Below are 70,992 nucleotides of genomic sequence, written 5' to 3'. Positions count from 1 at the left end.
GTGGACTGAGGGAGAGGGGGTGGAGGAGGTGAGTGGAGAAAGAAAAGGGGGGAGGATGGGGGGGGTGAAGAGGTTTGGCTGGCACCTATGGTATTTTCACCGTGGAGCGAATGACAAGTGTTTTGACTTCTCTGCCGCTCAACTAGCAGGTAACATGAGAGCTGAAACCCCTGGCTGAGCCTGTGTGTATGTGTTACTGAGTGAGTGTTGTTTCAATGAGTGAATGTTATTGTGTGTGTGTGTGTTTAGGCAGTAACATACATGGAGAATGATGTGATTATTAATGCTTGCCCCCTCCAACACAAACTCACACACACGCACAAACAGCTCAGTTAAAGTATAACTACTGCAAGTAGCCTTTGAAGCTCTTCTCTGTTCTGAACTGGAGAACATGCTTCCATAACTGGGCAAAGTCTGAATTCTCTGAAAGATACTATACAGTACATAACAGGCATCCACTCTGCCCCAACTTGTAATTGTGTAACATGTATTGTTACACAATACTTGTGCAGAGGTCTGTTATTCCATGTTAATGGAATGTGTGTGAATATAAAGCCATCTCTTTTTCTCTACCTTCCTCCTGTTCCGACTCAGTTACCTGCTTCTCTCTTCTGTGCTTCAGTGTGTGTGTGTATGACAGAGAGTTAGAGAGGTCAGACAGAAAAAGGGAGAGAGAGAAAGAAGCTACAGTACAGATGCTGAACCCTGCCAGCCAGCTCCCTCAGCAATCACTATAAATCTTCAGGGCTCAGCTCTCTTCAAACTTCCTACAGACACAAGAAGAGAGATACAAAGAGAGAGTGTGATGGTAGGAGAATGTATGCACCATGTAAAAAGCATATTGGGTGTTACAACCTGGCCCAAAGGGCATCGTTTTTAGTTCAACACATACACACACACACACACACTTAATTGATCTTATATTTGAAGTAGGTGAAGAGTGAAGAGGAAGCTGTGTTGACCTGATCGGAGAATGTGTGTAAGTGTTGACTGGTCCAAGCTGTATCAAGTCAGTAAGTCTGCAGATTAGAGGAGCTTCGCAGCTCAGGAGGAGGTAACTATGGTGCCAGTCCAGTCTGTGATGGGATCAGGGTTGGCCAGGCAGAGTACTGGATGACTGGTGCGAGAGCCCGTAATGTGCTGGCTGAGGTCCAAGTGTGTACATGTTGACATGACCTGACAGGCCAAGCTGGTCTGCACTGGTTCTAATGCTTACATAACTGCTTGGGACCAGAGCTTTAACACACACGTCCACCAAACCCTGGACAGACAGAGCACCATGTCATCATCTTCATGGTCATCATCAGTATGGTATTACTACCTAGAATTGCCTGTCTGCCAAGCTTGGCCAGCTGAGTATGCTGTCAGCATGAAGGTGAAGCAGCAACCGGAAAGTTGGCTGCGATCGGTAGCCGACATCTGTCCTTCTAGACTTTCAAGAAACGCGCACACAGTCAAGGTTGTTGCCTTGCTATCTAGATGAAACTGTGTGATGGTACTAGGGATGTCAACGGTTCAATGTGAATCTGTTAACCACCAGGAATATTTGTGAACGCTTACGCCTGTACCTCTATTGGCTAATTTGCAAACAGTCCACTAACGATATCGCTAGTCAGACGTAAAAAAATAAAATAAAAACGGCGATACTTGAAGCTAGAACATTTCGTCCAGAAATGCAACAGTCCAAATGTAGTGTGATGGTTTAGTAGCAGTACGAGCACTATGCGGTACCACATTAAGAACAAGCTAGCTCTGACAACCAACTGCTGGACAGCTCTCACAAACGAAAGCGCTTTTTCAAAATTAACCGCTTACTTACCGGTTAATGAGCGTCAGTCTATCGAAGGCTAAAGGAACTGGAACTGACATCCCTAGATGGTACTTTTCTGTCAAACTGGTAAGAGGTTGGGTATGGTGTCAAGGTCTTGGATGACATAAGCAGGTCAACTCGGAGGAATGAGAGGGCTCTGTTTGTGAGATCACCCTTGAGGAGGGTGGAGTGTGTGTGCGTGCGTGTATGAGGGGGGTCACTGCAGGTGTTTTCACAGCTGTGTGGAAGGCCTTTGTCATGAAGGCAGGGGGTGATTGGCTGGAACAAGGAGGAGGTCCACCAATCCCAGCCTCCATCGCAGCTCTGTCCACAGCAGCTGTGCACACTGCTCAGTACTGGAGTGGTTACATATGTGAAACAGACCCGATTTAGGGTGTGTGTGTGTGTGTGTACATTCAGCAAGTGAATGAGTGTGTGAGACATATTGCATGCATGTATGGATGGATGTGTAGTGTGTACTGTCTGTATACATGTGTGTGTGTGCATGTATGTGCGTATATGTTCGTGTGTGTATGCATGTGTGTCTAATGTATGTTTGTGTACTTTATGTATAGTGTGTGTGTACTGTCTATGTGTGTGCATACGCATGTGTGTGCGCACGTGTTTATAAGTGTGTGTATGCATGTGTCTAATGTATGTATGTATCATACATACATATAGATGGCTGAGCGGAGTCGGGCTATTGATCAGAAGGTTGTTGGTTCGATTCCCGGCCGTGCAAAATGACGTTGTGTCCTTGGGCAAGGCACTTCACCCTACTTACCTCGGGGAGAATGTCCCTGTACTAACTAAGTCGCTCTGGATAAGAGCGTCTGCTAAATGACTAAATGTACGTATGTGTGTGTACTCTATGTAGTGTGTGTGTGTGTCTCACCCCCATGATCTTGCTCCTCTGTTCTACATCTTCCCACATAGAGTGCACGATGTAGCGACACATGTACTTCCCTTCGCGACCCTCCTGACGCATCCGCACCAAGCACATCCTGCAGGAAAGACCACACCGCTCAGCACACACTTGGGATGGTCATGATTAATCAGTCATCGATTAATTGCCGTTAAGAATTTAACCGGTTAAAAATGTATTGGCAGTAAAAAATGTATCTAGAAATGGCAGTAATTGCACCCCAGTGTTTCTGCTATATTCATAATTACTGCCGCTGCTTCAGAATTGTATGAAATGTCATGAAGTTGCAACTTTACGACTGCGGTTAGAGCTCAGGAATATGCACAAAATATTTCGTGTGTGTGTGTGAACTGAGACAGTACTCACCACACATGCAGCTGTGCCACAAGGAACCAGGAGTTGAGCGTGTCAGGGAGGGAGCATTCTGGAACACAGAAAGTAGGAGAGGTTTCAGCCAATACATGAACACACACACACACACACAAAAACCTGCTCTAAATCCCAACTACATTACCACCACCTACTCTAGCCAGGTTCTAGAGCCCAGCCTAGCTAGTCAGAAGCAGCCAGTAAAATGTCATATAAATCAGCTGGTAACGTGTGGTATAAATCAGTCAGGTGGTGAGAATGTCCCAGTGGGCCTATCAGAAGAACCAGTCAGAGCGGCCCAGCGCTGGAGGCAGGAGGGGGGGCCTGGCTCGGCGTGGGTCTGGACCAGAACACTAATACTGCAAAGCAACACAAGCTCACAAACACAGACAAAACCCACCCCTAAAACTCTGCACTGGACTGTTCTGGTTGTTATCCAGCTATGAGCCGAGTTCTGTGTAGTCCAGATCAAGCCTGTTGTCAACATCCCTAGCCCGCTGTGGAGGCTTGCACAGTGCGACTGGGACGGACAAGTAAAGTAAAAAAGTAAAAAAAAAATAAAAAAAAAAAAAAAAAAAAAAAAAGGTTTCTTAGTATCAGTGCAAAAATCTTTTTTTGTCTTCCTTTAATGCAGCTACAGTCTGACATCCAACGAATCCGCGCATTGGTGAATGGATCCGCGTGTTATACGGCTCGTGCCGTGAATGTTGCCCGCCGGCGCCAATCTTGTCCTCGCGATTGTCAACTTTAACTCTCCTTAATTTTCGTATCAGTGATCAGTTAGCCGACATTGGGGTTTAAAGTGGAGTTCAGTGAGAAAATGTTACTTAATACACCGAAACCTGTGCTACACCAGGTTAAGCACCCCATCTCTCCACCACGATTAAACACGTATCAACCTAATGCTAAAAATGGGTATACGAGGCGAAAAGAGTGGGGAGATTCGTCCCGACCTGGCCAGAAGTTTCCCTGGCTTTGACATGATACTGATGGAGAGAGATGATGTACTGCTCAACTGGGATTTCTCTGGTATTGCAGACAGGTAAGTCAACTGTCATAATTTAGCTTAAACAAATGTAGCTCTAGTTATATAGCCTATCAAACTTGATCTCAGAGAATCAGTCGCTTTAAACCCAAATTTCATTTTAAGATGTATAGGGCCTACACCACTGAAAACGTTACCTTTACTTCTTAGCTTTCGTAGCTTATGTTAGCTTTCCAATGAACTAATATAATTTTCCTAAATATCTAGCCAAGTTATGTCCTAACATATTGTCAGAACGGAAATAAATTAGGCTAATTAGAACGTTCGTTTCGCCTCAGATAACACTGACAGGTCGTTAGCTGGCTAACGAAACCACCTCTGACCTCAATATTCTGTGAGAGAACACGTCACATGTAGTAAATATTTACCCGCTAATTTACCTGGTTACATTGTAGTGGATTGTAATATGTAACCAGTAGGCTACTCAACATGTTGAACGAAACATTTTACGTAGCTACAACATCGATAGACGGTAGGCCTACATGGAAACATACGGCAACACTGTTGCAGAAGCATGATGTTACATTTCTCAACAATTTGAATTTGGTTGTCTTTCTAAAAGTTTCCTCCGCCCTCTTTTTTTTCTCACTATTGTGGAGTAGAGCAGAGCATAGCCGAGCCTAATACTCTAGGTAATTGCGCTAGTTACCTTTCGTTACCTTTTGCCAAAATTATGCCTAAGCCGTGCAACTGAACCAAAGGCAATCAATTATAACTTGTTTTTAAACACGGAATTTACTGTGGCAGAAAGGTGCATACAAGAAACATATGCGGATCTTAATTTGAAAAGTAGGCTTCAATGTATTAGGCCTAATTAAATAAAAATCCTAATACTACAGAGCTAAACAATAACAACTAGAGAAACACTATAGGTTCCCTCCTACCGGAAGAACCCTAAAGCACACCCAATTAAAGTAGAGCAGAGCCGAGCAAGCTGTTGTGCCGTTTGTGACTGTGGCTTGCTAGTGAGCTACAGTTATCTTCACTCATAGCCGCCCAGCCGACCCGTCGAGCCGAGCGGAGCTGAGCTTGAGCCGAGCCGCGCCGCTCGTGACTTTGACCGTGACTGTTCCTAGTTAGTCAGCTACTGGTTACCTTCAATTTTAACAGCTTGGCTCAGCATTGCACTATGGAGGAGTTTTTGCCGTTGCAATTAAAGTTTTGTTTAATAAAGTATCAAACCAACATAGAGCGCTACCCAGTGTATTGGAATGTGTTAACTAGCTCTGCACTTGATCATACAATCACTAGATCAGGCGTTAGGATCCGCCTACCAACTTTGATGGGCGAGTTTGACAGATCAAATAAACTGATGACGCACTGCCACACGCGGTGACATGAAAATGCAATTGACTGAGGGCACTGTTTAGCGTATTGCGTTTGAATATTGTCCACTGCACAGTAACACAGGACGATGAAATTATTAATTAAATAGTGAAATAGTATCTTATGTATTTTACATATAATGAATTGGTACTTTAATGAATTCATGACACATTTAATACAAAGTTTATGTATTTAATTTCAATTAATTAATTGATGACCCATTTAAGTAATTATTTAATGGTGTATTTATTTAATTAATTTTGGCACTTTTAGTCCTCCATAGTGCAATGCCGAGCCAAGCTGCTTTGTAACCATGACTAGCAGGTCAGCTCACCCTCACCCTTCACCTTTCGGCAAAGCCGTGCCAAGCAGCCGAGCCGAGCCGAGCTGAGCCGCTTTGTGACAGTGACTGGGGCTAGCTAGTGAGCTACTGTTGCACTGTTATCTCCACTTTTAGCCGTTGTACCGAGACGAGCCAAACCACCAAAGGCAAGCATACCCAATTAAAGTAGAATTGAGAATAGAGTCGAGCCTATTACTGTAGGTAATCACACAAGCCTAAACCATAGTGATTGTGGCTAGCTATTTATCTACCATTATCTTTTGTATACATTTGACCTAAACCGTGCAACAGAACCAAATGCAATCAGAAACAGAATTTGTTTTTATTGCCATGAAATTTTACACAAACACGGAATTTACTGCGGCAGGAAGGTGCATACAATAAACATATACAGATCTTATTTTATTTATACATTCTACTGTTTAAATTAAGCCTAATACTAAAGAGCTAAATAATATGCAAGATATAAAATAGATATAAATCTAAAATCAAGTACACCTAATTAAAGTAGAATGGCGTAGAGCCAAGCCTGTGTGTGCCTAAGCCATAGTGATGTTTGTGACTGTGGCTAGCTAGCTAGCTACCATTATCTTCGCTTTTAATAATGCTCTGCTCTTCTCTACTGACTTATTTCTTCCCCGTGGATTATTACTGCAGTTCCCTGCCTCCCACTTTACCCTGACCTAACCCACGGTTTGAGGGAGAAGCCCCCGGATTTCAGGATCTCTCCAGCCCCCTTGGTTATCTTAAGTTGACATTATATTACATTTTAGTATCAATCAAGGGGCTGATTATTTGATTTCTATTTTAGTGACACTTGGTCTATACTTGTGCATTCCATCTAATTGGGTGTGCTCAAGCTTTCGGCGAGCACAAACCATTGTATGCTCTCATATATAGTTATAATTATATATTATTATTTTCCCACCCCTAAGGAACTCTCAATATTTGGACTACATAGACAATGTTGGTGTCAAAAGGATTGTTTTGGTCCCGATTGAGTTGCTTGTATTCGCGTTTACGTTCCGTTTGTTTTGGACAAGTACATTCAGGTGTTGGACAAGTAAAAAATGTCTAACTTGCCCGAAGGACAAGTGTCCCAAAAAAGTTAATGTCAACCCCTGTATACCATTGGTAGTTCTGGCACCTATACAACTGGAATCCACATGAATTGTGGAGGTGGAAGGTGAAGTTCACGGCTTGAACACTGAGACCAAATGGTTTGAATCCTTACATATCCCCATACTCACTTTCAAAGAACTCATCGTAGTTGATCCTTTCTACACAGCACGTGTACATACGCAGGGCTGCAATCTTTATTTTCTGTATAAAACGAAGAGACATCGATGACTCTTCACATTAGGACAAAAACGCATCCTGTGCATAGCTGGCCAATACAACAGTCATCAGTGCTAACATGTTGGGAAGGGTAAAACTGTGTAGCGATAAGCAGAGGATGGCTATAGATAAGGAAAGGACTGTGGAGAGCACTATCAGACACCAAGGAGACACCGTAGGGGACACTGTAGGGGACAGGCACCACTCACCCATTTGTTGTATTTGAGGGGTCCTGTGAAACCCATGGCCTCGATGAGTTTGGTGAAGGCCCCCACCTCCTCTTCCGTGGCCTGGGGAGTCTCTTTCACATTCAAGAGCTGGAAGGAGGGGTGAGGGGGTTGGGGCATGTGGGGGAAGAGATAAAACAACACTGATATCCATCTCACTGACTCCATCAACAACAATCCAAGGGCACATTGCTCTAGGAATACATTACATTTACATTTAGTAATTTAGCAGACGCTCTTATCCAGAGCGACTTAGTTAGTACAGGGACATTCCCCCCGAGGCAAGTAGGGTGAAGTGCATTGCCCAGGGACACAAGGTCATTTTGCACGGCCGGGAATCGAACCGGCAACCTTCTGATTAATAGCCCGATTCCCTAAACGCCCAGCCATCTGACTCCCTACAACTTCCGACTCAATACATAGGGTGTACACACACACCTTTTTACAGCAAACATCTGCAGCAATGTGGAACGCTGCTGCAAACAAGTGCAGCTGTCCTATATCATAATAGGCTCATCTATATTTAGATACATGTTTTTAACCCAGTGCAGACCAGGTGTTCATGCCACCCTGACATGTCCTGAGGTACCCTACTTTTTCACCAGTGTAAATATCCCAGCAGCTGCCAAACTGGTCTGCCTCAGGATTAGTGTTGTGTGGGTCGGCTCAGTCAATGGCTACTGGCTAGTGATGGATCACTTTAACCCACCAGGTCTACATGTGTCTAGAGGTGGGATTTAGCCTAACCCTATGGTGGCCTCTAAAAAAGGCTTTCTAATCTCTCTTGCTGATTGGAAATTAGACTTGGAACGCAGCCACTCAGGACAAACCACGCTGAAGTCCTTTATCCATCAAACCTGTCCATGAAATAGACTTGCAGAACCATGAACAATATATATATACAGTACCAGTCAGAAGTTTGGACACGTGTCTATACTGTGTATATATATATATATATTTATTTATTTTTACAAACATACAACATGCAACTGTGTACTTCTGTGTGTGTGTGTACATGTCTTACCGGTGAAGTGCTGTGCAGTGTCCGACATTGTGTCTGGGAGGGAAAGGGGGCGCTGGCCAACTGGCAAGCTACTAAAGTTCTGGCAAGACAAGCCTCCTGCTCTAATGCCTGAAGAAACGAGGAAAGGAAGACAGAAAAGGGGGGGGGGGGGGGGGGAGAGAAGAGTGAGAAATAGACTTGAAGCTAGGAGTTCAAATTCTACATTTCCGATGATCCTTCTCACATCCTGTGATCTTTACTTCCAAATGAACAGGAGGAAAGTTTCTCTTCTGGGTCCTTTCCTCATGTGCATATTAAAGTAGGAAGCCAGGGAGTCAGAAGATATTCCCAGAGAAACCACCACCTACTTGACACATACTGTGCATGACTATTCTCCATGGAACTACAACATGATTACACATACACACTGGGTACTGGATACTCCACACCAACAGCTGTACTGTTGAGTTGCCCCAGGATTGTGGCATTTGCCATAAGTGTTTCCTATAAACCTGTCTAACAATGCATAGGTTTTAAAAGTGTTTGATGAGAGTAACTGTGATGAGAGTATAACTGTAATAATGAGAGGACATGGCCATATTTTACACTGGGTAAAGGATGGATGGCGATATCAAGAGCTAACCTAGTCATTAACTTTGAGTTGCCTTTTTAACCACCGGTCATAATACCTAGGTATGAATTCGTCCAATGCGATTTAGCAAGGTCGACTGTCTATTAGACAATCAGTAGGGAATTAAATAAAATGAAAATTCTAACGTGTCAAGCAAGGAACAAAATGACCTCTTTGATAATAGGGGTGCGTTAGGTTTTAAGATTGAAACTACGTTGGTAACAACAGAAAACGAGAATATTGATTTATCTGTACAGTATCTGACAGATAATCCAGTGAAGAGTTCAAACTTCATTTATGTTGGGGACAGCATTAAATAAAGGATGGAAATCTACCACAGCAAACGCCAAATTTGCAACCTAACATTGGACATCAACTACAGTGGAGGAAAACATTTGAATATAGGGCCTTGCAGTCAAGTACAGATACTATCGAAGGGACAGTAAATTTGGCCGATTAGAGGATCGTAAACGATTGTTTAATTTAGCAAAAGGGGCAGAGACATGACATCTACTAGTAATGTTACGTGGCTAAAGCTATTAGCTACCTTGCCATATTAGCTAGTAGGCTGTGGGCAAGCCTGGAAAAATTACCTTTCCGAAGGAAGACCTGGACGCTGACACATTTATAATGTTCCTCAAGGCAGACTGCAACGGTCGCCGATACATGACTCCGCCAGAAGTTACAATAATCAAATATTGCAACCGCGAAGCGGGAATCAGTTAATTGTTTTCTTCACGTTTTGTAACACTTGATATTGTCCCTCCTACTCCCCAGCAATGTCATAGGAATCTGTCCCACAGTCAATGTCGCCCGTACTGAACATGCTACTCTCTAAACTTTCCGCCTTTCGCTAAACTGTTATAAAATACGTACTGTCTGTGTGAGAGTGTATGTGTGAGCGGGTCCGTATGTTATTTGAAATATGTAGGATACAATTTTTTGGTCAACAACTAGCTTTTCGTGATATATATTGCACATTCATGAAAACGTCATCATTTTCATTATTGGGCAATAGCCTGGCTGACTTGGGAGAATGTCATCTCCACTGTTGTCCACTAGAGAGTGGAAATCTCATTGAAAAGGCAATGGAGTAGCTACATATATTCCTAATGTATGGTAACAGAATCAATTTCTATGAACCATGTGCCAACTAGTCAAGTGAGGTGGTGAGTGATCTTAATTAAGATACCATGTCCTGGTGTAAGGTAAACTAAAGGCTAGTGCTCTACTCAGGCATAGTTACAACAGATGGATTAAAACATAAGCCTATATAAACATTTAGAACAACAAACTGATCAATACTTCTGACCAAGATCATTAGGGTATGTCCCAAGCTTTTTGTAACCAGATGATTTTCTATGTAAATTAACCAGATGTAGTCCCTTCGACCACCACCTAGGTTACCAGACCTCTGTTTGGGATGGAGGATGTGAGTGGAGCAGGACCAGGCCCCTCTGCTCCCAGACCCCAGAGTAAGCACAGCCATGCATCGCTGCATCTGCAGATTGTTCAAAGGCAGCCAAGCTTAGGAACCTTCCTGTCCTGCTGTAGTCCAAAACATACACAATATGGAATTGGGCACTTCTGCATGAAGGATAGAGAAAAATAATGCATGAGCCCATAACCCCCTCTTCCCCCTCCCCACCCCAAATCACCCCTAGCCACACACACATACACACACAAGAGCAATCACACACATACTGAGTACACAAATGTAAACATGCAGTCACAAACAGCCAAGCACACACACGCACGCACGCACACACAAGTGAACATATGTACAGTCACACATGCACTCTCTTTCTCACACGCACACACACACAAATACACTTACACTGTGTGCTATAACAAAATTCTAATAACGACAAAAAACACAGCTTGCCTGGCCGGGTACTTTTAAAGTGTGGATGATTTCACAGTGGGAAATGAGTTAGAGTGAGGTAATGTTTTAGTTGTCTCTGTGACGTGTGTTGATGCTAGGTGAGAACTTTCCCCCCTCAAGCGCACGGTTTCTCTCTCATGTTGGTGTGTTTTGGACTCAGGAAGGAGTTTGTCACGATCATTACTAGTGACATATTACTCTTACTCTTAACGCTGTCTTGTTTGCGCCACTGCGAAATTGTCCAGCATTACTGCATGATGTCAGAATGAGCCCTTACACTGCATTGTCCAAATATTGTTTGTGCGTAGCTGTAGCGCACTTTGTGATTCCTGGTAAGTGGGAAAGAGGGTGATTATCGTGTGAGGTTAACCACAAAGACTTCTGGGAGCTGTAGTGTTTATCCAACACCTGGATTCAGCCAAGCACCCTGACAGGGGAGGGCTATTCTGCCAAACAACTGCCTTTCTGTGCTTGGTGACTACTTGTCACAGAAGTATGTTAACTCTAGACAACATCATTTTCTATTTTTTTTAGGTAAACTAACCCATCTCACTTCTTGCGAACCAGACAAGTTATGCTAATGTATTTGTGCAGACATTACTGGAACTCAAGACGGCATAGCTGCAGTCTTGCTCACTGGTCACATCTGGGGGAACAACTCCTCTGATCTCATAGATGGCAATGCATTGTGGGAAAGCACTAGGGTCCCAATTCAGACATCGGAATGCTGATGATACGTTCAAGGCATTTCTCATCAGCCTCATTTTTACAGAGTGCTTCATCACAGTGCATGGTGTTTGACATTGTGAGCAACACAGTTGGGGCTCCGCAGTGCTGGGATCGTGCAGCATGTCTCTCAACATTCTAACCCGGATTCATTCATGAATGAGCTATGGCTGCTTCAAAACTTTACGTGATGACTCAATACTCCCCCACCCCCCACCACCACCGCGCCCCACTCCCGCAGAAAACTAAGAGTAGGATTGCAGCCTCTGCCCCGAGTTTCAGAGTGTTTGGATTAATAAAGGGTGATTAATGGGGACACAAGAGGAAACGTTGGATTCCTGCTCTGCTCCTGTTCCTGTGAGAAACCTCTGCAAAGAAAGCAACCATAAATAATGTTTGTCACGGCCTGGTGGACCCACCATTCTGCCTAGGAATGCTGCAGAGTGGGCGTCACTGTGTGTGTGTGTGTTTGTGTGTGTGTGAGAGAGAGATTGTGTCCTCGTCACCCTGTCTGGCAGCATCTTATTGGACTGTGTGCAAAGTAAACAGAGGTCATACACACACACACACACGCACACACACACAGAAAGAGAATGGCGGCTCTGTCACTCCTCAAATACACATTATTAAAGCCTCAGACTTTTATCATCTCCTACAGCCACAGGGTATAAAGACCATTAATGTCTTACTAAAGTTGCCTAGTGCTTTATTTCAATCTGCTCTGCATGGGGAACAGTCCTGCTGTGTTAGAGGCAGTAAGAAAGCCATTACCAATGCCATTAAAACAGCAGAAACAGATGAACACAGTCTGGGATTAAGTTCAGCATCGATTTAGATCACAGCTGAAACAGAGGGTAACTGTATTGATGGCTTGAGACTAAGTGTGTGGATGGGTTGATTCTGATTGTCTGGTGGTGTTTTAGTTTTACACAGGGGCTCAGATTATCACCACAGACCTTTTTTTCTGCATGTGAGAGGATGGCAAAGATAGGAGGGGGAGAGATCAGGGCCGAGAGACAAGTAGAGAATTCTGTATCAGAGAAGAAAGGAGTGGGAAAGGGTTGAGGTACTGTAGGGATGAGGAGGGTGAGGACCGAGAGAAGGGAAGTGGTGGAAGATGGACAGAAGTCGGTGGAATAAAGGGGGATGGAGAGCAAACAATGGTGGTGGATGGGGAGAAGAGGATGGAGAGAGGAGGGTGGAGAGGAGGGCTGAGGTGATCGAGGTGCCGTGTCCCTGAGAGAGAGAGAGAGAGAGGGTGAGAGAGAGAGAGAGAGAGAGAGAGGGTCATTTCCTGAGCGTAACGTGGGGCTGAAACAACACCAGTGCTGACAGAGCCTAAGAGGTTAGGGTCCTGCTGCACCTTAGCTCAGCTGGCTGATGTTACCACTAACACCTCCGGACGCAGGTCACCAGGCTCCTGTACAAACTGATGACCTAACCGCAGCCTCGCTGCCGAACAACACATGCAACGTGATCCGCCCTACTCTGCCAGCCTGACAGGGCACATGGTTCTCGGTCATTGCAGAGGCTAAACTGCTGTAAGTTTGTTATTAAAGTTGTGGAGGGACGCCCGCACACATGCCGAACAGTCCTGCACAGACAATAACTCAGACATGGGGGTAGTGACACTGGAGGCTGGAGGAGGGTTGGAGGCTGGAGTTGGGGTTGGAGGCTGGAGGGGGACTGGAGGTTGGAGGGGGGTTGGAGGCTGGAGGGGGACTGGAGGTTGGAGGGGGGTTGGAGGCTGGAGGGGGACTGGAGGTTGGAAGGGGACTGGAGGCTGGGGGAGCAGGAGGTTGTGAAGGACAGGGGGGGTTTAGTGCCATGATTTAGACTGGAGGTTGCAGCACTGCGGGTGGGTGGGGGGTAAGTGTTGCAGGACTGAAGACCAGGTTCTGTGGGGCCCAGGTTCTGTGGGGCCCGGGGTCTGTGGGGCCCAGGGTCTGTGGGGCCCGGGGTCTGTGGGGCCCGGGGTCTGTGGGGCCCGGGGTCTGTGGGGCCCGGGGTCTGTGGGGCCCGGGGTCTGTGGGCCAGCATAGCCCCTGGGTGCCTGGAGGGTTTGGGGGGTTTGAGTGGTAGAAGACGAAGGAATCAGATGAGATTTCACGTTCCTGTTTCTTTCTAAAAAGGTGGGTGGAGGGTGTAGTTGTAAAAAAGGCTGTAAAAAAAAGGCATGAGGCAAATGCCCCTAGCTGGCTGTTTAGATGACCTTGTGAAGGTGACCTGGTTCAACATTCGAAGAATACAAAAATGATGAGATTCTATTACACACATTATACTAGAAATATTGAAAAGTGGTTATTCACTGCTGTGTTTGCTCTGGCAGATGTGGATGTGAAGAGGCTGTGAGAGAGCGAGAGATGCTGTTTGGCTGCACAACTGCAGGGTGACAGATTGCTGTCCGGTTAGGCAGGCAGCGAGGGGCCAAGGGAACTACTGGGAGAAAATATGAGTCATTCACAAGAGGCCATGCCTACTGGTGCCATAAACACACACACACACATAAACTTGCACAAATACACACTTACACTCCCCCATGCACTTAGAGTTACACACACACACACTTATGAACACAGACATGCATAAACGCACACACACACAAACTTTCACACACACGTCCTGCTGCATTTGTTCAGTGTTTCCTGGCCGAGGGCAGGTCATGCCTAGGTGGGGAAACTGTGACATGTCAGAGACGCCCGTGATAATAAGCACCATGGGATCCCTGCCAACAGAAACACTGTCCGGGTAGACACACACATGCACACACACACATGCACAAAAACACACACACACACACACACACACACATGGGACCACGCTACTGTTGGGCACTACATAGGGCCTACAGACTCATGGGAACATGTTAAAGACTGGGGCCTGGTCAAACAAAGGATACACTGGAAACCAGAGTGTGTCGGCCCTGTGTTGGTAGAAAGGACTTTGACTTCTCAAAGGCGCATTGGTAGAAAGGACGATGGCGTCTCAAAGGCGCATTGGTAGAAAGGACGATGGCGTCTCAAAGGCGCATTGGTAGAAAGGACGATGGCGTCTCAAAGGTGCATTGGCGGAAAAGACGGCACTGTTTCAACGGTGCATTGGAAGAAAGGACAGGAACGTTTCAAAAGTTGTGTTTCCAGACAGGACCAGGTCATTTATAAAGGATGCAGTGGAAGATGGGACAGGAAGTGTTTGAAAGCCCATAGTTTCAGAGGTCATCCGGCCAGTCGAACAGACAACCATCCTTTCAGCTGGTCAACCATCAAGCCATGCACTCAGTCAACCAGTCAACTACAGTCAACCAGTCTTCCAGTCCCACACGTGATCACAAAGTAGCTGAAAACCATGTGATAAACAGCAGGAGAGAGGGCAGAAGAAAGGATGGGAGAGAGGAGAGGAGAAGACAGGGAAATTGGGAGAGAGGAGCGGAGAGAGGAGAAATGGGAGATGGGAGAGACCAGAGGAGAAGAGAGAGGGGAGATGGGAGAGGGGAGAAAGGAGAGAAGCGGCGGGCGTTGGGAGTGGACGGGCCAGGCCACTGTTTTAGTTGGCAAGGCGACGGCTCCACGGCCCGGCCTGGCTCGCGACGCTGAGCGGTGACCTCATATCTGTAAAGTTTGTGCTAACATATAATCACCCCTGAATGCTGGGGCCGGCTTTAACGGGCTCCGAGAGGCCTGTGGACCTGGCAACACACACCTCCAGGGCTGAAACACTGGCTCCCTGCTAATTACCCTCCATAACAACCCACTTAAACTGTTACTGAAACCCTCACCTGAGCACTGCCCATAGTCAAGGAAGCGTTGACCTAGTGTGTAGGCTGTGCTACAGACTGATCCTAGTCTGCTTGTGTGCAAACCATGAGATGTGAACACTGTGAATGGGATTCAAAACCACTGTGCTGCATGTTTGATGGTTATGTGTGTTTCCCATGTCCTGTGGTCCCCACGACATCAGTGCATTAGCTTGCTGTCTGCATTTTTGCTGTGTTTGATTAGGAACAGTAAGTGGTGCTGTTGCCCAGGTTCCTGCTTACTGGTGATTGGTTGAGTGGGGTCATATCCTTCCTATGGCCTCACCATCTCTCTAACTATCTCTCTTTCTCCTTCCCTTCATGACCCCCCCTTCCTATCCTGACGCTCTTTTTTCTTTTTCTTACCTCTCTCTCTCTCTCTCTCTTGTTATGTCCTGCTCGCAAGAGAGGACTGGCTACTGTAAAACAATGGTGTTTTCTTTTCTGTTTACAGTGAGGTTGATGTCCCTTGTGCTCCTCTGTGTGTGCTGCTCTGAGCGGCAGTGCTGGGGCCACGCGGGGTGCCTGGGCAGCGCTGGGGCCACGCGGGGTGCCTGGGCAGCGCTGGGGCCACGTGGGGCCTCCGAGGGGGGCTGTGGTGCTCACTGGCTCCTTGTTTAAGCTGCTGCTTTATTGCCACAGCCTGGTTTTCAATGAACATCCCATCTGACTCTTTACAGTCACAGCTAACAAAATAACATCAGCTTGATGCTAACTCATAATGTATGTTGTGGGTGCCTGGACGAGGATGGGATGTGACAGAATCAAAGATGTTTTTTTGATTTTTTTTACATGTTGATGTTTTTTACCGAGCAATGTGTACACAAAAGGAGAGTTCTCCAATGATATCTGATATGACTCGGCTCGTTAACCAATGCGTAACTTAAGTTGTAGTACATGTGAATGTGGGAGTTTAGTCCTAAACCACTCCCTCCTCACCCACATGCTGGTTCCTCTCATCCTCTCTACATCCCACCCCATCAGTGGAGCCCGCTATAGGCCACTGCTCAATACCAGTCACTTTTTAGTACTCCTCCTTTTCTCCCCTATCTGTTTCTCCGTCCCCTCCACCTCTTCCTCCTCCTAAACTTCCCTCTCTTCTAAAACCTCCTCTTCTTTCATCTCCTCCTACATCCCCTCCTCCTCCTCCCCCCCCCCCTCCTTGTCTCCTCTTCTAGGCCTTGTTGACATGGCCAGGTACTTCCTCCTGTCCAAAACCTCCTGGAGAAGACGAGGAAGTCCTGGTCGTGTAAACAAGGCTGAGGTGTCGTAAAACGGCCAGCGCTGAGTGATGTCAGCACACCCAGTAAAAGGGCCACTCTGCCCGTAAATTAACCTTTGCAACAACAACGTGGCAGGGCAGCGCTAGAGGGGGCGAAGGAGGTTTAGAAGGAGGAGTGGGCGGGAGTTTTGGTAGTATTGGGGTGGGGGGTGAGGGGGGGGGGGTGAGTGAGTGAGGAGGACACAGGGTAAAGAATATGTCTTCCTGTCTCTTCCTGCCCTCCCTGCTCCTCTATTTTGTGGGGAGTGAGCGAGGAGGACCGAGGTGCGTCTAGATGCAGGCAGGCCCGTGGAAGATGTTGAACGCTCCTGAAACTGTGAAGGTGTTCTCTTTGGTTAACCAGTATGTCCCAACATGAAGGTAGTCCGGAGGAGAGCTGGGGATTTGAAGGGGCGCAGAGAGAGTGTAAAGAGAGCAATAAGACACCGAGGAGAAAGAGTGAGAAGGAGAGAAGGAGAAAGAAAAGAAAGAGAGAGGAAAGGGTGGGACTGTTCATGGATGTGAGCTCACTGGTATCTTTCAGAGCTGTCAGGATCGAGGAGGAAAGATGTTAGAAAGACAGCTCTCCTCCTCCCCCATCCTCTCCTGCTTCCTCACAAGCACTCTGACACACAATATATCTTCACAGCTCCCTGGAATGCTGGCTCAACTTAACTTGACAACTTCTGTGTGTTTGAAAACATGTTCCCATTTTAGACCTCTGTGCAGTCCATGTCTCCAGTGAGACTAAACACTCTCAGTGGTCTAGTCTAACTTAAGGTGGCGTGGAAGCCTACGAATCTTAGTCCTCCAGTGGAGGTCAAACTTGGTCCATTATTGGAGTTCTAATCTTCCAGAGTCTAAACTGTTATAAACTCTTATCTGCTGCCTGTCATCTGACACTAGTTACTCTCATACTTTCCACAGTTTAATGGAGTCCCTACTCAGCGGGAAACATCCCATTACGCTCACACACTCACACGTCCACACACACATGCTAGCACACACACACATGCTATTACACACACACACATGCCAGCACACACACACATGCTATTACACACACACACACGCTTGTGCACACACACTCAAGACAGTCACACATACACAAAGACCTGCACACATACACACACCTGATTTACTATTGAGGGTGTTAAGTTGGAGTAATGGTCTAATTTGTTAAGGTGTCATGTTTTTCCCATGGTGCAGTGCAGTGGAAACCCTTGCCTGTCTGCTGCTCACAGTAGTGACCGTGCTCCTTACAGGTCTGCTCTGACCCCTGTGGACACCATAATGCTGTTGATCGGGTTACCACAACGGTGGTCAGGGGGTCAAAACGTTTCCAAGCATTTGTAGAATAATCCTTTTTAACCAGCAGCATTAATAATGTTGGTTTCAGGAGAGTTTTTTCTGTCTTTTACTTTTATTTCATAATTATTAATGATATTTATTAACAGAAGGTTAAATAGATTATAGTAGCTGTAGAGAAGCACTAGGGTTGTTTTGTACTGAGAAACATAGCAGACCTTTTTATGTCTGTCTTTTGGACAAAGGTTTAACGTCAATCAGCTGACCTGGTTAAGTAATGTGTGAGTGAATTCGAATGCACCGTTCAATATGTCGTCATCTCCCAAGATGGTTTGCGAAAGCCTCTCCTGTCTCCCTCACCCTAGCCCCCGTCCTCCTCACCCCATCACCCTCACTTCTTTTCCTCTCCTCTTCCTCTTCCTCTCCCTTATTCAGCCTCCGAACCCCTCCTCCGCCCTCGTCTCCCCCTTCTCTCCCCTACTTTTCCCCAGACTCTCCTCTCAAAAACTCTGCTTCTCCTGTTTCTAGCAGTTGAGGAACAGTAGGTGGCAGGAATAATATGTTGTGAAGTAAAGAGGGTAAGTAAACAGGAGAAAACAGCCCTCCATGGTTCTAGCACAAGGCCCTGTCAGGATTTATTAGGTTGGGAGGTCCCTGGCGGGCCCTGGCCTACCGTTAAACAGCCCCTGATAACTTAAGCTGAGTTTGGGGACAGTGACATCATAGCAGCAGTGTTCTTTTCCTTGTTTTTCCTCGGCGGAGTGAAAGTTTACCCTAATTCATTCGCGGACGGACTCATTTAGCTCAACTGTAAAAGCAAACGGGGGATGGATAGAGAACAGGGTGTATCTGCCATCGTATGGGCAGGGAGGGGAGGAAGGTGAAATGGAGATGGGGAAAAAAGGGAGGAGGGAACAAGGATACTAGGGGGAAAAGGGGTGAGGAAGGCATGATGGAGGAATGGGGGGGGGGGGGGTGAGGTGAGAAGAGAAGAGAGCCTAGTTTATTGGTTTGGGATGCGAACCCCTACAGATTGTCCTGCTAATAGTGAGTAATATTGGTCTGCTAGCTGTCAGCACTGGGTTCATATTAACACTCAACACAACTGGTACCAGTTACTGTAGCTGGCCCCTACTGGCCCACTCTGACCATAAATTCTGGGATATGCTTTTGGCTTCTCTTTTTAAACACACATTGACATTATAGACACATTGACAAGAGGGCAAAGGAGGACAGCACTTTATATTCCTTGAATGTTTACAAAGAAATGGTTCACATAGCATTACAGATCTGGGCTGGGCACTGAAGATAGCAGATATCTAGATAGTATTTTAGTAGAGAAATCTTACCTTTATTATGGTAATGTAGTCTGGTAACCTAGTATGCAGGACCATTAGATGAGTTTGGTACTGTAGTATTCTACTACTATAATTGAAAAAAGTTTGGTATATGTTGTAAACTGTAAATCTGCAGCTGATTGAAGAGATGCAGGCTCAGATTTCCCCTCAGATCTCAAACCTACTCTGCTACATCAAAAAACACAGTTTCTTGTGAAATCCTGTGTGGATTTGTGTGTCCCTGTGCTTGTGTCTGTGTGTGTGTGTATGGGTGTGTGTGTGTCCTCATGTGCGTGTGGCGCACCAATAGACAAAACCTTGTTCCAGGCCTGTCTCTGACAGTCTCTGTTTTTATTTCTCCGGCCCCTCTCAGCCAAGCAGCATGGCCCTGTCAGGACCACAGCGGGTTGGGACAGCCTGTTTGTTTCACTGGAGGAGAACTGTCTTGAACTAATTACCTGCTCCCACACCAGTACAACTCAGCCTCTTCTACCTCCTCCTGTCAGTACAACTCTAAACGGTGTTTGACAGGAGGGCTAGATTAGAGGGCTCGGCCCTCTCTCTCAGAGCCCACCCGTCTTTATCACATGTGACACCTACGGCAAAACATTGGACGGAGGGGCCTAGTATCGCTGACAGGAGCTCCCAGAACTTCGCTAAGGCTGAAGACAACTCACTCTAGGGTCTGGAGAGAGACTTGACACAGATATAAACACCAGGGTCAGAACCACACACACATACTGCAGAGTGGCCTGGTCCCAAACAGGCCTCTCCTGTCTCCTCACACAAGTGGTCACTTAGGGTAGATGTTTAGGTTTGGACAGAAGGTTTGTGGTTCCAGATCCCACCTGTTGTTGCACACATATGAGAAGTAGACCTCCCATGTTAACTGGTCATCAGTTAGCACACCAAACGCCACGCCTAGTGTCCACTAGGCTGTGTGTGCAGCATGTGGTCTGTATCTAAGCTGCGATGGCATACATACAGTACAGCACCTACGGAGACCTGCACCAGAAATCATTAGACAAAAGCAGAACCTGGGTCAAAATTTATGAAAACACAACCAAATACCCCGAACGTACTCGCATGATCTCACCCCGAAAAGCTTTGACACCACTCAAATGGACTTCAATTACTTGGTAAAGGAATTGGAAGTACAATGGATGTTTGCAATTGACCCATGGTCTCCATGACCACTCAGAGCCTGGTGGTCTGCCTGGCTGTCTCCAGCCACAGTGACTGCACACACAGTGATGAGGTGAGGGGGGAGGGCTGTCTGTGACCACAGCAGTAAAGCTGGCTGGCTGCTGGAGTTTGGCAAACCCAGTGACACTGCAGTGTTTATTTGAGTGTTTAACATCTCCGACTCACACAGGGCATCTTACAGAGAGGCCGTAGGAACATGGAGTTGAGAGAGAGAGAAAGAGAGAGAGAGGCACACAGGCACTCCCAGGAGGAATAAATAAACAAATACTGCAGAGAGATGTTCGCATATGAGGAATGTGTATGAGAGAGAGAGAGAGAGAGAGAGAGAGAGGGAGGGAGGGAGAGGGAGAGAGAGGGAGAGGGAGAGGGAGAGGGAGAGGGAGAGGGAGAGATGATGAGAGAATGTATGAGTGTAATATAATGTGTGAATGTGTGTGCACTGGTGTGTGTGTGTGTGTGCCTATGTGTGTACATTACCATCCGGATCTGATCTAGTCGATCCTGCTGTAGCCCCTCGCTCAACTTTGTAAACCTGTGCAGGAAAGACTTAGTGGACGTGAGTGATTGGAACACAGTGTTTGTTTATAAGATCTGATCTAAGCTCATAATGACCATAACCTGATCAGGAAACAGCCACACTGGCAATCCAGCTGGAACGGTTTACTGGCTGGAATATGAAGGAAAAGATCAGCAAGGAGAAGAGGAGAGGAGTGGAGGAGTGGAAGAGGGCAAAACAGAGGAGAAAAGAACAAAGAAGGAGAGGAGAAGTGAAGAAAAGAGAGGAGAGAGGGCAGACGAGGAAAGTGGAGGAGAGGAGAACCCCTCTGGTTTTGATTCTGATGCCTGAGCGAGTCTTTCAGTGTGCCTGTCGACACATACACACACAGGATCTACCATGGCTGGGTTTGAATTAGGGTCAATCTACTGCGAGAGTGTGTTAACACACTGAGCTACAGTGGCTTAGTCTACATACATTTAAGACACCTCCAGTCCCTTACTTTGTAAATCCATCTCCAGATGAGAGGAGGGGCGGGGAGTGATGGGGAAGAGAGGGGAGAGGACAGGAGGAGATAGGAGTTTGAATTAAGTTTGAACTCCAGCCCTTACTCTACACTTAGTTAAGTCACCTCCAGTACTCTATAAAACCATCTCCAGCCCCTGCTCCTCTTCTCCCTTGGCAGCTGCAGCAGCTCTGAGTAGCCAGTCACCAGCTCTGAAAGAGCTCCTTTCTTTCTGCCTCCTTCCTGCCACCTTCACTAAACACCTCCGATTGCAGGGGGCTCCTGCAGGTCCACAAACCAAACAAAGCCTGCCTCTGAAGTGTTGCTGCCACAGCTATAAGCCCCTCACCTCCTCCTTCTCGCCTTCTCCTTTCCTCATCTACCTCCTATTCCCTCCTCCTCCATCTCACTTACCCAAACCTCTCCGCTCTCATGCCTTTCCTTTCCTATTCCCGCTCACCTTCCTCCCCTAGACTCTTTCCCACTAACTCTAACCCCTTATGTCCATCTTCCTTTCCCTCTATAACCCTCTCTCTTCTATATCTATCTCTCTGTATCTCTCTCCATCTCCCTGGCTATCCCGTTATTGTGCTGGTGGCCATCTGGTTTCTATTGCTGCAGAAGAGAGAGAGAGTATGGAGACCTTGGATATGGTCCAGTCAGACCCAAAGAGGGAGTCTCAACAGCCCCTGGGCAGAAGGAGCGAGAGGATGATTGCAAGAAAAAGAGAGCAACATAGAGATATAGAGGAGACAGAAAGATTGATCAAAAGAGACAAAAAAGAGACAGTGAGAGAAGACAAAAAGAGAAATAGACAACGAAAGATTAAATTAAAAAAAGATGTAGAGCAACAGAGAGAGAGAGAGAAAATCTTGATTTTATAGCCTACCCTAATTGTTCCCTCTGGGAGGGGGGGGGGGGGGGAGTGTTTGCCTAGATCTGGATAAATTCACTGCCCTTGTTGTGTGTTTGTGTGAAGGTGAATCAGGTTACCATTACGATTTACAATGTTGCTATGCATTGGGGCTGTGGTGATGGAAGACCAGGCATCCTGGGAGTCCAAGAGAAGCTTCAGATCTCGACATCTGTCGCACCTGCAGGGGGGAGGGGGAGGTGGGGGTGAGAGAGAAGAGCTAATAGATGAATCTCTCAGATCCTCGCCCAAAATAACCTGAAATAGCCAGAGGAAGCCCGCAGGATTCTCTGTAAGAGCAAGGTGGTTAAAGGTCATTTACCAAAGTGAACAGACAGTTGAGAGGGCCATTTGATCACAACATGCCTTTAGCTCGCCAAAACGAAATCCTAACTTAAACTCTAACTCCAACCCAAACCCTATGACTCAAACAATGTGTACGTATGTACATTGAACTAAACAATTCAATGTACATACGTATCTGAACCATTAGCTGGGAATAACAGCATTGGAATTAGCCTTTGTCCTGGAAAAAAAGCTCTTACAGCAGAATGTTGAGAATCCCAAGCAGCCAGAATCAGTGTTCTGTTTTCTTTGTTTGTTCCACAGTGAAGTGGCTAATGGTTTGATTCAAGTGGGATTTTTTAGGAGATGATTTTAACAATACAGTCAGAGACATTGCATTTGTTCTATTTGGACACAAACACACTTTCAGAAAAAGACTATAGATTATTTCTCTAATACATGCACACAAAATGACACACACAAACACAGTCTCTCTTTTAGCTCTCGTTTACACACACACACACTGTTTTTAAATAACGTGCCAATCAAACTTGCCCCTACTCTCTCAAAGCATTATGGAAAACCGTCTTCTTTTTCATACGTTCCAGTGCTCCCCTTCAAGAGAGAAGCTGTGCTGGAGGAAATTGCTTTAGAGAGAGCACATATTTTCTTATTTGGCGGCGTTGTGTTTGCCTAGCACCTTGCAGAGAGAGAAACTGTGTTTTCTTAATGACGAGTAATGGGTGAAAATGTCAGCAAGATCATGTAGCCAAGAGGCCCCGTCCCTGAGTCGTTTACACTGCAGGTCCAATGTAGCGACCCTTAGCAAGTTAGCTAGTCTGGTTGGAACTGAGAAGTGCCATTACGCCTGCCTGAATGGGTAGGGCACCAGGGGGTTAATTCAGCTAGCTTGAGTGAGGGCTGCTAGAAGGTTTGCTAAACTGACTGGGTGAGTAGCTAAAAGGACATCAAGCCTGAATGGGTTAAGGCAACTGTGAGTTAGCTTAGCTAGCCTGAATGGGTGGGGCACTAGTGAGTTAGCTTAGTTAGCCTAAATGGGTAGTGAGGCTTTCAAGTCTCACACATTCGCTGTGAGACTCACACATTTTAAACCATCTGTCATGCTCTCAGACAACACCCTTATATTCCTCACGCTGAGGATTAATGGATAAATTGTCCCCCTATGTACAATTAATGGACGAGGCGCAGGCATATGGAAGGAAGTTTTCTGCCCAGTTGATAGCTATCGCAAATTAAACACTAACAGCCAATCAGAAACATCACCAGAACCCCCTCCTCCCATCTCCCGTAATCTTTGTACCCACTAACAGAGCCATGGCCCTGTTTGTACCACATGGACAGGTATGGTAATCTCACGTCAAATCTTTTATAAAACTTAAGAGCCTGGCTGGATTTTGACTGGAAGTTCTGATGAAGTCGTTCAATCCATGAATTATTATGGTGCTTTCATACACAAGATACGAATCCGAAATCTCACCATGAATCAGTCAGTCAAAGCTAGAAACTCGTCTCAGCCGTAGCGGGCAGAAGGGATACTAGCATTAGCATCGTAGTCTTTAAGGAAAAAAAGCTGGCTCATTTGACCAAGACCTCTCGGGACGCAGATGAACCGATAAAAACACAATTTAGAGGCACTTACCTTTCAACATGACATAGATGTCTGGTTCTTTCTGAGTGGCCAGACCAGACTGAGGGCCTCAAGGGGAGGTCAAGGAGTCTGACACAAGAAGTTGGTTACTTAGGTTAGCCCTAAGTATTTACCATGGTAAAGTCTTAACCCCCCCTGTCTTCTCCATGGTAAAGTCTTAACCCCCCCTTTCTTCTCCATGGTAAAGTCCTAACCCCCCTTTCTTCTCCATGGTAAGGTCCTTACCCCCCCCCCCCCCCCCCTTTCTTCTACATGGTAAAGTCTCAACCCCCCCTTTCTTCTCCATGGTAAAGTCCTTACCCCCCCCTTTCTTCTACATGGTAAAGTCCCAAACCCCCCTTTGTTCTCCATGGTAAAGTCCTAACCCCCCCCCCCCTTTCTTCTCAATCAGTTCAGCTTTTTTACCCAGTGTCCTCAAATTAACTATTAATCAATTAAACATTTTACACCATTCCCTGTGAAATACATTTCCTTCATTATGTGCTGCTATCCTAAAATGTATTCTGGATTTGAGGCGGGCTGGATAGCTAGAAGGCTGGGAGGCTAGCTGACTGACTGACTGGTTTGTATTTAGAGTAGTTAACTTAGGCAAGAGAGGAGCCAAGCCAGACTAAGATCACGTTCATGGTAACTTGCTTTCATGCAACACAGTATTCTGAAACTCACGCAGCACTGCTGCTTCTCCATCAACATTACATACTGCAGTTACTCACCACTGATTCACTGCAATTACTGCCTGCTTAGATACACACACACACACACACACACACATACACACACACACACACACACCCACACACACAGGTCTTCAAGGGAATTTGTCAAGTTGTGCAGTCACAGCCTCATAAGCACCCTGCTATAGAGTGAAATGAGATTACATTGTATTTTCTATGACTGTTTGTGTTGTGTTTGCGTGTCTGTTTGTGTGTGAGTAAGAGTGAGCGAGAGAGTGAAATAGATGTTTTCGTTGTGAGCACAAAAACTGTTTCTGTAACTTCTGTGATTGTTATGCTATCCCTTTGTCAGTGTTAGTGTGTGTGTGTTGAAGGCTAACCACAGCAGTGCAGGGTGAGGATGTTTGTGCGGAGAGAGGGAGCAGCTTCTTCTACAGAGAAGGATTTCAGGTATTTGAACAGATGCAAGAGGTGAAAGAGGAGAAAAAACGAGAGGGGGAGAGGAAGGGAGGAGAAGGAGGGATTGGAGAGGAGAGGAAGGGAGTAGGAGAAGAAAGGTGGGGTCAGGGAAGGGCGGTAGGAAGGAAGGAGGTAGGAAGGAAGGAGGTAGGAAGGGGGAAGGGGAGGAGAGGGTAGAAATACATAATGGTCTTATAAAGGTCTACTCACTAGGGTAAACTAAGTCAAGTTTCCTGTGTTCACTTTCCTCTCACATAATCTGAGACTGCCATGCCACTGCATGACTAAGCACTAATCCAATCAAAGAGGCATCAGGGATAATAAACAAGTCAATTTTGTGTCATTTACAGCTAAGTCAACAGAGGTTGGGTTTTCAGTACTTCAGTCAGTGTTGTGGTGTCTCACACACAGTGGTATGGATTACGGACCCAGGTGACCAGGTTCATCTCAGACTAGAGTCTGGCCTTCTCATCATATTGCAGAATCATTCACAGGATCCAGGTTTACAACGCCCATTCTCTTCGGGAGGTGTGAAAATCACTTTTCCATATCTCTGTACTTAAATTTCAACTCAGTCCTCTTAGCCAAAGGGCGTTGGTATAAACATAACCACAATCAGGTAACATTTTTCAGAGACAATGTTGGCCTGGTTTTAATTATCTGGCTGTTAGAGTAAAGCTTATGTTCAATATCAATATTTCATTGACTCAGTTGAACTTGTACGGGGTGGGGGTGGGGGGGGGGGGGGTAACAGGGCACATACACACAGTTTATGCAGGAAATGACATAATTGTGTACATGGGCTTTGGGCAGTTATTCAACGACTAACGGGCGAGCATTGTTGAAAATGGCATAACTCTCTATTTACACACCAGGCTTAGGTTTCATACTTTGGCCAAACGCAATAAAATGTAACAAAACATACCTGTATTCTATTTAAATCCCAATATGAGTTCCACTGGAGTTCATTTGACAGTTGATACTGAGCCAGGCTATCCCTGAGGAAGAGGTTTTTATCCTCTTCCCTGTTGACAATAAGGAACTGATACTGACAATAGTACAGCATAGACTGTATGTTGCTTTGGTGAGGTGATACCCAATGAAGCTAATTGTTAATTGTGTTATATGTCAGGGATGATGAGCTTGTGCCCTATCTGAGATATGTTTGAGACCAGCCCAAAAGCAGGCTTCAAACCTTATTATTATTTCATCAACAGCTGGCTGTGATGCTGACATTTTGCATGAAAGATAGATGATTAGGAAACGGGCAACTGTGTAATACTGTTAATAAGTGATGGCATCGGTAGTTGCTGTATCCTTATTTACCCAGCCTGCCCCCCCCACACACACACACACACGGGGCATCAACCCGGCGCTAAAACATGAATCACAATCCTGGTATACAGTCTCTATGCAAGAATACGAAAGGGCCCACGTTGGAAAATGCCAAAAAACTGACTTGCTGTTTGAGAAACAGGAGCAACATCACAGTTCAGGTCAAGATTTCAGTTTGAGGTCAACCTTTCAGACTTCACGTGGAAAAAAACGATTCTGTAATATTCTTGTGGTTTGATATGTCAACAATGAATGTTCACTTTTCATGGATTTGCAAGGTTCATCGTAGTCTGAGAAATTTGTGTTGTCCAAGTTCTCCAGGCAATCAGTGATGTTTCAGGGTTTGAACTTGACTACCTTAGCCTATTCTGGAGTCATTATGGTGGAATGATCCCCCCTTTATATAAGGTAACACACTGCTCATTCAAATAACAGGAGATAATCACACACATAAATCCAGACTATATGTTCTATTATTCAGCCATCTGGAGAGTGGACCGGTGAGCCTATTACAACAATTTATTTCTTACTTTGTCCGTGTTTGGGTAGTTCATCGGAGCGTGTGGCCAGATCAAATGGCCAAGACCGGTTTATACACAGTGTAGGAGGATCCTGGCTGGCGTTCACCCCCAAGTTATCAATGTTTAAAATAAAAACCTCAAACCCCCAATTCAACGTGTGTACTCCCTAATGCAAAAACACAACTCACATTTTGCAATAACCCTATAAAATGATATAAATGACCAGATAAATACCCCTTCCCCCCAGGTGGCCTGTAGATATGAAGGAGTCTGGTTTCAGTGACAATTGGAGATGGGGGTGTGTTTCTGCAGGTGCTGGCCACATTGGAGACCAAGACGAAGAGAGAAAGCAAGGTCAGGAAGACAGGTACTTGGCAGAGTGCGCTGAGTAATGCAGCTTAAAATCCTTCCCTCCCACACACTCAAACTCACGACACGCACACACACACACGCACACACGCACACACAGACCCACATCACATCCCACCCAATATTACTTCTAGACACACACATACGCATTACGCAAGCCCACACACACACACAAGTGTGCACACACACACCCTTACCCTTCTCCCCCACACAGATGGGAAGGCTAGATTTATAACCAAGGCTGAAACATCTCCATTAATATGTCTGGCTGTGAAGCAGGCATTGCTAGTCTGTTGCCTTGTACTGGAGAATGCTAATAGAAGGAAACAGACAAATTATCTGTCTCACAAGGAATGTCTTGATGCAAGAAACTGTCGGCCAAAGTCAGTAACTGGAGACTAGAAACTATGCATACCATTGATGCTTAGGTCTCATTTACAGCAACTGGTTCTCTGGTAACCTAATGAAAACTGGTTGAGTTTAATAAGCTAGTAACATAATTTTTAGCTCAGAGACTTTGACACCTCAGTGATAACCAGTTAAAATAAATGGCTACAAGAAGTCTGATTTCAAAAACCATTTCCACATACACGCAAGTTTACTGATGATGGAAGATGGAAAAGATAACGCTTGCTTTAGTGCGTGTGTGTGTGTGTTCGAGGAGGTGGGATGGGATGTGGGGGGTGGGAGGGGGTTGCGTGTGGGTTTTCCAGCTTTGGATGTGTAATCACTTATCTTATCATCTCTCTGCCTCAACACCTGTTAATGATAATTGTTCTCAGAACAAGTCAATCCCAATATGATTCCACAGGGAGAGAGTGAGTATGTGTGTGTGAGAGAAAGAGTCGGGGAGAAAGTGTGCGCGCGGGTTAGGTTTGTGTATGTGTGCATGCCTGTGCGCTCGATCCTGTGTGTCTGTGTGTGTGACAGAGAGAGTCAGTGAGAAGGAGAGCGTGTGAGGTAGGTGCGTGCTTGTGTGTGCGTGCGTGCTGAAGGTAAGACGTGTAACTGTGGGATGAGTGTAGCCCCTCAGGTTCAGACCAGGAGGGGGGGGGGGAGCAGTGTGTGGGGGTAGGCGTGGGGGGCGGGGCTGCAGGGAGGGTGAGGGGGGAGTTGTCAAGAACAAAGAGATCCCAAACTCCTAGAGAAAATATCCCCCCCCAGCCTGGACATTTAGACAGTAACACAGTCTGTGTGTTTAAGAACCTGTACATCCAGGGTGCCACTTAGGAGCCAGGGCCAGGGAATGGGGAAGACAGCTTCAGCTGTGAACGTAGGTGTCACGCTCTGTGCCAGATACAACCGCTCTGCTTTTCTTCTAGACGCTATTGGCTCCGCCGCGTGATCAAATTCCTCCCTACATCTGTCAAGGAAATTCAAGACTGCATTTACTCAATGTTAAACATGGGGCGGACTGGCCAAGCCAGATCTGATAGTAAAACCAACAAAAATGCAAAGCTGTAGAAAATCTGCAGTGTGCGGGAGGATGTGGAACACTAACTCTGGACAAAGCCACAGAGGTCTATAAACTTTAGCCTCCAAGGAGAGGGCCTTTCGGGGTAGCCCCACTGTTGGGGCAAACACACAGACAGGCTTTTGTAAGCTCTCCCGAAATATCATTGTGAACTGGTGTAATGGTTTGGTCATTAAAGCTAGCGTTCAATGAAGTTACTCTGGAAAACCCTTTGAATGAGGACGGCACATGTGTTTCTGCTTATCTGTGGAAACACAATAGCCCTCTCTCTCTCTCTCTCTCTCTCTCCCTCTCCTTCCCTTTCTCTTCAATAAAGACGTGATCCTGTACAATTGGATTCAGTTTGACAATTTGCCACAATCTCGTGCCCGCAAACAGTGACAGGGGAACTTGATAGGGTAAACAATCGATGTTTCTGCTTTACAGACTTTCGGTCTTGAGTAGTTTTAGCCTGCTACACAGAGAGTAATCTGATTAGGATGATGACTGTAGGGGAATGTTATGCAGGCATATTAGACTGTACATCAAACTTCACTTTTGCTGCCTATAATAAAATCTAAATTCACTGTATTTTTCAGGTCAAACCAGGGAGTTCAAGGAAACAGAGTGTATCGTAAAGTCAATTGTTCGTTATGTTTCATTTCCTGTCAACTTCTAATGCGCTCTGTGTTGTTATAAATCACAGGAACAGTCCTTAAATATGATTCAGATCAGCTGCTTTCCTAATCGCTCTTGAACTCACACAGACTAATGTGTGGAAATGTGTCATAATTAAGACCAGGTGCCAATCTGAAGGGAACCTTATTTCTCAATGTCTGGACTTTGACTTTTGTCTGGGTTTCTGGTTGTTTGAAATTACAATAAATTAATTCACAGAAGAAACATGATCTTTAACAAATATAGGTTCACTTTAATTCAAAGCCATGATACACATAAAGAACACATATTTGAAGTATACATCTTAAAAGTAATACTCTCAATAACTGTATTAATGAATCATTTTTCTTCTTTTTTTTCTTCAATTTTTTTCTCACTGGAACAGAAACTACTCAGTGGAGAAATCAATGGATGCCTCATAATTCATAACATCTTAGCTTGATCATAAATCTTATCAAGTGGCTTCCAAACTTGTGTTCTCATAAATCTCGCCTTTCCAGTCTTCCGCCATCACTCTCCTCTTCTTTCCTCTTTCAGGCCTCAACGGTTGAGTCTGAGCTGGCAATACCTATGGCATGCACATGCTTTGATTAAAGGAAATGCTTACATCACATGGTTCTAGGAGAAACAGGACATTCGGACATGCCTTCACACAGCTGTGCTTATCCAATGACGAAGTAGCTCTGCAAGGGGCATGGACTCAGGTGGGGGTGAGCAGACGAACCCTTAGTGGTGACAAATGGAACTGCAGCTGAAACGCTAGACGTTAAAGCCACCGTCTGTGCTAATTCCAGAATTGTTCATTGATGAAATGTACCAGATTATAATTTATAAATACCGTAATGGTTTTAATTCCTACTTTCATCCAGAAAGACTTTTAGTTTAAACAATTGGTTTAACTCGGGACATTCCGTTTTACAGGCGGTTTTAACCGTGATAATCAATAATCCTGTACATTATATGGTTTCCCCCTGTTTAATTCAATATTCAGCAGTGAATTACTGAGCTGCAAAAAAATCCTCAGGCATGCCATAGTATTGTTGTGAAATGCTTTTTAAAACAGGGCATAGAATGAACAAAGGTACGGTCTGGTCATCCTGTTAGCTTCTAACTCAGGCCAGTGGATATACACTATATATCATCTAGATTTTCCAAAGTCTCCTCTGTGCCTTGTACATACCCTCTAAGGTGTATATTTGACTGTATGGCTCCCTGACAGATAATATCAACATAATCTGATCCTTCAAATATACTGTATATAATTCCACCAACTTGCTGAGTGATCAGATGAGTGTGTTCCATGTCTCTCTTTATTTTGGTTCTTTGGTACTGTATGAATTGACACACAAAACTATGGATCTATGGTTCTCTCTCTTTCTGTGTGTCTCTCTCTAACTTATTTTGAATTTGTGTCTGTCTCTGTCTCTTTCTCACTCTCTCTCTCTAGTTTCATCACCGCTACCTGCACCCACACGACTCCACCACCATATCCTCATACTGTTTGTACACCACATTGTTGGCTGAGTCAATGTAGAGGATGCTAATTGGACTGAGGCGCGTTGGCACGCAGCAAGTGGGCGGGGTGGAGTCGGGGTCCATGGAGTTCATGAGGGTCTGTATGATTGCGTGATTGGTGGGTTCCAGGTGCGAGCGAATGGGGAAGTCGCACACGCCGTCGCAGTGGAATGCTTCGTATTCCAGAGGAGCGATGATCCAGTCGTCCCAGCCCATCTCTTTGAAGTTGACGTGCAGCTGGCGCCGGTGACACCGTGGCTTGGTCTGGGGCAGCTTCTTCCCGGCCCTAGCTGCGGGGGCGCGGCGCATGCGCCTCTGCGTGAACAGGTATTCGTAGACGGTCTTGTTGTCGTGGCCCGACCGCGCCTTGATCTCGTTGTAAAAGAGGTCGCGTTTCCTGGTACGACCGAAGACGAGGAAGAAGGCTTTCTCCTTGGTCTGCCTGCCAAGACGGCCGAACCCCAGGGTCTTAAGGTCCACCGGCCGCCCCCCCGGCACCCTCTCCTGGGCCTCCAGTTCCAGACAAAGCTGGGGGGCGTTCCTGAAGCTCCGGAACAGTTTCCAGATGTCAAACACCTCCCACCTGGGCGTGCCGTGGTCCTCCACGGTGCGTGTGTGGAGCAGCGTGGGCCTCTGTTTACCTGAGGCGCAGGTGAACAGCTTCAGGCTCAGAGAGCCAGGGCCCGAGCTTCCACCGGCCGGGAGGGCTTTGCGGGGGTCAGACGCCGGGCGCTTCCTGAGAATGCGGAGCTCGGCCCCCAGGAGCCCCTCCTTCTCCAGGGAGCTGATGTTGAAGAAGTACTTCTGCCTTCTCAGCTGCGGCTGCCGCTCATCTGGAACACAGGAACAGGACAGGCGGACAAAGAGTCAAGGGCAAGGATAACACTAATATTGACACGTTCCCCGCTATTTGTGTTAATGTGGCCTCTCTCGTAACACACACACACGCTTCAACACACACAGACACACGATGCAATCACACAAGTGGACATATGCGCACAAAATATCCCGCACGCAAGCATGTACACACACACACACACACCCACAGTAGAGTGGTGCGGTGTGCAATGTTTTTCTTTGTTTTCAGTGAGGGAAAGCAGCAGCAAGTGAAGCCCATGTTACAAATGAAAGCCATCGTTTCCATCCAGGCTCAGGCACAGTGTGCGTTCAAAAGTACATTAAAACCAGACATTTGCAAACTGCAGACCACATTGAACTGTAAACAGACCATTATTATGGACCTGCAGCTATTTACCACTAGACCCACCAGCACGTCATATGACATCTGCTAGAGAGGGAGCACAAACCACCTGAATAGACCGGCCTCTACCCGTGGAGAGGGTGGAGAATCGACAATGTCTGTGTCGAGGGACTTGTGGCTCATTGAGCCAAACCAGAGATAAAAAGAGTCAGAAGAAAAGGAAGAGGAAAAGGAAGAAGAAAGAAAGAAATATTTTTGAATTAAGAGAAGACTGGAGGGACGAAAAAGGGAAGCGATGGAGGGGATGCAGTAAAAGGAGAGTTCAGTTCCAGGAATGAGGGGGACAGTGACGTCTGCTTGGGCATCAGTTACGTCCTCCACAGCCCCGCTAGGCCACAAGGGTCAGGAACAATTGGCTGAGGACGCGCTAGACAAATAACGCGTGAATTAAAAGTACATTAAGTGCTTGAAATGTAAACCTTTAGCAGCTAGAAATATTAAACCCACGTCGTTTAAACATCATTTTAAACAGTTTTACACGGTAAAGATAACATTACACAGGGGCCACCTACTTGAGGCTGGGAGCCATGTTTATTTACTATCTGAGGGCTGTAAATCACATGGCTGGTGTGGCTCCAGATGGCTACTGACACCCTGACAGGACCAAGAGACCCAGGTTCAGAACCATTACATCAAACTACCAAGGGGCCAGCAGACTTGACTCAACCGTTCGCAAATACTGTCAAGCATTTGGGGTGCACTTGATTAAGTTCCCCCACATAGAAAGACACCAACAGAGCAGTTCCAAATGTGCACAGAGATCAATTAAACACAAATCGGAGTGTGGAAATAATTCTTTTTTACATAAATTGGGATGCACGTTTTCTGACCCTGGAAACTGTCCAACAAGGGGCATTTAGGTTGTGGGTGTAGTAGGAAATGTAATAGACTTGAAGCTCTCATACAGTTGAAGTGTTTGGTAACTAAGTCCTTGATGCATGAACATCCACTGGCTACTTATTTGATGCCCACTTATAAGAAGCTCCTAAGTTTGCTTGACTTAATATAACAGAGGAGGTCAATGGGACTGCACACCTGTAAGCAAGTACAACTTTAAAACATTTAAAATGTCGAATTTATAATTTTTGTAACGATAAACCACTGAAAATATCTTTGTCTTAATTTGAATTAATCGTATATCACAAAAATAAGAATAAATAATTCAGGTCGTTTTGGATAACCGGGCTCATAACGCTGTTACCTTGTCCTTTATCTACGAAGCTCGTAATCGTGTTGGCCAAACCCGCCTCATGTAGTACACTTGTGTTCACCTCCCCGGTAGACAGCGACCAGTACAGTGACAGCATGTAGTCGTGCGGTGTCACCAGAGGGTGCTTGGTGGAGTCTCTGTCGCTAGGCTTGCCCGTTAATTTGGCACTCCTCAGGGCTGCCGGAGCACTAAGCTTTTGCGTAACGACAGCTCTGTTCGGTCCGGTGCGCACTGGTGTTGCCGCCCTTGCTGCAGGTTTTCCAGTGTTTTTCCCGGGTGTGCCAATGCCGCTGGTTTTGACCAGGTGCACGTTCGGAGCCACTGGAGTATCCCCGGCTACCCAAGAGCGCGCAGCCTCCTTGCGCCCTAAATTGATAGCCCCGCGAGCGCGGCTGCCCGTTACCACGCGAGATGCTGGCGCGAATGCCACAGGTTTCCCCTTGGCCACCTCGCCCTTGATTAACGGGGGTCCTGTCCGAATGCGCGTGATCCTCGCAGAATTAGGAGACTTCCAACCGGTTCCCAGTTGAGTGCGGTCACCTGCTCCGCCTGTATGCTCCTCGCCACGGCTGTTGGGCGCGCGCTGTGCCGCCCCGGTATGGCTCAGTGACGCTAAGATGAGGTCCAGGTATACGAGAGTCCAGCACCCCAGTAAAAGAGGGAGACGTTTCAGAACTTTCATCCTCTGATCTACCTCTGTAAAGTTCCAATGGAGAAATGCGCGCAGGCTTTTCCCGTTTGAAAGAGGTAAACATGAACGAGTTTGGAGAAGTGGAGATGTGGACGAGAATTAAGTATTCTAGCGTAAAAGCGACCATGCAAACCGTTACTCTCAGATCCGCTATCCAGAACCATAGTGAAGCAAATCTCATGCCGCAGGTCCCGCTTTCCAGAGTAGTGCGAGAAAATGCTTAGCATGGACAAGAGAAAGTTGACTTCCCTTAAACTCCAACTATTCTGCTGGATATCTTGTAAGAGAGCTGTTTAAATCCCACTTTTTCCAAGAGGGAAGAATGGCGTAATGCTGCCGCAGTTTTTTTTCCCCTTCAAAGTTTGAACGCCGTCCAGTGAAAATATTTCACACACACAAACCTGCAGGTGCTCAGAAAACCCTCCTCGAACCTGAACTGAGGAATTGGAAACGGAATTCCAGCGCAAAGCTGCTTAATTAGCTTCTGATGTCATGCTGTCTAAACTAATTTAAGTGCAATATTTCTTTTCAAATCTTCCTTGCTCTTTCCACCAGTGACTCATATGCCACATAAAGCCACACTCAAAGCCAAAGCTTTGCATTAGATCATTTGAAGAGAGAGTTTGCTCAAGCTCCCTATATTAAGGCTCACAACATGGAGGTGAAAAGGGCACAGTTACTAGATGCCCAGAGTGGTGTGTAAAACTCTGAAATAAAATGGTGGGCCATAATAACCCCTTACTACTTAACTCATTTAAACAATTTCATCATTGGGATTCAATTTGATAGTCTTACTGTAGGTGTGCAACACATGGTATATGCTAGTCATAAGCCTAAGCTTCGGTTGTCTTTGAGGTCTGAGAGTCAGACACAGACTTTAGAAACATCAGACACGTTTCATCAATACATGGAAATGCATGTGATTCTGAGTAGAAGAAAAAAAGATCTTCAAATGTGCAACTTCATTGACTTTAGCCCTGCTCTGATTACTTTGATTAAGTTGCACGTCTTGTTTGATTGAACACGTCTCCGTAGTCCAGAATGAGCTCTGACTCTAAAGTCCTTTGCCCGTCTAATTTATAATGGCACAGGACAAGCCAACTTCTCTGGTGTCATAAATTTAGCTAAGACTGTGCTGTAGGAATAATTAGATGCCAAAACCAGGGTTAACTTTTGAAATTTGGCAGGCAGGCTGGTCTCTGGAGGCATGAAATAGGAGTCAGTGTTTTTCTATGTTTCAGTATTTTCTCTCCTCTACCTGCAACAGCTTAGGCTCTCCCAGGCCAGTCGAGACAGAGTTGATGAATTAACATGGGGGATGAAGTGAGCCTGCCACAGTCTGGACATAAAGTCTCCATGACCCCGTCTGTTCACCCTGGTCTACCTGAGAGAGTTGGAACCCGGTTGTACAGGACAGCAGTGGACTGCACTAACAGACACAGTAGCGAACACAGACTGAGATGGTACAGGTCAGTTAAGTATGTCTAAGGTCAGTGAAGTCATCCCGCTCTCACAGACGCACAGACACGCACAGTCTTGGGTTTTACTCAACCCAGTAGTAAGAGGTGTGACTGTGTGGAGTCTAGTATCTAAGGAACCTACCATGTGTATTCTCTGTTTATCCTCAGGGTGAAGTTCAGGACACAGACACAGATAAACACACATTCATTTGGCTGGACACACACATCCACGTAAACATATACTCATGTCGGACACACACATATCCACACAATCACGCCCGTCACACACACACACACCCAGACACATATATACTATACACATTCACACTGGTCAAACACACACCATGAAAACACACACACACTCTGTACAGAGATACACACTTTGGACAGACACACATACATAAACACACTCTGTGGTATAAAACCTCAGCACTTGCCTTGCCCGTGCTCTTTTAGAAAGGTGAGCACAGCACATTCAGGGGCCAGCTGTCCGTGGTGTAGTGGGTTGTACTCTGTTCTCAGGATGTTTGGAAAAGCCCAGAGGAAATGTGGTTTAGCCCGCGCTTCGCCGGCATGCAGGGACAAGAACATTGCCTTTGTGTGAATGTGCCACTGTGCTCCCTCCAGGTATTGCCATGCGACGGGTGGGTAATAATAACTTTGCGGGGGTAAGTGTGTACATGTCTGCCATTGAGACGGCATGACTTTCAGAGCAGAAACCACAGAAGGAGAAAGGCCTTGCCATAAACGCAGCCCAATAAAATAAAGAGTCAATTCGTTACCAACCATCCACCTTGACTCCATGGTGGAGGCAGGACAGGTCTCTAAGCTAAGCAAAAAATAATAACTCTCTCCTTGTACAGAAATATTTGTCAGCTTTACAGTGAGAACTCTACATTCAGGGGTCATGGCCTGAGAGACAAATACATGATTAATGTTGAGATTCTCTGCTTTGGTTCAGTCACCCAACATAAATCAAAAACAAAAAAGGAATTAATTGCAGTAGATGAAACTAAAACTGAATTATTCCACATTAATACTGGATGACATTTCTGCTTTGTTGCCCCAGGGCCTTTCACTTCCATGGGTTGAAAAACTCTACAATTGCTTCCTTACTTCCTGTCCTTCCCCTCTTAACTTCCTGTCCTTCCCCTCTTGACTTCCTGTGTCTGAGATGAAGACCTATGTAGCCATCCTAAATTAAATATACATCAAGTCTGGACAATATATCTGTACGTTCCACGTTAAACTATTAACAGACAGATACTTACAAGATATGGCATATGTATGGAGAGGCAACCAGGAATCATACAGGATATTTAACATAATATATCAAAACCATGTTCAATCTCACACACATTTGACAGGCTTTATGTCTTATACTTTATATTTAAAGGAGCCACTTTCATAGTAAAGATTTCACGTGCGCGAAAGAGCCACATGAAACAAGCCCATCTACCACATACGACTCCTACAGGATTCCTGTATATACCTCTCACATGGTGCACCAGCTACTGTAGCACACACACAGCAGTGTGAGGGGCTGCAGTAGGTAGCTGGCTAAGTTGGAGGGTCTCCAGGTGATCGTGTTTTCCTAACCCCCTGACTCCCTCCCTCCAGGTACGCATCTAACAGATCCACCTCACCACCAGCCCAACACAGGCCTCATTGTCCCGGTCCCCGGGCCCAAGCAGGTCCGCCCGGACCCCATCTGGGCCTGGTTAAACTGGGGGTTTGATCCCAGGCTTGTGGGCGAGCTGATAATTGACAGCACAGTGACGCTGGCCCTGAGTGGGTCCAGGTCTAAACATATACACCAGTGCCCCCTCTAGGCTATGTTCTGTCTCCTGGTGTAACCAATTGAAACCATCGAATCCATGCAGGGTTCTGACCGGATCCAGGTGGGCTAAACAATATAACATGGATCACTGGTAAACACAGTTTATTAGAAGCACGCAGGCCAGGAACCCTAACCCCCAGATGAGTGTGGGGTCGGCTGTTTACGGGTGGGGGGGGTGTATGGGTGGGAAGTTTTATCAAGCGTTCTATTCCCACAGGACCCAAAATGAAAATAAATGTCTGTAGAATACTGAGACTGGAAATCATGACAGCCCTAAATAGTAGTACAGTATACTTCCTTTCTAGAAAATTGGACTTGACCTTTGGGGGAATACAATGACCCTTTTTACGCTAAGTGTTCCTTTGGAAAATGTTGTTTCTTTATACAGAGAAATGTCTGGGTTAACCAACCCCCCTCCACACCTCTCTCCTCACCCCCTCCTCAATCCCTCCTCACCCCCTCCTCACCCCTCCCCACCCCCCTCGTCACCCCTCCTCAATCCCTCCTCACCCCCCTTTTCACCCCCCTCCTCACCCCCCTCCCCACCCCCCTCCTCATCCCCCTCCTCACCCTCCTCCTCAACCCCCTCCTCACCCCCCTCCTCACCCCCCCCCCCTCCCCACCCCCCTCCTCAACCCCCTCCTCACCCCCCTCCTCACCCCCCCCCCCTCCCCACCCCCCTCCCCACCCCCCTCCTCACCCTCCTCCTCAACCCCCTCCTCACCCCCCTCCTCACCCCCCCCCCCCTCCTCACCCCCCCCCCCCCTCCCACCCCCCTCCCCACCCCCCTCCTCATCCCCCTCCCCCCCCCCCTCCCCACCCCCCTCCTCACCCCCCTCCTCACCCCCTCCTCACTCAGCCCGGAGCCTGTCATGTTCCTTCCCCCTGGGAGGATTTATTTGGTTACCCTGAGTGATCATATATTATGGCCTGGCGTTGTCCCCTGGCAACCATCCAGCAAGAGACTGGTGAGGTTTGCCCACGCCCTCGCATAGGTAATGGACACAGCTGGTTTAAAGGCACAGTTCGTAATTGTGACAGGCAATCAAGCGTCACAGTGTTTAGGTAAGCTGAGGGTGGGGCTGGGTTGGGGGTTGAACGTAGTTCACAGTCAGGGATGTGGAGGCTTGGATTGACTCACTGTTCATGTGGGTGTAGTAAGTAGCAAACATATTTACAAGCTGTGTTCTGTTTTACTTGTTTACAGGCAAAAGTAAACAAAACTTGTATCAAATGCAGCTGTCTGCTTCCATCACTGCTGGCTTCCCTCCTACCCTGGCTGCCTGTCAGCCTCTGTCTCCCTCTCTCTCTCTCTCTCTCTCTCTCTCTCTTTCTCCCTCTCTCTCTCTTTCTCTCTCTCTCTTTCTTCCTCTCCCTCTCTCTCTCTCTCCCTCTCTCTCTCTTTCTCCCTCTCTCTCTCTCTCTTTCTCCCTCTCTCTCTCTCTCTCTCTCTCTCTCTCTCTCCCTCTCTCTCTCTCTCTCTCTCACCTCCCTGCCGGCCTCTCCCTCCCTCCCTTCCTGCCTCTGTCCCTCCCTATGTTCCTCTCAGCTTGCGTGCCTCTCCCTCCTTGACTCCTTGCCTGTCTCCCTACCATGCCTTGCTGCCTCATTGCCTATCTCTTTCCAGATTTCTCCTCCTCTCCCACTCCATCCCTCCCCATCTCAGCCTGCCCTTAACTCTCTCCGTCTCCCTCCTCCTCTCCGTCTCCCCCCCCTCTCCATCTGTCTCCCCAGCCCTGCTACCTGCCTACCTGACTGGCTAGAAGAAAGAATCCTCTGTACCTGGGCTCTGGGGCCCTGCTTTTCCACCTGAGCAGCAGGTGTTTGTGTTTCGTGCCTAGGCTTCTGAGTGGTCATTTACATCTGGCATGGAAACATTTACTTTACTCTCACTGCTGCCCAGCGCTGCCTGTCTGTACAAGGCCCTAATAAATGACCGATCAAGTGTTGGGCCAAAGAAGAGTCGCTCCAACGCATCCGCATCCTTCTATGCTCTCATCCCTCTCTTCTCTCCCCTCCTCCTTTTTCGCCTTCTCCCTGTCCGCTTCACTTTCCAACTGTCATTTCTCGAGTCAGTCATCAGCCTCTTAGACTCCATCATCTGCTCCCCCTTTCCTGTCTGCCATCTTCTCCCAGTCTCTCCCTTTCATTCCCGCCTCCCCCTCTCTCCCTCCATCTCTGTTGCTCCCCTTGTGCATGTCCTTTCCTCCATCTCTCTCTCTCTCTCCCCTCCACCCCCTCCTCTCCACCCCCGGCTCCGCCCCTTCCTAGCAGCACATGGCCCTAACAGCACCTGAGCTAGGGATGTAGACGTTTATTTTCGCGAGGATACATTTTCTAGCATTCTCTGCCAGAGACAATATTATGCTGGAAACATACAGGTATTAACTGTTAAGATTTAAGATGATAAAATAAACCTGAGCGCTGGGCGCTGGCACGGTCTAACAGAGCTGCGACTGTGTGAGGAGAGTCTGCTAATGAAACAGCCTGAGCTCAATCACTAATAATGAGTCCAACTGCCTGCTTGTCCAGCTGACTTGCACCCCTTCATCTGTCTTCCACTCTTTGATTTCAAATCAACATTCATTCACACTCATTTCCCCCTTTTGCTGCTGTTGCTGCCTGAAGCCAATCAAGGCCTACCTTTCACACACAGAGCATGCACAAGCTCTCCTGCTTGCGCGCACAAGCATGCACACACACACACACACACATACATACACAAACACATACGCACAGTCCTAATAGCTCTCTCTATCCGTTGACACACAAGCTCTTAAAGTTATAAGGGTGTGTCCAGCTGATTAAAACACAGTTTAACTTTTTAATACAATTGAATGCAATTTGGATAATTGGTGTTTTGACTTGAGTTATTTTGTTGATAGTTGAGCACTTATACTGACATCCTTTGCAGTTAAATAACAACACTCTAAAGAGTGGGTCTCGTTGGTCTGTAGACCATCATGACAATTGCATAGTGCCGTCTCAAAAAGTAAGTCTGGATAATGAGCACCACCTTGTGGACAAATGTGATATGAAATACTCTGATCACTGGTTGTCAAATCATTATTTTGTAAAAAGGGGGCCTCCAAGCACCAACCAAAAATATTAGAAGTCGTAATTGTTCTACGCTTATCAGTCAACCCTTACTGAGTTGAGATCCGATATATAATGGCCTTCAGTCAGACGTGGGACACATCTTTTACAGGGCATTTGATATGATTTTTTACTCTCAGTATCTGCATGACTGGTCAATTAGATATTTTACATCACACATTTACTGTAACCGAGTGCTGCCCAGGCATTTGACAGTAATGATATTTCAACTAGGTTCTAGTTTCCTCCCAGGTCCTGATTAATTCTGAGGTAAAAATAAATGTTTCCCTGGAATAGAGAAAATGCTGCCCCTGTTCATTTACTCTTGGTCACTTCATGTTTTATTTCACCATCATGGCAGCTGTAATGTCACTCTGACATACAAATACTACATTAATTTTGGGTCATGGGGTCATGACGCGGGATGTTTCCATACAGCCGTCACTGTGGGTGGAGCATTACTGTAGCTGCTGCCTGGGATTCAATGCAGAGAGAGAAGTACATAGATCCCATGGATACATCCGACACGTCCGTATGAAGTTCCTCTTATCTGGTTCAACATCCGTCAAACATTTTCTCAGTCTTCTACTCAAAGTCTCTCACTTACTTGTCGTTTCTGTCTCTATCCGTGTCTCTTTCAATCAGTTTGTCTCTTTGTCCATCGGTGACTTTCTGTCTCTCTCTATCTCTCTTTGTCTCCTTCGCGTTTATCTTCTCTGTGGATTCCACTGAGAACAGCTTTAACAGGTTAATGAATAGATTACTGTTTTTGATGATGTCAGGCCAAACATGGTACTGTCCCTTAGACCCAGCTTGCTGTCCCACTTTTCCTCAGGTCCGACTAGGGAAATTCTCTTACGTCACCTCCCCTCACTTCCCCATCCCTTTTCTGTTCTGAACAGGCTGTTTCGCCTCTGAGATCTGATTCGCTTCAATAGGTTCAGCCACAAGGAAGTAAAATGGGGAAATTCCCATATCCTGTCTCTAAAGGTCAGCTTCTGTATTTGAGTTTTGTTTTGTTGTGTTCTAAATTTAGACCTTGTCCGATGTTGTGGACAGTACAGCTTAATCTTGGTGGGACTTTCTGCTACTCACCAACTCCTCAGCTAGCAGGAATCTATATTGTAATTGATGATATACCTGTTGTGGTTGGCTAGTACACCTCCCTCCTTACCAGTGTTTGTGAACAGTATGTAAGAAATCTAATCACCCTTCATCCTATTTTACCTTTCTCTTATTGTAAACACTATTCCAACATTTCATAAGGAGGAAATTACAAGTAAAATGAAAGTCCCCTGAGATCATGATTCATTCTTGAGTGACTTTTAGTCGAAATCCCTGGTTCATTTCAACGACTGAAATAAAAACGAAATTATTTAGACTGGCGTTGTCTATCTGACGTTACGAAAGGACAACTTTCTTTTCAAACGTTTTAATGACATCTGTCCTGGAAATTATTCAGGAAAACAACTAGGTTACTTGCTACGTGACTTCCCGACGATTACGTCAGTCAAAAAAACAAAACTGGGACTAGCCTACTTTTTGGTTCACTGTAAAATAAAATACTTTTTTTTTTTTGCATTTGCAGTGAAAAGAGACATGTAGGAGAAAATACATCTTGCTTTATCTAATAAGTTGGTTTAATGGCCTACGTTAAATCCTATATATATTATTGTGTACAGGAATAATGTCAGAATCACCATATAGCCGAACTAAAACGTGGAAACATATTTTCTCTGGAGCGATACGGTTCCAATTATAGGCTACTTTTGATAAGCAATAGGTAAATTGTTATAGGCTATAACAACATAGTCGACATCTGTAATGTCATGACAGGATAAACTGACTGCTAATTCACTAATTGTAACATCGACTATGGCAAAGTCCGATATTTGACCACAGGATGTCCAGGGGCGGGCCATGTAAAACCTGTTGAATGTAGTTACGGGATTTACGGTAAATTGTGATGCAAGGGAGAGTTGAGTGTGTGGCCTCTCATTGGTCAATGTCTTAACGGGGCGGAGTCTGATCGGCTAAAATACAGTGAAATCAATCTGAACTAGCAGATAGTTGATCAGTTACTACGGAGGAGAGACTTTAAACAAGACACAAGTGATAAGAAGAATAACGTGAAACGTTGGTGGAAATACTGTAGGATTTTTAAACGAAGATTTGTTTGACCCATCAGGCGTTATCAAGTTGATAGTTATCAAAAGTTTCGAATTAATCATTTTTTAAATCGTGAGAGAATCATGTACAAAGTGTGTCTCGTGTTGGTTTTGTTTGCCTCAGTCTATTCAGAGTCGGTAAGTTGAGCTTCGTACGCTACATTGTGTTTAGTTGTGGTACACTTTAAGATTGTTTTGTCTACATTTAATTGGGTTGCCTGACATGGAACGTGCTAAACAGACCCATTATATTCTGGACTCAATGGCAATTAATTGTAACCGAAGTGCAATGGGGGCGATTACAGAAGCCTGGTCAACAAAACATGTAAACTTTATAGGGTTATTATATTGACCAGTTAATTAAAATATATCTTTTTTTGTGAGGGAGGGGGGTTAAAAGCTGGCTACTATTATCGCCGAGGGGCCCCGGGTGGGGGTAGCTGGCCTCACAACAGGCTTCTTCGATGGCCTTATCACAGACCAGTTACTTAGATTTGTTGGAGAAGACACTTTGTTTAAATTGTCATTGTGCTATCAGGAACGTCTGTTCAGTACGCCCTTGCGTTCTTTGGACCAATGAAGTAGATTACGAACGCAGTTATTTCCAGTATATCTTCTTGAAGGAGGACATAGTAAGTTGTTGGCTAATACATGTTTAATTCTGCAATGTCACTCACGTGTTGATTCTAGATTTATTTTGCTTTAACGACCTTATGGACTACGTCCATGGCTAATGTGGACGCCATTGTCTTATGCTATAGTATTGAGTTGAGTGTTTTCAAAACACCTGAGTAGGGCAGGACTGTCCTGCTGCCGCCTAATTGAATAAAGGAGGTGGTGATGTAGGGGAGGTGGCAGAGATGGGGTGATAATAGAACTACCTTGCTGCTATTGAGGGGATGACTGGAAGGCAGACGTGCTGGTCAACACACCCAGGCTTGGTATTGTGTGTGTGTTGGGGGTTGTGGTATCCAAGTGCAGATGCCCCCCCCCCCCCCCCCCCCCCCCCAGATTCTATTAGGCTATGGATGATTCCAGACTGAAGACACATGGTTTACAGTACCGGGTGGGACTGACTCCCTGTCACCCATAGGTCCAGCTTGTCACATCTCCCACCTTCAAAAAACCCACACTGAGCTGTTATGATAAACACTGTAGCCAATTAGTTGGGAGAGGAAGTGTTTTCATAGGAGATTCACTTAAATCCACTCACGAACACACACTTGCACTCTCTCCTTACTAATCTCAACCAGCCAGGCAGCATTTGAATCTGTTAAATTCCTCAGAGCCATGCAGGCTGCCCCCTCGCCTGTCCTCTCCCCTCTCTCTCCTTTTTGCATTTCCCCTGTGGAATGTGACCCCTTGCGACCTTGGCCGGCCCTCCGGGGGATTTTGCACACTTGGAGGGTTCTCAATGAACCAGCTCCTTTTCACTGGTGTCCCTCCCTCCCTGCAGACCCCAGACTGGCTTAGAGACACCAGGACAACACACCTCTGCTTTCTCACCAAATCTGCTCTCTGATCAATTGTATGACTCTGCTTTTCTTCATTCACCCGTCTCTTCTCTTTTCTTCTCATCCTCTGTTCTGTGATGGCTACTTTGCCCCGGCTATGACAACCTTTCCCCTCTCGCTCTCCCCCCCCCCCCCCCCCCCCCCCATCTGAAGTGTGTGGTGGAATGCGAGATTGAGGACTTGAGTCTAATCAATACATTCCATTGCTTTGACCACAGTAAAAGGAACAACAATAACTAAGTCCCTACTCGGATAGGAGAAATGAACGACTATTTTTGTCTCAACAGACTGCAGTCCATGACTGAAGGAAAGCTGAAACATGAAAATATAGTGAACCATGGAGTCATAACAGATACCTGACTAATCTTCAGACTTATAAGTTCAGTAGGAGGACAATGCGGACATCTTATCTCCAGCATTGTATGTTGACTTACTCTAGCCATGACTTCATAGACTGACTAGACTTGTGAATATATGATCCAACTGCCTTTGTGCAGTTTTAAATGGTTGTATTTCAAGAACAGTTATTGTTATTTCCCTGTAACCCGGTGTTTAGATTAGCCAATCATGATTAGCTCTGCTTTCAGATAGCAGCTTGTTGCTTTAGTTGAGCCTTCAGCTATTTGTTATGTCTTGTTGGAATGCTGGTTTTGAATTAAGCGTGAGATCATTTGCACAAGAAAATAGTCTTTTTCTTTTTTTCTTTTCTTTTGCTTGATGGGATGAATTGAATGTCCCCAGCTATGAAAGGCAAGCTGTGGATAGAAGAACATGATAAATAGTTTGGCCAGGATGTAATAATGGTTTGTGCATTGCTGTCCACTGGCCTATAAAATCCCTTTTGGAGTAAGGAATGTTAGCACAGAGGGAGGAGGGATTTGTCCATTGCTTGTTGCCAGAGAAGTTAAGAATCAGATGTTCTCCTCCCTGCTCTGCTCAAAGTGCTTGTTGGATGATGAGAGGCTGTCTCTCGCACAAGCCTCAAAACAGATTTGGAGGAATGATTTTGTGGATTTCTGGAAATGTGAGGTTAAACACGTGAGGTGTTGGCGGAACATGAAACTTGAGATGTGCTTTGTTTCTGTAGCGCTTATGGAGGATCATTCAGCCTCAGGGTCTATGTTTGATGTGAGCTCTGGTTCTCAGAGCCCACAGTCCCCCCTCCTTGCCAGGCTCCAGGCCTAACTCCTGAGGCAGGGATACACTTTCTTTTGGCCAAATTTAGCAGTTTTGCAAGAAATGTGATGCATCCTGGCAACTGAGTGAAACAGATCAGCAATAGAACACAACTCGTTACATTTTTTGCAACAACATTTTGCCCTTTTTTTAGCGGATAATGCCCTGGAAATAATTCAGACTGACTTGGCTTACATCAGCTGCGCAGCACTTGGCTGTGTACCGTCTTACAGATGGGGGGTGCTGATCTTCAATCAGTTCCCAGCATGTTCACATCATGATGTGCAAAAATAGTGATCTGAAGGCAGCATGAAATGTTAGATAAACACAGGCCTTGAGTTGAAGGCAGTATGTGCTCATTTAGGCAGTAATGGACAGTACATCCCTACTTGTGGTGTGTCTTTTTCTTTCCAGTGTCTCGCTCGCTCTCATACAATGCCACTAAAAGAACCGAGAACTGTAGCCTGATGAAGTGTTTTGTTTTTCCCACTGTCAGTGGTGCCTGACAACAAATGCTCCTTTGCTAGAACAGTGAGTCTTTGATGTCAGTGTCTGTGTGTGGGGGGTCTAAGTCACTTCTTAAATGGACCACTGCTGGCTTAATCACTCAGCCCCTGTGGCCTCCTGCTCAATAGACGGGGTTTCTAACGGGGTTGGGCGGGACTAGGCTAAAGCCCACATATGTGAGGTATGGTTAGTTACCAGACCTTTCCAGAACAGGGCCAGTATTCACACAGTCTCCCAGCAGGACTGCTGTGAATCTAAGAACAAGATAAAAAATAAAATGTTTGAGGAACAGCACTTCCACTCTAGAGGTTCTTTATGAATACAGGTCTTGACCAGAACAGTTAAGTAGCTAGCTAGCTCCTGAGGAATGTGATCCTGCCTGGGTAGAGCTGCTTAACTAGCCTACGTCCAGCATTCCTCACGCCCCGAATCATAACAACAGCAGCGCACACAGAATACCTAAGCTAGATGTGTCGGACTGCATGGCAAGGCCTGTTCTACGGCATACTAGATTCTTTAAAGTAAGATGTCATGCCAGAAGGACATTTTTAGGATTGATCTCTTCTGATGCGACGATGGCTTCCACTGTTTACGTTTCCTCATGCTCCGAACAGCGTCACTACTCTGTAACCTGCCCGTGCCCATGTAAAGCTTGTGGCTTCCCTGAGTGAGTGGGCTGAGAAGGAGGCCTGAGATGGTAGTTCCCCATCAGGGTCTGTCTGACTCACTGATCCAATAGGTCAGGACATTCTAATGTCGTGACTCATACAACCGCTGACCCTGCACTTGGCCTCGTCGTCGTCGGAGGAAGAGGAAGTAGCCAATAAGCATCTGATAAAATCAGACACGGTAGTTTTTTTTTCTTCCTCAGGATGTGGTCTAATCAAATTCACTTAACTACCAGAGATTGAATCAACATGGCTGCCTGTCGAAGGCGAGCGAGTGGCCCTGCTGTTTGTGACAGTGACCAGACGTCGTCTGCGTCACGTTGATGACGGGCGTGTGACGACTACAGTACGGCTAGTCCGAGCGCTCAATCCCATGTCGATCCGAGGTGTGTCACCCAGGCTCTTGGAGCCTGACAGTGATACTGGCGTCTCCTGAGCGGGGCTGCTACTGTGCCTCTCACATGTGGCTAGGTGGGAACACCGAGCTATAGATAGCCTGGGCGGAGGGGGAAGGAATCTGGATCTCTCTCGACCGAGGGAACGGAAGGGGCCCTCAGCTTATCCCTGGCCATCCATGGTTACCTCTGCATGGCAGAGGGCCTCTCGGTGGAGCTCGGCCGGGGCTGTTTACTATATGGTAGAGGGCCCCACGGTGGAGCTATTCCACGGCTTGGTAGTCATTGATGGCAAAAAGTCCTTTTATTAACGTTGTTTCAATTGTCAGGCATTTTTAAGTGCCACCAAAATGACCACTGAAATCTGCGTTCTGATTCGGTCCAGTACATACCAGTCATATAGGTGCCATATTAGCACCAGGTTTTGGTACCCAACCCTAGTCCTTGGGCCACCAGGGCCCTTATTTCCGAGGTGGAGCTGCATTAATATGACGAGCACCATGCAGGCCCCACCATGTAGGCCCCACCACGGAGCGGCTGACGAGGTGAAGAGTGTGTCCCGTGGGGTGAGCCTTAGACGCAATGTGCAGCGAGAGGAAGAGGGAGGTGACACTGTAATTCAGTTTGACCTGCAGGGATGCCATTGAACCCCCCCCCCTCTCTCTTTCTCCCCTGGCCGACTCTCCCCCTAGATGCAGGCTGGGAACCTTGAACACTATCCTCTTAATGAATGGGGAAATGGGTTGATATTTTGGCAGTTTTCAGGTCTGTATTTTGTGGTTGGCATGTTGTCATGAGTCCAATAGGATCTGGGTGGGATAGTTCTGTCAATGGGTTCATTTTTGTACAAAACTGAAGTACTAGTTTGTGTGTGTTTTTGTGTCTGAATGGAGCAGATGCCTTCTTAAGGCTGGCAGATGGACGGATTGTGGGGCTGTGGAGGAGGGGTTAGCTACCTTGTTAATTGATATGCTCTTCAAGCACCCAGAGGCATTGTTGCCCTCTATAGAGCCCTGAACTGACTGACTGCCTTTAGCTGGGGAGGGTGGGGGCTGTAGCAGGGGTCCTGGATGGTGGTGAGATTGGGGGTGGGCTTCAATCCGTCTTTGAAAAGCTAGGAAATATAGCCTAGCCTTGTAAACAAGCCAGAGTTGTCTATGCTACATCAGCTGTGAACAAACCATCAGAAAAGATAAGGCTGCGTTCAGTGGTTCTTTTGTCGGTAGGCTGTGCGTAGGTGCAGAGACGGAGGGGTTGGTGGGTTAGGCCTTGTTGCTAAAACCTTCAAACAGGGTGTTCCCATGTGAAAAGCAGGTGTTACAACCAGGACCCTTCTACCTTCAGCCTTGGGCTGGATCCTGTCTCCACATCTGAGGAGAGGGTAGCAGACGACCCAGAACTGTTGACGCGCTGTGGAGGGGCGGCCACAAAGAAGTTTGTTTTTCTACTCTTCCGTCCATCAGCGCATGGCTTCTAGAATGTGGTCTGGTTTCTCAAGATCAGCTGCAGCACATTAAAGAGAACAGGCGGCAATTCGTAGTCTCGGCCATTTTGACTTGTTTTCAGTCTTGTCATCAGGGCTCTTAAGATGGCAGACGCGTCCGGTTCTGTTTCCAGTCAACGTTCTAAGCGCACAACTGGGGGGGGGGCGTCTTCTATTTTAAAGTAGGCTGACTATCAAATTAGTTTTAGAACTCTCCATGGGTAATAAACTTAACGTGATCATTTTCACAGTGGCTCGTTTGTTTACTCTCGAGGCCCTAGTCACCCAACCTCAACCACACGCCCCACACTGCTCCACTGTGCCTTGGAGCTGGCCGCGGCCTAGCTTCAGTCCACGGCCTGGCCATTGTGCCAGAATTCCTGTGGAGGGTTGATAAGAACATTAACTGTGTGTGCTGAGGAGATTTCGAAGGGTCTCGTGTGCAATAAAAGGTGACAGTAGAGGGTAAAAACCAGCACTGATAGAACCAGTCTGTTGAGAGGTCGGATACCTGTCAGGTCGGGTTGGAACATTCCCCAGATTTGATCAAGCCTGACATTGATTAAGCCAGATGGCAAGGCGACGAGATCAACCAATCAAGGGCCGGTATCTCGGTTTCGTTTTGAGAGCAGAGCTGGGAGTAGTGCTGACATGGTGTGGTGTAGAGGACGTGGTTCTGTGGCCACCTGGGCAGCACCAGTCCAGCATGTCCAGATCTGCAAGTTCATCAACAGTAGACCAGAAACATGTTCACTTAATGGAAATTATGTAATTATGGCAGTGTAGGATTTGAAGCTAGCACAAGGAGTTCAGATCAATGTGTGTTTAAGCCATGAAATGGATGACTCACCAATTGAGTGAATGTTTAGCTGTTCCAGTCAGTGAAGCACTAACATATTCTGACTGAGGGGATGAGTGTTGCAGTGACTGGATGCCTAGATAATAAAAAAGGGCTGTTTAACCAAGTGACGGAGGGCTGAGTCAGAAGGCCTGTCTTGGCATGTAGCGCTAAGGTCTGATATGAAAGGCAGGGGGGGGAATGAAGTCAAGTCACCATTTTAGAAGTGGATTAGCCTTTAGCACACAGCAGTCCCTGACTGTCTGTGTGAGGGACCTAACCCCTAGGAGCTCAAGGGAAAGGTTGCAGCGTCAGATAGATGTGGGGTCTAAACTCCTGAACAGTGTGGTTATCTGCGCTGAGAGCAGGGGGTGTTCAGCAGAGCTGCACCTCAGTGCGAACAGAAGCTTAGAAAATGGCCGTCTGCTTAAAGCCTGTAAATGCCTGCCTGGCAGCAGTTGCAACAATGGGCATTACCTTCCCTTCCCTCTTGTCAAACACAACTGGAAGGGCTTGGGGATAAGCCTCTAGCCACATGATCGAAACCAAAGGGTTTCAAGGGGCCAGTCACAAGCGCAGTAGCCTGGGGCCCTGCCCCCAGGTCAGTGTTGCTGTAGCAGCAACATCTCTCGACATGTAGAGTCCAGAGCTCAGAAGCCATTGGGGGTGGGGGGGGGGGGGGTGAGGTCGTTGGCTGGTTTGTGTGATGGTGAAGTGCCGGGGCTCTGTCTCCTAATGACTTCTTCCTTCACTTTCTTTAACTAATTTCTTTTCTTCTCCGTAACGGACGGCTGTAATGTTTTAGATCCGAGCGAAACTGCTCAGCCGACTGTAAAAAAAAAAAAAAAAAAAACTTTAATTACTCCTTTACAATTCCTTTTTTTTTTTTTTTTACCCTCCCTCCTTCACTCCCCCAGCATAGTTCTCTCTTTTCCTCACTCATTGTTGGACAATGAATAATGCATGACTCTTTTTTTAATCACAGACAGACATGGCTCACTGGTTTGATAACACCTGTCTGGCTGGACAATATGCACCATGTCTGCCGTCTTGTTCATGGTCAGTAGTTGGAGCCTGGCGTGTATGAGCAAAGTCTTTGAAAAGAGTGTCCAACAACTTGGTCTCTTGTATGTGATTTAGTGAAAGACTACAAGTCTCAGGATCACCCTGACATGCATACATACATGCATTCTGCATGTCTCTGTCCTTGTCCTTTGAATTCTGCCTAAATGTAAACAGATTTAATCAATTTCTGAAGTCTAATCTCCTCTACTCTTCCCTGCTCCACCCTGGCCTGTATTTAGCTTCCTTTTGTATTTGCTGAAATGCTAATGAGATGGGTCTATTCAATGGACTTGCGGTTTAATCTTGTTCACGGGGCTTGCACAAATGGTCAATGAAATTAGGTGTGTTAATGTGATTAGGGAAGGTTGATGTCTCAGTGATGTTAAGCCCCTTAGTAATTAGCTTAGGTTAGTGCTATTATGGGGGGGGGGGGGGGGGGGGGGGGGGGGGGGGGGGGCTGGGCAGGGGTCGTACCGAACATTCTTGTGGAAAGCCTGTGGTGTTTCTATATCATCTGTTGCTACTAGTGTCTGTCTCCCTAGATGTCTTTAGTGTGTGTGTGCACTGTTGTTGAGGGAGGGAGAGTGTATCTGTGCCTCTAACGGGCATGTGTTGGTGCTAGCAGGCGCGGGAGACAGAGACATGGATGCCCATGAAGACCACTCAGCCGGCACAGGGGATGCTGGAAGACATCGCTGGGTCCGGAGCTTCGACCACCGCCGGACATTCTGACGACTTCGGCTTCACCGACGACGACGAAGATGATGAGGACGACTATGACACGTACGGCGAGGACGAGGACTATGAGGATGAAGAGATGTCTGGCTCTGGAGACGGAGGTTGGTGTTTGCTAGTATTCAGCTTTTTCTTTTAGATTGCGTTCATGAAAGATGGATGGACATGGCGAATGTGTTTTTTAAATAGATGGAACTAGTTCCCAGAAGTTAAATGTACATGTCTAAACGTCTTTCTCCTCTTTGCACAGTACCCACCGTCACCATCAACAACGACAACACCCATCCATCTTCAAACGTAAGAACTCGTTCTAATCCTGTTCCCCTTCTGGGCTTTCTTTTAAAGGTTAAGTGACACGATGACTCATCCTCCCGTTCTCATATTCGTTCTCCTGCAGCCCAACATTAATGAGAACAAGATCCCAGAGCTGGAGGTTCCCTTCAGGCCCAGGCCCACAGTCAACGAGATCGATCTGGTGCAGAACCGCAACGAGGTCCCGGTGAGAGCAGAGCCGCCCCAGCAGGAGGAACATCCCTCCAACGTCCTCATGTCCCACGCTGGCAGTGAGGGGCTCTTCAACAAGACAGAGATCCTAGCAGGTTAGTCCAGACATGTGGCATCCGTTACTCCACATTTGTGTTGGAAAGTGAAAATAATTGTGTCCCGCCATCGCCACTATCATTTGCCGAACACGACGAAAAGTTTAGTTTCAGAAAGTGCCTGTATGTGTGCCGTGCGACGCTAACCTGAGGCTTGTTTTTCAGCAGTGATTGTGGGCGGAGCTGTGACGCTGCTCTGCGCTGTTCTCCTCATAGTCTTCCTCATCTACCGCATGAGGAAGAAGGACGAGGGCAGCTACGACCTGGGGAAGAAGCCCATCTACAAGAAGGCCCCCACCACAGAGATCTACGCCTGAACACCGAGAGGCCCCACCCCTACCCACCCCAACCTGTCCTTTAGGACCCATGAACCCATAACCCCCCCCCCCCCCATCTTTGCGTCTTTCTGCCAGTAACAACCCCAGGAGAAAAAACACGACTGTCTAGACTGCTTCTCCTCTTGACGCCCACCAGGATCCAGCTCTCCCTCTAGTCCTGATGTCATCCATTTTGACTCTCTCTCACAAGTCTGAAGCTGCACCCATGTCTACCAGAGAGAGACAGAAAGGGAGAGTGGGACAGGACCATTTCAGCTGCCAAAACAGTGCGGTACATGTTTTATTTTGTTTTATCTGTTTCTTTCTTTTTTTAACTTTGTGTCCTGCTCAACTGAAAATTGGACAATTGCGAATTGTAGAGAATTCAGTGCTGTACGAACTGCAATTTCCCCCCCTCTCTTTACCCTCCCTCCTCCTCTAACACACCTGTAATACACTAACACAGCTCAACCTCCTCCTTACCCAGTCACATTACAGATATTAGTCCTGTTATTTATTCACCCCAACCTCTTCCACCATCCCCCCACCCCTTACTCACACACACAAACACACACACACACACACTCTTCTCTGAACCTTGTATTGGCAGAGCTACTGGTGCTGCAGAAGTCTGTTACTGTGGCAACAGATTTTAATTTTTGATTTAATTTGTCGTCTTTGTTTATTTTACTTTTTAAAGAGTTCATGTGCAGTGAAATCTCAAGCTCAGTTCTCAATAAAATATTTTTGTGGAAAATAAATCAATTTTAATATCAGGTTATGTTTGAAGTGAATTCCAAGATTTGAGTGACAATATTACGGTACAAAAGTGCTAAAAGCCTCAACAAAACAGATGTGGTTGGGATATATCTATCTCTAGGGTGTGTTTCTAGGTTATGACTTGGACTGGACACAAACCAATATGCTGTTGCAAGAAGACAAACCCACATTCCACAAATGGACATGTGGCACAGTGATATAATAGACTCTGCTTACTAGTATCATCAGGTCTTCTTGTAGACTAGAGACTGTGCTTTATTTGCAGGGTATGTGCCTGTCGGGTAAGCTATGTTAACAGGTTATAGGATCTACTCTTGTTAAGACATGTTAACAGATTAGGGTGTCCATGGCTTGTCTGAGGTGAACAGGTCAGGGGTTCAATCTGAATCTAGTTTACTGTAAATGCAAGTAATGGGTCCTTTGCCTGTCCGTTATTGCTATATAATTAACATACTGTAGTTTGATGGCTGTAGTCACTGCACACAGATTGTGGTCTTCCAGGGAACTGTAAATATCCATTTGAATAAAATGTTGAACTTGGTACTTAGCCATTTCCTGGCAGACTTCTATTTACCAAATATTTAAATGCCAAATTATTTTCTTTCTCACCCCAAAACGCGTAGTTTAGCGCAATCTACTGTTAAATACTTGGAATGATACGGCCTTCTTCAAGCCTGAGAAGCCTAGTTGGAAACGCTTGTTTTTAAAACTACCAATGCTTGTACTAACTCATACTGTGTTCTCTCTCAGTGTTTTTAATAGATCACCTGTTCCATTTTTTTAATTTTTATTAATTTAACTGTCAAATATTTTATTGCCTTCTTTCAGGTTGGGGCATTTCCCCCTTTAAGCTGTTGTATATGTGATACATTTTATATACACTAGTTCCAAGATTTTCAGAAGCAAATAGGTTTGAAACAGTTTTTTTTTTTTTTTTAAGTTGATATATCTTTTAGACCTTTTTTTGAAGCAGTATATATTTATGTTTTGTAGAAGGATTTGCCGTTGTTGTTCAGGGGACTTGAGTTGAACCATGTGTCATTTGCATGGAGAAATAATCTGCTGCTTGTTGTCACAACATGATGTGAATCATTGATCGAGTGGAGAAGTCAATGAATCATTGGCTTCTGCATGCAGGTTCTGATTTATTTGGAAATAAAGCTATTTTTATGCACATTAACATTTTAATATCTGTGGTTTGGAGTTTCATCATTTTTAAGGTTTTAGTGGGGAGTGATGTGAAACGTTGAGCTTAATGTCATTAAGTGTGTTTTGTGTGCGTGTAGGATGGAAGGGTTGATTCAGTGGCATCAGGCTGGTCCCCCCTGGATGCTCCAGACTCATAGACTCCCAGACTTGACTGATTGTCCTCCCTTTTGTGTCATGTCTCACCTGGGGCCCCAAAGCAGAGGCATGATTACATCAACCAAGACTGACTTTAATTATTAAACAAAGCAACACCGTACCTGTTCAGGTCTTTCTAAACATTCCAGTTCACAACCATTCTGTACCCTGTACATGCTCTAGACTATATTGGATTTCTAAGCTACAGTACATTTCAGCACAGTACAGTACATAACATAACAATTATTTAGGTTCAATTTAGACGACACACACACCTGACACCTAACCAAGTAGTTATGTTTGCTTCCTGGTACACAATATCCCACCATTTTATGGTGCAGAGTGTCTATTGTCCAGGTGCAGTACAGTGTGTGCTGTGATACTCGACACTCCTGTATGGCTAATATAGAGGACAAGGAAGTTGAAGTATTTTTACCAATACACTAGCTCTTTTGAAGTTGACCTGGACTGAAGCCAAGTAAAGGATGAAGAAGGAGCTTGGGGCTGGACCTGAGGCTGAATTTGGGACTTGGGCTGGGCTGGAAGGAGTGAATAGCAGGGTCTAAGCTCCACCCTACAGTGAGTGTGAGGCTTTCAGCCCTCAAGTACATTTTACCGTCACCTGTATGAGACTGTTTTTCCCAGCAGCGAAGGCAGGTAGCAGCATGTCCCCCCCGCGCCCCACCCGTCCTGACTTACTGTCAACAACATATGAGCACAAAATACCCCTCTACAATAACCCGTCTGTAACCATAACAACCAACAAAGGAGGGAATATTCTCACCCAAAGTTCCATCTAGACCTGAGTAGTTACATTGATGTAATCAGCTTTGAAAAAATACTATAACCCAAACAATTACAGAAGGCCTCACAACAATCACATGGATGTCCATACTAATAACACACACTATTAACACATGGTAACCCTTACATATGTACATTCTGTTGACCCCAGAACCCAAAGCAAAACAGAAAAGCCTCACAAATATAATTAACAGCCTCCCAAAACAGCAGTACACAATGTAAAATACAGAATACTGTCACATAGTTTTAATACAGGAGAAATCTGTAAATAACTTGCACAACCTTTCAGTTATTTTCAGTTTTGATAGTTTGAAAACCACCACATTCACGAGGCAGGGAGAGGAGTGAGTTAGGGGAATTTCCAGTGTGTATGTTGCCAATCGGTGCATGACATCCAATCCTATCAGGTCTCACCCACTGAACATCTCCACAAGAAGAGTTATAATTGCATAAGCCTCATGTCAACATCTTTATCAGGACTTTGAGCCTGGCTCCCAGAGTGAGACAGGCTTGGACAAGTCAGGATTCCGGAATAGGACGTCTCTCATGTCTATGTGAAAATATTTTTTCAAACCTGTTGAATTTGACGTCACTGTATAGCCTTTGTGTGTATGTTTCATGTGAAGTTTCCTCATCAGAAGTAACAAGTGTACTATTTTCCTATCTCTTTACATTTCCCTGTGTATTTGCATTTGCCTTTTCAAAAAAGCATCCTTGTCCTTCTAAATGATCACAACAAGCCTTTACAGCCAAATTGCCTCTACAATAGATACTATAGAGGCAATTTGCAGATCTACAGTCGTGGCCATAAGTTTTGGCAATGAAAAAGGTTGTGTTTTGGAAAGTTTGCTGTTTCAGTATTTGGGAAAAATGTTTGTACATGTTTCTATAGAATACTGAAATAAGGCACATTTCATGTTTTCTTTTGGTTTTTGGGGGCAAACTTTTTCAATATATGCAAATAGTCCCCTCTTTTACAGCAGTCAATCTGCTCTTAAAATCCAATCTGAATGATAGAGTGATTTCACCTGGATAGAACTAGTTCACACTTTCCCCTGTGCTGATGATATGACTTACTGAAATTATGTTAGCAGTCATTTTATGCCAAGGCTCAGCAAGATTTGCAAACACAAAATGTATGTCGCTCCCAATACTTTTGGCCACGGCTGCAGGTTCCAGAATACAAACATTCTGATGATACCAGTTGTTTTGGTTATGATTCTAGAACCACAGACACTCAGTTCTGTTGGGTGATCTATTGTTGATTGCTTTAAAATAGCAGAACAGGCCAGATCAGGCCACAGCCCACCAGGCAAGACCAGAGCAAACCAGCCAGATCAGGCCACAGCCCACCAGGCAAGACCAGAGCAAACCAGCCAGAGCAGGCCAGCTGAAGCCAGACCATGCAAGGTTAAACCAAATCTAGCCAGGTTGGACTAGACCAGTCCAGACCAGTTTAAACCGGACCAGACAAGGCCAAGTAAGGTTTATGCTGATAACTCCTGCTGGCTGACCCTCAAAGGAAGTCAAAGATAAAGGCTGCCCACGCCACCAGGCTTCAGAGGTCCAATGAGGATAGATTCCTGGAAATTATAGATTTTATGTGAGTATGTGTTCTGAGTTCTGACATACCATCCTGTTTAGTTACTGAATCACACATAGGTCATTCACTTCCTTGATAAACAGTTATACACTCACTACATCAACAAAGACAAAGTACAGAATCTTTTTTTTAAACTAGAGATGTTGAAATAAAAACGAAGAGGCCAAGGTTGGGATAAATGAAACACTAACCTCACAATAACACAACAGATGGCTCCAGTCCCCTTCCATCATGCCATTGTGTTTCGACAGTCAGCAATAAAAAGTTACTTTTATTTGCCTCAGATAAGGACAAAACAGAAGCTTCAGTCAGACAGAACAGAATACACAGGCGCATGCACACACACAAATGGACACATGGAGACACACACCTCAAAACTCGCCACGGCAACTCTGCTAATTGATCTGCATTGCCCACACCGGCTACTACCCACAGCTTGGAGACAGGGGATGTGGGAGGGTGGATTCGTTTTCCTGGAAGCAATGATCAGGAAGAGACAGGACAGCACTGGGTGTGTGTGTTAATGCCAATTAAAAAGAAGAGACACACATGGCCCATTTTAGTGAATACAACATCTCTAATCTCCTTATCTCTCTCTGTATAGCTCCCCCTCTCTCCATCTTGTTCTCCCCCACTCACTCTACCTCGCCCTCTCTTTTAACACATCCCACTGCCTATTTTCTTTGTAACATTTATCTACATCTTCCTACTATCTATCCACACCCCTTCCCTCCTACCCTCCCCCCTCTACACCTCCCACCCCCCACTCCCTCACCCAGCACAGGGCCCTGTTGCCTGGGTGCAGGCTGAGTGAGTGCTCCCCCAGTCACAGGCTCTCTTTTGTCTCCATGCAAAAACCAAATTCCTACCAACCTCTGACACAGTCAGACACACATTCCTTTCCAGGCAACAATGAGGGCTTTTGTGAAGCACGCTGCCTGTGTTTTCTTTTCATTTTTATTGCTTTTGAACTTCTTGCATGGAGAATTTAATCATCTCTTCTCTCGTTTGGGTCCGTTTTTTTGTACAGCTCAGTGTGCATGTGTGTGTATGTGTGTGTGGAGAATGTGTGTGAGGTACGTGTGTGTGTGTGCATGTTGACTTCCCCCACATGCCAAAGGCAGAGACATAAAAATGCATGCAGGCACCTGACTTCATCGGTGGATATGATATTGTAGTTTTCCTAAGCCTTGGGGCTTGTTGATGCTGAAAATAGGAGAGCAGAGAACACATAAAAGGGTATGTGAGGCATTACGTAATGCAATTTGTTTATCTCTACTGTTCTCCAACTCACCCAACCAATCCAAAGCTAACTTTTAAAGTGTAGAGTGAACATTGGACCCCTTTTATTGGACCACACAGAACGAAGGGCAGCAATATGACAGCAGCCACCTGTTTGCTTTTCCTAGGATATTCCTACCAGCTCTACTCAAACTCATATAATACAGGGGGCCTCAGCAGCTCCCTGCCCCTGGCCTTGGCCCTGGGCAGCCCCTTACAAAGACAGAGCTACTAGTCTTTGTGGAGGTGAGTCTTTTGAAGCTCTGACAGGACAGGTATAAACCTGGCATTCTGCTCAGGCAGTTTCACAGGTGCAGAGAGAGAGAGACAAAGCTAGACCTTGGAGAAAGAGTGCAATCATGCATAGTGATGTATTCAAATATTATTACAATGTTATTAAAATATAAAACCATAAAAAATGATTGTATGTACAGTGTACATTTACATTTCAAAATATATATATATTTCATAAACCCAAGATTGAACGTGATGACAAACAATTATTGTATATTTGTACTGGTAAATCTTAACTGGAAAACTTTACTCCTTGATGAAATTTCCCTCCAATGTTTTAAATGTTTTGGTCCAGAACCAGGCCCATTCCCAGAAGGAGATAATGGATAGTACATGCTATGATCATGTTTGGGAACATAAATCTGTATGGCCTCTGTAACCTCGTGCTTTACACACCCACACACACACAATGACTCAACAGCTATTAAGAACATCTGAAAATGTAGAGCTGGTTGGTTTAGAATGTCTAGTTACATGTAGGGAGTCGTGTGTGTTTGTGCAGAGAGGAAGAGGAGTATGAGGGGCACAGAGCAGGGCTGGGGTTATGCCTTAACAGTTTCTCTGAGCCCCAGAAAGCTGCTTAAGCAGGATTAGGGGGGGGGGGGGGGGGGCATAGTCATTACTGTGTCTCAGTGAAACATACAGACAGAGCTGTACAGTGCTGTGAGTGTGTGTGTGTGTGTGAGTGCTACTGCTTCTTCTAAAAAATGTTTCCAAAGGTTGAAAAACAAGTTTCCAAATGTAAAAATAAATACATGAAAAAACGTTTACAAAAAAAGGGACTTTGTTGTTTAATGTTGTGCTTGTTGTTTATCAAAAAAAGTTTCCAAAGGTTGAAAAAATATTTGCAGAAAAAAGTTTTTGAAAAAAGTTTTTGAAAGTTTAAGAAATATTTTGGGGGAAAATAGTTTTAAAAAGTTTAAAAGGTTTAAAAAATATTTGCTGAAAAAAGTTTAGAAAGTTGAAAAAATATTTGGGAAAAAATGTTTTGCATCATTGATGAGTACTTGATGAGGACAAATACTTTGTTACTGTACTTCAGTAGATTTCAGTACTTTCATAGTCGGAACGTTTTAAGCAGAAATATCTGTACTTCTACTTGAGTGAAGGATGTGTGTATTTTTGCCATCTCCGCTCACTATGCACATTCCCCCCAACCCCCCCCCCCCCCCCTAAATACCACATGGCTTTCTCATTCAAACTGGCATCGTCTTTTTATCTTTTCCTCTCTCTCCACCTCTGTCTTACCATTTCCTGTCACTTATTCAAATTTCGCCTCTCTCTCTCTCTTTCTCTCTCTTACTTTCTATCTTGCATCTCTCTTTCTCTATGTCTATTTCTTTAGCTCTGTTTTCTGCCTGTGTTTTTCTTTTTTTCCTGTGTCTTTTCTTTTCTTTTGCCAAAACTGAGTCATGCGATTAAGAATAAACTCCACGTACCTGAACTTTGAACTACCTGACCCATTCCCCAACCCTGCCCTATCACAGGGTTGTGCCTGGGAACTAAACAAACACACGTCAGAGCAAAAAAGCAAAGCTCTCAGTCGAAACACATACACACGTACAAAACTCTGAGTCTGATAAACAACCGAATAAACGGCTATAAAAATCCAATCCGTTATCATCACACATCCTTAAATCACTCAAGCAGGGAGTGCGTCTCTCCTGCTGAACAAACATGCAAGTCAGATCCCAGGAGAAAAGGGTCAGAGCTCTGCTAGAGTCATCTAGTCCTGTCCTCCTCTACTCCCTTGAAGGGAGGAGAACAAGTGCACATGTTAGACAGAAGGGTAGCAGATCAGAACTCAGTGGGGGATGAGACTCAGCCGCCATAACTTCCTGTGGGTAGGTCAGGTCAGGGGTCAAGGGTCAGGGGGAGAGGGAGCGCAGGAGATACAGTGTGTGTGTGTGTGTGTGTTGATAAGCAGTCCTGGGAAGAGGAGGGAGCAGATGAGGGGGAGGGAGAGGGTGGAGGGGGAGGGGAGGAACATAGCAGCAACTGGGGAGACGGAGGGAGGCATGTCAGGGGGAATTACAAAGGAATGCACGGAATTTCCTGAACAGCAACATTGGATGTCCCTCACAGGACAGGAAGTGACCATCTTTCCTGGCTTATATAGAAAGGACACACATTATATACATGAACAATATAATAGAAAAGTTCATATTTACATTACTGAACAACATGAAGTCAGTGATTCACACACTGGACCAAGCTGACGGCAACTGGTGACTGACTAACTCTGATGAGATCACATCACACAATGGATCATATCTCTTGATCTCCTCGATCCTTCAGTCAACAAGCAGGATTTTTTATGTCTGACATAGGTTAAATAACCACTGATTAAGAGCTGAGGGACAAAAGGTAAGTACATGGTAGGCAGGTAGTTAGGTAGGTAGGAAGGTAGTGCAGGCAGGCAGGCAGAGGAGGTAGGTAGGCAGGTAGGTAGGTAAGCATGTAGGTAAAGTCAGTTGGTAGGCAGGTAGGTAGGTAAGTAAGTGGGTAGGTAGAGTTGGTTGGTTTTAGGTAGGTGCGTAGGTACGTAGGTACATAGGTAGGTAGGTAGGTAGGTAGGTAGGTAGGTAGGTAGGTAGGTACGTAGATAGGTATGTAGGTAGGTAGGTAGAGTTGGTTGGTAGGTAGGCAAGTAGGTAGGTAGGTCTCAGTCATCCAGCGAAATGGCTGTTGCTAAGCTTTGCCGTGTCCTGTCCTGCCCTGTTTTGTTTTGAGCACTAAGGTGTTGGATAAACAATGTATTTGTGGGAGAGTTGGGGTTGGCGATGAGTATGTGTGTGTCTGTATGTGTATGTGTGTGTGGAGAGGTTAGGCCCATAGTCAATAGTCAGGCATTGTGTGAAGAGAGGGCTTTTAGGATCTGGTGTGATTCTGAAATCCACAGCTATGGCTTCTTTGTGCTGTGGACGTGGGTGGAGGGATCCCTTTGCACTTTCTGAGGTATTCTGACATATCGTTTACCTCTCAGATTGCTCTAGGGACACAATACACCTCTTGCACCCATAACACACCAGCCTGTGATAAGGGAAGGGTTGGGTTACCGTGGGCTGGTGAGGGAGGGGGTTGACCTTTCCATAGCAACAAAAGATTATGCTTTCACGAACAGCGAGAAGCTTTGACTGGCGCTGATGTGACCAGGAGGTAGACAAATAGCTCAAATAAACTAGAAGAAATCAAAATAACAAATGAGATGCAGAAGAAATGTTCAAATGTTTCTCGTAAACTGGCTCTCCCGCCACATCACATGCTGGCATGGGGTGATGTGTGTCCACACCTGGACAGACACGTGACCAGCATGGATACCTACTGTATCGACCAGATGTCAGCTGAACAGCCTGTGTTTGTCGTTCCACAGAACGGATGGAAAACAAGATGGAACTACTTCACATGCGCTTCATTTAGTTCTATTTAGTGCCAACTGACACAACCAAAGTAAACAGGATCCTTGTGGTGTGCCAAACAAGATAGCGCCTCAAGTCTTTATTAGTATGAGTTGACATTTTTAGGCCCAGGTGTCTTCTGCTGCCTGAGGTCTGAGAGCAGAGAGGGAGGGGGCCATGAGAGGAGCTGGATAAGCCCAAACTCTTGTGTCCACATGGAAGCAGCACGCAAACCCACCTCTTCAAACACCTCCTCTAGTCCACATAAATATTTTCTTCTGCTCGGAAAATCCACCCAGACTGAAAGGAAGCTGTGTAGAATCAACGCGTAGAATCAACGTTTAATTTGACGAATTCTTGACGATGGGGAAAAGCTGCCTGGTTTAAGCCTGAGAACTGCTGCTAACTCGCCCACATCACCCAGGGGGCTAAGTTCTGTGGCCCCTCTGTCTTCAAAGCTATCAAATTCTGTCATTCACTAGCATATAATGTTATTACATGAAGAAAGTGAAATTGGAGACACATGTCTAACAACAGGTCATATTAATAGCATCGTAGGAGCCTTTTCTTAAACATTTTGCAGTGTTAGAGTTATTAAAACCTAAGCGGCCCGTACCATGCTTAGAAGAAAAACATACGTGAACTGTTTCAGCTGCATCCTGTGTGTCCCCCTTAAAGGCAAACAAACTCTTGCCGTGTTTCTGTAAACACAATTTGAAGTGACCCCTGATTGGCCAGAACCTCTGTATAATGAGTGACTTCCTCTTTGGCTAGACATCACATGACCTAGCAAGTCACTTTACCTTGTCACTGAACACTCGCACACAAGATTGATGATGGACCTCTTAAATGTGACATTTACCTGGTTTCTTGTCACCCCAGTTATTAAATATGTAAAACAATCATTATCATGGCCCAAACTAATGTCTTTCAAAGAAATCTTCTAAAATCATTGCTTCATACCAATAGAAAACAAAACATATTTGTCACACAGAACTTTATAGTGTGGTCAGAGGTACAATCTCTTTCTCTCTTTCACTCTCTTTGCCTTTCTATCTTTTTCTTTTTCACTCTGTGCCAGCGTTGGTTCCCACACACCGCCACACACACACCATCATATGGAAGCATTTAAGCCCCATTGGCCTCAACCACCCCTGTCCCCTGTCAACCCCGCGCTGTGATCCCAGCGGGCCAGTCCAGGGGTTCAGGGGTCACAGATGAGAGGGTGTGTCCAGAGAGAGTCCAGACCTCCTGCCAAACAGAAGACCGCCGAGGAGGAACTGTGGATGCCAGGAGCTTGGGCACCATGGGAAACACACAGGAAACATACAGGAAACACACAGTAAACACACAGGAAACACACGTTTATGTACTTCCTTGTACCCACACAGGTAGTGAAACACGACACTTCTCCTCTGTACTCTGGGATTGTCTCTCTTACATAGAATCTCTACCTCCCATTCTTTTTCCTTTGTCTCCTTTTTTCTACGTTTTTTCTGATTCTTCCTTTCTTCCTTCCTTTCTTCCTTTCTTTCTGTCCCTCTTTTTCTCTCTCTCACACATGTACACAACACATCTAAAAATAGTCTAACCACACCCAGCTATGCTCTTACAATGATAATAATTCACTTTCCGAATCATCTAAATGTATATGTAAGTATATATCCCCCACCCTCCACTGCCAACACCTTCCTCCTGGTTAGCTGTGAGCCCCTCCCAGCCCCAGATCTATCTGAGCAAGCTGGGGGGAACAATAAGACTCGTTCTCCTGGCTCCCCCTGGACCTCACTGCTCCACCAGGAACATGATCTGAGGGCCAGCATTCCTGCTCACAAAGCGAGGAGGGGGAGAGAGGGAGAGAGGGAGAGATGGAGAGGGGGAGAGAGGGAGAGAGGGAGAGGGGAAGAGAGGGAGAGGGGGAGAGAGGGAGAGGGGGAGAGAGGGAGAGAGGGAGAGGGGGAGAGGGGGAGAAAGGGAGATAGGGAGAGGGGGAGAGGGGGAGAAAGGGAGGCGATGCAGGTGAGCCAACGAGCTTTGACATGACCTGAGGTCTCACGTTACAGGAACTTGAGGACTGCTTGGTGGAGGCAGGGAGGGCTCACCCATACAAACAGCCACTAGAAGACCTAGCTTAGACCAAGTTTACAGTCTGCTTATCAGTGGGTTTGTGTGGGGTTTGATCTCGTGGGGAAAAAACCCTTGCTAGGCAAACAGACAGGAAATATGTTGTACTGTGCCATGAGAATGGAAAGATTATTCCCTCAAGTGTGACGGACAGATGTCCACTGTTTTGACAGGTGGGAGAGGTTTGGCGGCAACCCATGGTAACTGAAGTTTAGCCCAATAAAAGTTACAATAATCCAAATAACTGAAAACCAATAATGACCTTTCTGTTGTACTTTGAATGAATCAGTGGCATCAACTGAATTCATGGGTAGTTTTTACTGATCCAGAAAGCCCAATGATGCCATAGTATCTACCATAGTCTCTGTATCTGACTAATATTTACATAAGGCATACGCAGCACTGTAGACCATCCTCCACACACTCACAGACTTACGCTACAGAGTCAGTTCACATTGCTGGTGGAATTTTTGTTCCAGTGAGAATCATTCAAATGAACTTACATTCACTTACCAAGCATGTTGTATTTGATTTACAGGGCCTTGTGACGTGGTGGAACTTGTGACACCAGTTGAACGGAAGACGATTTAGAGACAATGTAAAGGTATTCCAGTGACGTGTATGTGTGTGAGTGTGTGTGTTTCTGTTTGTTACCATGTACTGTACATGCAGTGTGTATCTGTGTGTACATACATACATGTGTGTACTTGCAAAGCGTATACAGCCTGTGGAATGCAGCCATGTCCCAATCACTAGTCCATCCTCTTCCACAGCCCTGAGGCTGTGTGAGTGCGAGGCTGGGTGATTTACAGGGTAAATACTGGCCTGGCCTGGCCTGGCCTGGCCTGGCCTGGATTGGTAAAGGGTGTTAGGAAATCCGCCAGCTGATGGCCACAGTGCCATAGATGACTACTGGATACATGAGCACTTCTAATTATGTCAGATATAAACCTATGGTTGGTTCATCTCGCAGTACTCACTTTCAGATCATGTCAGATAGAGACTCGTACAGCAAGATGAGACAGTTACAGGGACAACGTTGGGCTCACGGATGTGAAGGTAAATGTGTTTTGATTCAACCATGGTAACCAGGTGATCCTTTATAGTTTAACAAACCCCACCAAGATGGATGCCTTTTAATTCTAGAACAAACAAACATTACACACAACTACAAAGGCCCTAGCGTGTAGGAACAGGCTGGCAGATTTCTAAAAGATTTAGAGTTCAGCATGTTGTAAGGGATTGGGAAAGTGCAAATATGGGCAAACAAATACGCTTTCAATAGCGTACATACGTTTTCTTTTTGCTCCTGTTGTGTTTGTACAGTGCAGCTTGGCTGGCTCAGAACTGGTTTGATTTGTTAGATTGCTTAGTGCTTTCACTGGCTGCTGCTGGACAAACAGTATGATCACTCTCGTTCTCTAGCTCGCTGTGCACTGTGAGAGACACACCCGTGTGAATCATTCTAGGTCATGCTTTTGTCAACTTTCGAACCTTTTCTTCTCTCGAATCAAACAACATGTCCTCTTCAACAGTCGGAAAAGATCTGTGGTGCTCTCTGGTGGTAGCCCAGAGCTTGTAAATAGACTATACTAGTTGTTTGGATATACTATTATGAAATAGAATCATCCATGTTAACTTTAGATATCTACTTGTTGCAAAGTCTGCTCATTTGTCTTTCTTTCTCACCTTGCCTCGTGTACATCCCCTGACTTGCCTCAAAGGGCAATCCCCTGTTCAATGAACATGTGTGTTTGTATGCAGTGTGACTTTCTCGCAAAAAATTTTAGATTCCACAGCGTTTGTGGTCTCCCCTGCCTACCACTTCTGCAGATTGTGGTTGACACTGCATTACGTTCTGATCGAAAACTGTAGTCAAGTCATCTGAAGGCTTCCTAGAAAGTCAAAAGATCCACACTGAGCAAATATTGAGAAAAGGTGAGTTTTTCTTGACTTTGGTCTGTCACAGCGGGTGGGGACCTCCAGGCCGCTGCTGTCGGTGGTATCTGTGGCCAGGGACATCCTCTGTACGGAGAAACACAGGGGAGATTCACTCTGTCACCTACAGTAAGCACCTTGAGCTTTTCTCAGTGGCCTGTTAAATCAAAGGGACTTTCTATGCTGCAAGAACCAGAAACCCACAATGAAACCTGCCAGCCTTTCCAGTACACCGTACAAGCAATTACTTTTCATTTCACTTCTCCTTCTTAATGAACACATTTCTTTGAAGAAATTAAAGCTCAGTACTATGGAATTATTTTGTTGAGTTACCTGGCTGTTATGTATTTGATGTGTAGCAGCATTCTCTGAGAACAATTACATGTTTTCACTTAGCAGATGCATTTTGTGTAAGACTCTCCAAAATCTCCTCTCCTGACCCAACATTCATCTCTCCTGACCCAACACTCATCTCGACGGTTCTCTTTGAGATGATCGAAGATAACCATTCCAATCCATTTTAAACAAAGACACGACACACAATGGTTCGTTTTCAACAAAAAATATTTTATTGAATGAATTGGAATCTCCAGAGGGTGTGGCCCTGTTCTTGTGGTTTGAACGACAATCACGCATGGTATCACAAGCCTGCACATACCAACATATCCCAGCTGCAGGGGTCTGCAAGGGTCAAAGCTTTGGCAACTTCATTTGTAAACCCCAAAAAAATAAAGTAATGAAAAGATAACAAGCTAGTATGGGTAGATTGAAACAGAAAACAACTGAACTGATACTGCAGTGGTGCACTCAGCTGCTGTTATTAGACCTTAGTATTTAAATTACATCTCCATGGCTGACCCTCTCTTACTCCATCCCCATATTGATCAATTTCCTTATCTCATTTTAAGTATACATCATCTCTGCCATATGCGACATCTTCTTGGGAATATAAAGATAATACTCCATGTATCCGGAAAGGTCCTCTATAGTGATGTCATCAACGTAGGCCCGGGCCTGTTCGGAGCAGGAGCGTGGGGAGCCTGATGATGACGTCACAGCTGTGGTGCTGGGAGCGGCGGAGCCTGCGGCCTGAGTTCTGCGGTGCGGAGGGGCGGTGGAGGCGTCCTCGGGACTGGTCAGGTTCCTCTCGCACTCGGAGATGACATCGCGGAGGCCAGTGAAGGAGTACACCTCCACACCCTGCCACCCAGGACAGTGACACCGGCAGGATCCCTCTCCCTCGTCATGAGGGCAGGGGCATGGAGCCCCGCCATCACCATCGTGGAGCTTACACAGGGCCTGGAAGTCAGAGGCTCCCGTCCCGGACCCAGCCTCAACGCCAGGGTCTGCCCCAGCACAAGCACCTGTCTCTGGGCTGCTCTCCTCGTCAGACAGGGCCCTTCTGGGGCTGCCGTCCAGATGGGTGGAGGCGGAACCTTCCGGAGAGGCAGCAGAAGCATGGGGGAGGGGCTCATATCCAGGTGCTCCAAACACTGGAGAGGGGGTGTGGCTGGATGACAGCAGCTGTTCCCTTCTGGGCGGGGCACAGAGAGGGGAGGGGCTACATGTGTCCAGGTCCACAGCCAGGCGCTGGTGCTTGAGTTGACCAGAAGGGGGCGACATCTTGGAGCTGCAGTAGGTGAACTTTGGAGGGTGGAGGATGGGAGACTTGGACCTTCTCCTCCTCTGGCTCCTCACCACTCCTCTGGAGGACTTCCTCATACAGCTGAGACACAGACACACACACAAACACACACACAGGGAAGGAATGTTAGACTACCGCCCTACTGAAGTGGATAGAATGTTAAAATACATCATCAGGAAATGCTATGGATGTTAGATGAATCTATGTAAACAACACATATGACTGATGTAAAGCCAGTGGACTGTGTCAACACTACATGGAACTGTTTGATTATCTGTACGTGTGTATATTCTCAATCAACACATGGCATTTGAAATAGTCGACCAATCACACCATAGTATGTGCTAAGGACTGTGAATGCCACGCAATAAGGAAAGTGTGAGACTATTGTGTTAAACAGTCAGGACCAATAAAACAAGAGAACGTTGGCATAGGGAGAATCCATCGCCATTAGATATTGAGCACTGCCCATCTTAGACTTCAGAGCTATAACTTGTGGTTATGTATCAATCATTGATATCATTATCTCTAGTCTTACCCATGCCAGTTCTCTTTAGGGCAGCTGAGCTTGGGTCTGGCCCCGCCCATCTCTGTACACACCTGAGACCCAGCTCTGGGACTCAAGGCCTCTGAGACACACACAGCAGCAGGCAGGCTGGAGACACACACACACACACACACACAATTAGAGCTCACACAATGATGCTAAATACCAGGGATCATTAGTTCACATAGAATTTGATCACGCTTTAAGAGTCTCATTTAATGACTATGTGCATACAATTCTGACAATGTCATCAATACGGTCAGTAACAACTCCAAAACAGGAGAGAAGGAAGGGTTCACAGTAGTCAAAGTTGATGACAAGATCAACCGAGGTTAGGACAGGTATTCATAGGGTGTTTATATTCAGAGTGACCTCACTTATATGAAAAATCACAGCATTGATACCCTATCTTTATACATATACAATGCCTTTGAATGAGGAAGGTTGACGGTTTGAATTTTACTTGTTACATATGTGAACGGTAATAACACGTACCTTTCAGCATCCACCCGTAGCTTCTTGAAGGCCGTTTGGAGAGTGTCCTCCTCGCAGTCCTTCCCCCCTCTCTCCATGGTGGGAGGAGGTAGTTCTGACCAGCCACCCAGCTAAAACACACACAGACGCACTTCAAAACACAAACACAGTAGCATGCAGCTTGGTTGTACTGGGCTGCGACTTGTTTTGCTGGCCACTAATCGATCACACAATCACACAATACCTCACACAATCACACAATACCTCTTTAGCAACATTGATAAACTACTATCAGGATCATGACAAAACAAATCTGTCTGGTGAGCTGCTACTCACCGAAAGCTAGATACTTTACTTGTACTGTTAAGCTAGATAGAGCTAGCTGGCAACTGGTACAGTACTTGAGCTACTAGCTACCTAGCTAGGTCGTGATGCTGACTTCTTTAGCTGGTGCTTGGTTTTTGACAGGTTGAATATGAGCCTGCCACATCTGATCTGATGATTCTGGCAATAGGCACGCATGTCTGATACCAACATACGTTGTTTAGGCAGCAACTATAAATTTGAGAGCATAGATTACGAAAACCGTCTGAACAAGCTAGCATACCCAAATGCTAATGTATTACCGTAGCTGGCTAGCAGTGGCAGCTAACTCGGACTGTTTGGAACACCAGGTTTAAGACCCACTAGCAGGCTGGTTGGATATTATAAATTGGTCGAGTGATTATTTCGAAGAAATAACGGCTACTACTCACGGCTTAGGAAATCCTGCCCACAGTCCAGAGTGAAGACTGCCTTGACATGCAAGGACTTCCAACCAGGGCGATGCGTTGAACGGGCCCTCGAATACAGCTAGCCCGCTGGGCTAAGCTAACAGAACAGACAGACTAAATGGCTAAATGTAGCTAGCTACCTAGCCTAGCTCGTTCCTCAACAACCACCCACACGACTAACAAGATGTATGGCCTTTTTAGAATAAAACTGTATTTCCACAAACTTACAGTAAGGTTTCTACAATTTCAGTTACATTACAGACGATTTTGGAAAAAGGCAGAATTTGCTGGCCTAGTTCGAGACTTTTCTTTCTCTCCCCTGTTGTTTACACACGAACCAAGCGCAGTGACTCTGCAACAACGCAGAATCTGTTGGGCTGACGTAGTACACACACCCCGACAACATAAGCTCTTTCCGTACGTCACCCAATATTATTGCAAGCATGTGATGGGAAAGCATAACTTTTTTATTTTATATAGTATACGAAGGGCAAAATTAGCCCAGGTACGTTTTGATGTCAACCTATTTATATATATATTTTAATCAGGGTCAAAGTCTACATGATTTTGTTTAAAATATGGGACATAACAATGGGAGCTAGGAACAAGATGTCATGCAGTAATGCATGTTATATAACACCAGAACAGAGTCTCGCAAATGTTTAAGGCATTAGCTCTATGGTTTAAAGCCATTTTGATAACCATTGCAGGTATGTCTATGATATCCAATGCGTTATCTTTCACAATTAACTGTTTAATATAGATGTTAAATGATCACAAACCACTTTCTTCAGAAGAAAATAAAATAAAATAAAGCAACTGATTCAATTGCAAATTGAATTAAAATTGTGTTTACTAAATAAGTGTACTGCGTCACCCAATACACTTGATGGAATTAAGTGTATCATTGTTCAGTCTGAGTGCTGGTGACTGCTACATTTGTCAGCGTAAAAATACAGAGAACCCTGTTTTGATACGGGAGATCACACAACATAGTCTACAACCACATAATACCTACGACACAATCACCCATCTCTCTTCTTTTCGTACCAGGTTCAGATGAATATTACTTTTTTATTGAAAAAAAGAGAGTTGCTTCTCATGATCATACACTAGGTGGCACCAAAATGTTGAGTATTGGATTCTAACCTGGCTGGGCGAGAGCGTCGCTAGAAAAAGGATACACGGCGGGTTACAGTTGAGACTACACAAACTGGACCTGGTCTCTCTACACGGGTCTGAAGACCAACACAACAACCTTGTGGACTGAGGGGCACTTTTGAAGCCTTGGCAAATGTTCTGTATCCAATACAATGCTCCACTATCATAAGCAGCACTGTGTTCTACCTGTTAATACAGCGATGGAGCATAATACAGCATATACTAATTTAATATAGAGTGAACACATAAATCAAACCCGTCAATTGAATATTTTTTAAGATGCCACCTATAGGGACAGCTGTGGGGTCACAGAGAGAAACACTTTACACAACATGTACAGTAAGTGTGTGTTGGTGTGCGGGCACATTTGTGTTATACACGTGTTGAATGTGTGTGTT

The 70,992-nt window shown here is 45.7% G+C and overlaps 4 protein-coding genes across 7 annotated transcripts in view; 1 reads left to right on the top strand and 3 right to left on the bottom strand.

Moving 5' to 3' along the window:
- Positions 1-9,827, bottom strand: part of LOC124471498 (ubiquinol-cytochrome-c reductase complex assembly factor 1) — an 11,628-nt gene extending 1,801 nt beyond the window's left edge. Inside the window, exons 1-6 of the mRNA XM_047026005.1 lie at positions 9,611-9,827; positions 8,408-8,515; positions 7,366-7,473; positions 7,069-7,141; positions 3,102-3,159; positions 2,706-2,814 (exon numbers count right to left, since the gene is read on the bottom strand). Coding sequence (XP_046881961.1) covers positions 2,706-2,814; positions 3,102-3,159; positions 7,069-7,141; positions 7,366-7,473; positions 8,408-8,515; positions 9,611-9,685 — 531 coding nt within the window. The 5' untranslated portion in view covers positions 9,686-9,827. The remainder of the gene's footprint in view (positions 1-2,705; positions 2,815-3,101; positions 3,160-7,068; positions 7,142-7,365; positions 7,474-8,407; positions 8,516-9,610) is intronic.
- Positions 9,828-30,142: 20,315 nt separating this feature from the next.
- On the bottom strand, positions 30,143-36,289 carry gdf5 (growth differentiation factor 5). The gene is made up of 2 exons (XM_047024590.1): positions 33,868-36,289; positions 30,143-32,238 (listed from the first exon to the last, which is right to left on the bottom strand). The coding sequence occupies exons 1-2, from the start codon at positions 34,556-34,558 to the stop codon at positions 31,349-31,351; spliced, it is 1,581 nt and encodes a 526-aa protein (XP_046880546.1). The 5' UTR covers positions 34,559-36,289; the 3' UTR covers positions 30,143-31,348.
- Positions 36,290-43,012: 6,723 nt separating this feature from the next.
- sdc4 (syndecan 4) lies at positions 43,013-54,396 on the top strand. 3 transcript variants are annotated; one of them, XM_047024593.1, is made up of 5 exons: positions 43,013-43,269; positions 51,400-51,616; positions 51,763-51,809; positions 51,910-52,111; positions 52,280-54,396. In XM_047024593.1, the coding sequence occupies exons 1-5, from the start codon at positions 43,216-43,218 to the stop codon at positions 52,426-52,428; spliced, it is 669 nt and encodes a 222-aa protein (XP_046880549.1). In that variant the 5' UTR covers positions 43,013-43,215; the 3' UTR covers positions 52,429-54,396. The 3 variants fall into 3 exon arrangements, with proteins under 3 accessions (XP_046880549.1, XP_046880547.1, XP_046880548.1); XM_047024591.1 differs by having other exon boundaries at positions 43,014-43,269; positions 52,277-54,396; XM_047024592.1 differs by having other exon boundaries at positions 43,015-43,269; positions 51,403-51,616; positions 52,277-54,396.
- A 12,144-nt stretch (positions 54,397-66,540) lies between these two features.
- Positions 66,541-69,814, bottom strand: oser1 (oxidative stress responsive serine-rich 1). 2 transcript variants are annotated; one of them, XM_047025087.1, is made up of 4 exons: positions 69,416-69,814; positions 68,682-68,811; positions 68,178-68,294; positions 66,541-67,720 (listed from the first exon to the last, which is right to left on the bottom strand). In XM_047025087.1, the coding sequence occupies exons 2-4, from the start codon at positions 68,756-68,758 to the stop codon at positions 66,898-66,900; spliced, it is 1,017 nt and encodes a 338-aa protein (XP_046881043.1). In that variant the 5' UTR covers positions 68,759-68,811; positions 69,416-69,814; the 3' UTR covers positions 66,541-66,897. The 2 variants fall into 2 exon arrangements, with proteins under 2 accessions (XP_046881043.1, XP_046881042.1); XM_047025086.1 differs by having other exon boundaries at positions 68,682-68,791; positions 69,416-69,813.
- Between the last annotated feature and the right edge of the window lie 1,178 nt (positions 69,815-70,992).

Source organism: Hypomesus transpacificus, chromosome 9, assembly GCF_021917145.1.
Source record: "Hypomesus transpacificus isolate Combined female chromosome 9, fHypTra1, whole genome shotgun sequence".
NCBI classification, from domain to species: Eukaryota; Metazoa; Chordata; class Actinopteri; order Osmeriformes; family Osmeridae; genus Hypomesus; species Hypomesus transpacificus.
Note: the sequence above shows the minus strand (reverse complement) of the source record. Positions and strands in the feature narration are given on the sequence as shown.

Coding starts and splice junctions, on each gene's coding strand:
- oser1 (XM_047025087.1), bottom strand. CDS start 68,758: ATGGAGAGAGGGGGGAAGGACTGCGAGGAGGACACTCTCCAAACGGCC. Junction 68,295..68,681: donor CTACGGGTGGATGCTGAAAG/GTACGTGTTATT, acceptor GTGTGTCTCCAG/CCTGCCTGCTGCTGTGTGTG. Junction 67,721..68,177: donor CCTAAAGAGAACTGGCATGG/GTAAGACTAGAG, acceptor TCTGTGTCTCAG/CTGTATGAGGAAGTCCTCCA.
- sdc4 (XM_047024591.1), top strand. CDS start 43,216: ATGTACAAAGTGTGTCTCGTGTTGGTTTTGTTTGCCTCAGTCTATTCA. Junction 43,270..51,399: donor CCTCAGTCTATTCAGAGTCG/GTAAGTTGAGCT, acceptor TGTTGGTGCTAG/CAGGCGCGGGAGACAGAGAC. Junction 51,810..51,909: donor ACACCCATCCATCTTCAAAC/GTAAGAACTCGT, acceptor GTTCTCCTGCAG/CCCAACATTAATGAGAACAA.
- gdf5 (XM_047024590.1), bottom strand. CDS start 34,558: ATGAAAGTTCTGAAACGTCTCCCTCTTTTACTGGGGTGCTGGACTCTC. Junction 32,239..33,867: donor CTTCGTAGATAAAGGACAAG/GTAACAGCGTTA, acceptor CCTGTGTTCCAG/ATGAGCGGCAGCCGCAGCTG.